The 72,089-nt window shown below is 31.2% G+C and overlaps 5 protein-coding genes across 26 annotated transcripts; 2 read left to right on the forward strand and 3 right to left on the reverse strand.

The window, feature by feature from the left end:
* Window positions 1-2,047: 2,047 nt before the first annotated feature.
* LOC113846824 (CCR4-NOT transcription complex subunit 10) lies at window positions 2,048-9,180 on the reverse strand. 3 transcript variants are annotated; one of them, XM_027475496.1, is made up of 7 exons: window positions 8,634-9,127; window positions 7,230-7,316; window positions 6,190-6,372; window positions 5,992-6,078; window positions 5,818-5,889; window positions 3,770-4,925; window positions 2,512-3,697 (listed from the first exon to the last, which is right to left on the reverse strand). In XM_027475496.1, exons 1-7 carry the CDS (start codon window positions 8,835-8,837, stop codon window positions 2,967-2,969), a joined length of 2,520 nt encoding a protein of 839 aa, XP_027331297.1. In that variant the 5' UTR covers window positions 8,838-9,127; the 3' UTR covers window positions 2,512-2,966. The 3 variants fall into 3 exon arrangements, with proteins under 3 accessions (XP_027331296.1, XP_027331298.1, XP_027331297.1); XM_027475495.1 differs by having other exon boundaries at window positions 2,048-4,925; window positions 8,634-9,180; XM_027475497.1 differs by having other exon boundaries at window positions 2,055-4,925; window positions 6,190-6,746; window positions 8,634-9,159.
* Window positions 9,181-14,514: 5,334 nt separating this feature from the next.
* On the forward strand, window positions 14,515-20,245 carry LOC113874773. Its single transcript, XM_027512987.1, has 10 exons — window positions 14,515-14,714; window positions 14,803-14,870; window positions 14,942-15,003; window positions 15,113-15,262; window positions 15,662-15,838; window positions 16,206-16,418; window positions 16,631-18,342; window positions 18,890-18,955; window positions 19,055-19,124; window positions 19,565-20,245. Exons 1-10 carry the CDS (start codon window positions 14,515-14,517, stop codon window positions 20,243-20,245), a joined length of 3,399 nt encoding a protein of 1,132 aa, XP_027368788.1.
* A 2,575-nt stretch (window positions 20,246-22,820) lies between these two features.
* Window positions 22,821-27,357, forward strand: LOC113846408 (probable galactinol--sucrose galactosyltransferase 6). Of its 6 annotated transcripts, none has more exons than XM_027474638.1 (3): window positions 22,821-23,417; window positions 23,516-23,555; window positions 23,630-26,891. In XM_027474638.1, exon 3 carries the CDS (start codon window positions 23,654-23,656, stop codon window positions 25,919-25,921), a length of 2,268 nt encoding a protein of 755 aa, XP_027330439.1. In that variant the 5' UTR covers window positions 22,821-23,417; window positions 23,516-23,555; window positions 23,630-23,653; the 3' UTR covers window positions 25,922-26,891. The 6 variants fall into 6 exon arrangements, 5 of the variants coding, with proteins under 5 accessions (XP_027330439.1, XP_027330442.1, XP_027330438.1 ...); XM_027474641.1 differs by having other exon boundaries at window positions 23,043-23,417; window positions 23,643-26,776; XR_003501678.1 differs by adding an exon at window positions 27,347-27,357 and having other exon boundaries at window positions 23,043-26,023.
* LOC113846409 lies at window positions 26,214-32,222 on the reverse strand. 2 transcript variants are annotated; one of them, XM_027474642.1, is made up of 8 exons: window positions 32,016-32,206; window positions 30,832-30,919; window positions 30,578-30,704; window positions 30,136-30,249; window positions 27,913-28,111; window positions 27,754-27,799; window positions 27,001-27,076; window positions 26,254-26,684 (listed from the first exon to the last, which is right to left on the reverse strand). In XM_027474642.1, exons 2-8 carry the CDS (start codon window positions 30,886-30,888, stop codon window positions 26,467-26,469), a joined length of 837 nt encoding a protein of 278 aa, XP_027330443.1. In that variant the 5' UTR covers window positions 30,889-30,919; window positions 32,016-32,206; the 3' UTR covers window positions 26,254-26,466. The 2 variants fall into 2 exon arrangements, with proteins under 2 accessions (XP_027330444.1, XP_027330443.1); XM_027474643.1 differs by lacking the exon at window positions 30,136-30,249 and having other exon boundaries at window positions 26,214-26,684; window positions 32,016-32,222.
* A 1,176-nt stretch (window positions 32,223-33,398) lies between these two features.
* LOC113846406 (zinc finger BED domain-containing protein DAYSLEEPER-like) lies at window positions 33,399-39,169 on the reverse strand. Of its 14 annotated transcripts, none has more exons than XM_027474634.1 (4): window positions 38,657-38,885; window positions 37,966-38,184; window positions 37,409-37,495; window positions 33,399-37,324 (listed from the first exon to the last, which is right to left on the reverse strand). In XM_027474634.1, exons 2-4 carry the CDS (start codon window positions 38,005-38,007, stop codon window positions 34,184-34,186), a joined length of 3,270 nt encoding a protein of 1,089 aa, XP_027330435.1. In that variant the 5' UTR covers window positions 38,008-38,184; window positions 38,657-38,885; the 3' UTR covers window positions 33,399-34,183. The 14 variants fall into 14 exon arrangements, with proteins under 14 accessions (XP_027330435.1, XP_027330428.1, XP_027330431.1 ...); XM_027474627.1 differs by lacking the exon at window positions 37,966-38,184 and adding exons at window positions 38,232-38,280; window positions 38,418-38,483 and having other exon boundaries at window positions 33,399-37,495; window positions 38,657-38,867; XM_027474630.1 differs by lacking the exon at window positions 37,966-38,184 and adding an exon at window positions 39,163-39,169 and having other exon boundaries at window positions 33,399-37,495; window positions 38,657-38,742.
* Between the last annotated feature and the right edge of the window lie 32,920 nt (window positions 39,170-72,089).

Here is a 72,089-nt window from a genome sequence, read left to right on the forward strand (position 1 = left end):
ATTCTTAAAATTCATTCGAAGTATATCAAAATAGTTAATTTACTTTTAAAAAAGTAATATTATATATTTATGTTTTTAAGTAATTTTTTATTTTAGATATTTAAAATTACTTTTAAGAAATAATTTTAACATTATTTTTTTTTACAAAAAGTACTTTAATTTATTAATTTCATATGACATGTACTTTAAAAAGAATGTAAGAAAATAAATAACGTAACTGTAATATTTCTATTTAAACCACAATTATCTTTTATAGCATTTAAAAGTAATTTTATTTAAGTTAAATAAAATTATTATGAATGAAAACACATTTCTTTCAATTATTTAAATAATTCTATTATGAGGTATTCCACAAATACTCATAATTTTTAAAGCAAATTTCATCAATAACTACTAATTGAACATTTTACTAAAAACAGAAGTCACAAAAGAAATATCATGAAACAAAATAAAGTAAAATTATATACAGTATTATGTATACTTTTAGTGTTATTTTTATTTAAAATTAAAAATTTGTTTCAATAAATATATATTGAAAATCTAACATTAAAAGTAACATTGGTGTGAAAATCTTATCTTACTTTAAAAAATAACACAAAAATAAATATAAATTGTAATACTAAACTTAAGCTTAGTTGATACACTAATTTAATGTTGCTTGAAATAAGAATATTTTGCATAAAATATTTCTAGTTCATGTTAAAATTCATTACTAGAATTCAAACCATACTTATATACTAGCAAAGTTATTTTTTCCAGTTATTTGTTGGACGAGTTTTTTAAAATATATATTTAGTAAAATTTGAGTGTGTCTTTCAACCTGTTTTCTACATTTTACTCATTGGTAATGAGTAAATGTCCCATTAAGAATAAAAACCTCAAAACTAAAATTAAAACATATAACTCCAAACGTTGAAAAAAGTATCGTTAAATAATAAAGGAGCGACGCGAATGCGGGTAATGTTTTCCCACCCCCGCCATCGTCCCCGCCGTAGGTATTCAACTGTTTATTTATGGTTCTTACTAAGAAATAAATATCTATGGATATTTAATAATTTAAAATGAAAATGGAAATTCAATAGAAAACAATTAAACTAAATTTAAATGTGGAATGCCAATTTTTTTAATGTAAAATATTTACAGAATTAAAATAATATCACAAATAACATAAATCAAATTATATTTTATAATAATTATTTTATATAAAAAGTTATAACAAATGATGCACATTTTATAAATTTCTGCACTATGGTATGGAGTATGGACTCATCCACTAAAAAACTGTAAAACAATTACAAAATTAAGGTTTTATCACATCGTAAATTTCAAAAACAATTCAAGTGTAAAATATTGTATTAACAATTAATTATGTTAATCATTATCTTAAGGACACTGATTAAAGAATAAATAAACAGATCTTTAATATTAAAAATCACACAAAAAATATGAAAACAAGGTCAACATAGTTTCACTTTTTATTCTTTTACTTTATCTCGTGTGTAATTTCAATTTCTCTAATTTTATTTATTCACATTAATATTTATAGTTTTTCGTTCAAATTAAATCTTTTACTCCAAAATTTCATCCAACAATTAACAAAATTTTAACAAAAATATAATATAATTAATTTACACAAATCTGAAAGGAAAAAATATATAAAATAATTATATTATATATGTTTTATTCATTATTATTATTTAGACATTTTATACATTTTTCTTACTAATTCATACAAATCAATATATCAAACTTCTAATATATTTTTTTAATTATTAAATGAAATTTTAGAATAAAAGACTTAACATGAACGATTTAAAAGTTAACCTAAATACAATTAATTTAAACTAAGAAAATGAAAATTACTCAAATTAAAATATAAGCCTAAAAAGTGTAATTAAACAAAAAATATATTATTATAATTTTCAAAAAAAAAAAGTCACTTTTAATTCCTTAACTGATACTTGATATTTTTACCCTTCCGCAGTATCACGGGTAATCTTTGCAGAGCTAGACCCAAGCTGAATTGTAAAAGCTGAACCGTTTATGGAATATAAAGCAATTGAATTACTTTCATTTTAAATAAAACTTATTGAAACCAAATTACATCTATCAAGGGGCTAACTTTTCTCCACTCGGAATTCGCAAAGGTCGCTGTATTAAACTTTTTTGTACCTATTTGCTGTAAAGTTCATACGGACCTTGTGTGATCAGTTCAAACTACGAGTACGTATTCGTAGCTCCATGAGCCATCACTTACCATTCACGAAAAGGTTTCTAATTCGGCTCAAGACTTGGGATTAAGTCAAAATGAACACTTTCAATCCATATTTAAAAATCCAATCCACGCTTGACTCTTGTGAAAGATTCTCAGATCCTTGCAGGGTTTGCTACCCGATGAGCTTCATTGCAGGAGTGAAGAACCAAACAATATTACTTCTATTTATCCGGAAGAAGGCAGGGAAAAAAACATCTATCCCGTTACGAGCATCACCTGCCCCGTGCATAACATTTATATAAAGCAAAACAGCAACTGGGAAAAAGCACAAGGCAAGAGATCATATTCATCTGGATAATGGAACCAGCGGGGGATTAGAAACAGTAGACTCCATCGGATTCAAAATGGAATTCCAAAATAACTATCAACTTTTCAGTTTTCTCAATATAAGCACATGAGTAACATGACCTCTATTCCTGAATATAAACTAAATTAGCCTCTAAAAATGTAAAACACAATCCGAATCAGATCTACACCTCAAATTTCAAAGGTGGGCACCAGAACTAACCAAAACACAGCCACCACCTGTAAGTGACCCCTAAATTTGAGAATTATAAGGAAACGAATCATAAAAAATTATTCTCTGAATTGAACTTATATATGTTACAAATGCTATGGATGGATTAAGCTACCTGCTAACTAATGCTGAGATGAGGACCAGGCACAATTGTAAAACCCAAGCATACAACACTCAAGAAGATTTATTCAATGTTATTCCACTAGGAAGGAACCTAATTCGGCTACAACGTTTTAATTTGGCCAGAGCTTCCTGTGGCTTAGCGAGCAAGAGATCCACATAAACTGCAGTAAGAGTGGCTTCTGGATTGTTAGGTAACACGGACAATGCCTGCGTAACCAATATTTTGGCTTTCTCAAATTCACCCTGCATTGCAGACATTGCTGCAAAATTTGCATAAATTGTTGCCCGCGCCTCCTCTGGCTTGAGGAAAACAATACTCTGAGTGCCTTCAAGAGAAGAATTCTTGGCAGCTGTGGATCCTCCATTCACATCTTCAAATTCGGCAGTCCTCTCTGGTTGCCATTTTTCACAGTCCTCCAGGCTGAAAGGCAATTCAACACTGTTTTCCCCAGACAAATAAAATGACAAGTGCTCAGCAGCTTCCTTTGGTCTGTTCAGCAAGCACAGAGCCTCAGCTGCATAAACATGGCCTAGAAAGATGTAAATTCTGGAACATTCTGGAACTTCTAAGAGGGATTTTGAAACTGACAGTGCCTTCATGGGATTGTCCAATTCAAGCTCTACATATGCTAAATTAGCAAGAACAGCTTGCTTAATCAATTGATTTTCTCTTTTTCGGACATTTTCATAATAGGAGAGGGAGTTCTGAATAAGTTCCTGACTAGTTCCTCCCTTTTGTTCTCTTGTGTCCCCATTTGCATTAATCTGACTTGAACCTATTGCTATTGAAAATGCCTTCGAATCAATGCCATGTAAATTTTTAAGATTTGAATTCTTTGAAGGCGACACTTCACCTGTATCAATTTCCTCCACAGAAGAATTGGAGGGCAAACCAGACCTCAAACAATTTGCATTTTTGGACTCCAGCAAGTGTAGGGCGTTCAAGAGGCACTGTCGAGCAAGGGACATTGATAACTTCACCCGTCCATCTTCACCAGGACAGCAATTATCCCCTTCATATGAGTCCACACGTACATTTCCTGTAATCTTATCTTCCACCACAAGTTGCCTCCATTTTCCCATCCCAACAACACAAACTCCTACCTCCAACTTCTCTGAAGGAATCTGACTTGATTTGATTAGGCCCTTTTCCAAAGCCATCAAACAGCATTCTGAGAGTCGGAGCCACAAGAGAGGTTGTTTATAGAAGACCAAACTTGCCTTCTGAAAACATCGGGCTGCAAGTGTTGGCTTCCCACAAGCCAAGTACTGCACACCACAATTATAAATTATAAGGAGAGAATTATCCTGCGAGAAAGTGGCTAGTTTTAATGATTGATCCTTCCGCAAGGATGAACAATTGGTTAGTGCCTTTGAGAAGAATAATGAAGACATCTGATATTTCCCAAGCTGATAATAAATGCACCCAAGGTTGTTGTTGAAAATGCTTGAAAATGCTGTGTCTGTCCGATTACTTGATGCCATCAATAGCTTTATGGCCTTGCGGTGATTACCACGAGCATATTCAAGTTGAGATTTCAAAAGAAGAGCCATTGATGAATCTCTTCCACGTGCGATGTTCATAGCCAGTTTGACCTCTCGTTTTGCTAGCTTCAGATTCCTAGTAAGAAGCAGAAATCTAACCTTGTAAAGTTGCAATTTAAGCTTTAAATCAACAGTAGAAAACCTGTCAACCAAAGCACTTGAAAGATCATTTGAAGATGGGCCCATTGGCCTGGCTAAATTCTGTCCACCCATATCCAAAATCATGGCTTCATAATCAAGAGTATCTTCAGATAAAGCTCTGGATAGATGATTTTCAGATGCAGTAGCACTTGACCCTAAATCAGAACTGGATGCATCAGCAGCCGATGCACTAATGGCAACAGGTGCAGACTTTGTAATTAGATTGATATATTGTTGTTGTGCTGTGTTCCCAATATCCCCTTGATTCACACTACTGACACCAAATGTTTTAAACACCTTGTTTTCCAGATGAGTCAACACATCCTACACAAACAGATTCCGGCTCAGAACAGTGCACTTGTACAATTAGACAGGCTAAAAAAACTGGAGACATTGAAAATTTTAAACCATTCACTCAACAACCTATTTATGATAGAGATATCCCAAATAGGAAGGTGAGATAATTTATGCCAAGAAAGTTTTGCATTATATTTTATCAGAGAAAACCATCAAAATCAAGTGAACTAAACCCCTCAAATTTTCAGTTTGACCAAGTTAATAGAGATAATGGAGTAGAGTTTTCAAAATAGAATCTCATTTTAGCTCCAAGCATAACCTCGTTGTGGAGATCAATAGTTAAAATACAACACCTTCTACACATTTCCTGCATATGATCTCACCCAAATTGACAGGATTTTATGTTAGGAACTGAAATGAGACGATCCAAATCCTAATAAATAATGTTATGGCAAATCTATAACCTGTAAATTTGTTTTGAATCTCTGATGACCAAGAATTACACATTAAGAGTGTGATTTATGCACAACAAAGAAATCATCCAAACAGCTACAAATGAAGGACTGAAACAGATTAATTGGACAAATCACCATTGTATACAGTCAGCTGCCATGCCCAACAATGGCTTGGGAAGAAAGATTTTAGTTATCACGAGAGAAATGAGAGGCTTATAGTTCAACTGATCAAGGTAAATAAAATTCAAATTAAAAAATAAATACAAATTATTTAAGAACGTTAATATTTACATATTCATTCATTCATTGAAAAATAACTAGCCATGCACAATTTTAAAAGTAAACAAAAAATACATTCATTAATCATAATATATGAATATCATGGTTAACAGCAATAAATTAAGCAACAAGACTTTCAATTGATAAAAAGTAAACCAACAATAAAATTATCAAATAGAACTTACAGCTGATTTTGATGCATCATGGCAAGCAAGGCTAGCATCAAGCAGCAGAAGGCAAATATGCAGAGCTGTTGTCTGATTTAGAAAAGAGAACACAAAATAAAGGGACAAAACAAAGCCATTAACACATCAGTGTAATTTTTAAAACAAAATAACATCAAATAATATATATCATACCTCATCTATGGGCTGAATATTTTGAAAGAGGGGTTCCAAAACTGACAATGTCTTTGCATAGTCATGAAGATGGAACCAAATAATGGCCTAGAAATTGAAATAACAAAAACATATCAACAAAGATAATAAAAATACAAATACAATCAAAGCAACAAGTGAGAGAAATAAATGAGATTAATATAAGTAAAATGTACATACAATATTTAGCATTGCCACAGAAGAGTCAAATTCAACTGTATACACGGTGCTATTTGCACCTGAAGACTGATTTGCTGAAGCATTACTTCCTTTGGATACCAAAACAACTTTATTTCCAACATTGTTAGCAGACTCTCCTTCTCCTTGTTCTCCAAAAGCCAGAGCAAGCTCATCATTTTTTCTCTGAATCAACTCCAGTAAAAAGGGATAAGTACAAAATTACAAACAAATAAAAATGAGAGCTTCAAGCTACAATTCAAATGATCCAAAACAGCACAAATCAATTTTAAAATTTAAAACCTTGAGCTTCAATGTGATCCCCACTTGACCACTTGTTAGGGGAAAAAATATGAGAGAAATGAGAACTTAACGCCTACATACTGAAAGCTTAAAAAGACTTCCTAATCTGCGTTGAATTTTATTATAGAGTTGGAGTATCCAATGAGGAAAACCTAGCCAACTCTTCTTCACCACCGTTTCCTAACTTGTAATATTATCATTGAGGCGGTGATGTGCGTGTACGATTTCCTCCTTTAAGAATATAATAAATAAGATACCTAGGAGAAAGAATTTAGGAAACGAAATTGTCATCAACTATAGTATATCAGGTCCAACAGGCAGTTAAAACTTATCTGCATCCTTAATCCAATAAGGGAAACCAAACACAGATAAAAATCATAAGAAATCATCAGAATCAAATATGGCAGCCTTCTACAATCTTAAACACATGTTCCACTGACTCAAGCCACTGCTAATTTAGCATTTTGATTGACCCCAAAATATATACACAAATCCGTATAAAGGCTCATAAATGAAATTTAAAGAGACCAAATAATGACCTAGGTTAATATCGTCATCATACTCTCAAGTGGTGTCAATATTATGCAATTCCAGTTTTCTAATCCATAAAGGTTAGAAAATGAAAATGAAAATGGTTTCCCTTAATGTGAACCATGAAAAGCAAAAACTACCACCTAATGCAAAGTGCAAACTGACACCCTGGACAAATTCAAAACAAAATGAAGTTTAAAATAGCATACCTTAATACCATTAATTACTTCAAGCAACTTTATAGGATCCAAACAACCACCTCGAAAGAATTCCGCAATCGCAATATTATGAAGGACCTGAAATATTAGGATTTAAAACCTTAAAAACTAAGATGTATAAAAGGATTGTCTCAGACATCAAAAAATAAACACAAAGATATGACAATTTAGTGCGCTTGTGAACTCATCAAAGCCATTGCCCTCCCTTGCTCATAACAGGTATACGGATGACATAGAATTTTATTGTACTATGGACATAACTGCTATCTCAAATGCATTTCACAAACTCAATCACAAATTGAATATTAGAATTTTTAATTGAATATTCATACAAGATACGTGATATGTAGAAAGCACAAACCCCATATCCATGCTTTATAAAACACACACATGCATAATGATGATAAAAGTCCAGTTTATTTCTTCCACAAAAATTAATTTCGCAGGTATACTTACTGCAATTTCCCTTCAATTATTTTAGTTTATTCATAATACAGCATACCTAATCAATTATGAGAACACACAATGGAATAAGTAAGGAGTGTAAATCAAGACCAAAACATATCTAATTCCATCAAAGAAAAAAGAACAAAGAGGGACAATTTACTAGGGAAAATATGCTTTGCACAAACTATGCAGTAGGTGCACACTGTGGACCATTCAATAAAAAGTCACACCAACAAAGATATTATCATAAGTTCATGCAAGTATCTTGTTACTCAATTCACGCATTAGCTTAGCGCACCGCAGGTGTGACCAGTAACTATCTTAGGCATAATTAGACCACAAACACGTTAACGACAGGAACCAAAGCTACAAAATAATTGAACAAATAAGAATTGTCCTTATTCAGAAAATGAGCTAAAAATCCCTCTAGTGATTCAAACTTTAAGATTCCCTCTTGTGATTCAAACTTTCCATCTTGGATCCACAGCAACTGTTTCTTCATACGTTTAATGTTCTTACTAGTTACTTACATCACGTAACGCACATGCATTTGTATAGGCATCCACTCAAAGACGCTCATAACACAACTTATACATCCCATTCACTTTCTACCCGAGGAAATCCATACAAACCAGTTCAACCGAAGCACATTTGCATCTATAGCGACAGATGCTACACTGCATCTGCAAGTGTTTACTAGCTAAAGTTCCACCAAGTCACCGAAATTGAAATTCACCTCTTAAAAAGTAAACAACCGAACAAACAGATCCATCACCCGCCGTATGGCAATTAGTATAAAAACCAGTACCGAGGAAAGAATCAAGAAAAATAAAAGAACGAAAGAACAATCGTCAATAAGGAACTAGAAGCATGGAGCGACAGAGATAAAACGGAAAACGACGTCGGTGAGATCAGTATCGATGGAAAATGGTGAAGCAAATTGATTACCTTGGGATCGCCTTGTTTCTTCTGCAAAAGCTGGTTCAAGACCTCGGCGCATTCAGCGAACTTGCCTGACTGGAAATGCAACGCAGCGTCTTTGGCGAGGGCGACGGTGACGGTGATGACGCCGTCGTTGCCGTCGTTGCCGGAAGAAGCATCCCGGCTGGTGGCTGACGACGGGGACGACGATGGTAAATCTCGAGCTTCCATGGTGAGATCGAGAAATCAGATTGCAAATCCTATTGTGAGAAGGGTTTTGGGGAAGAGATAAAGAGAGAGAAGAAAAGCCCTAAAATTGAGTGAAGAGACGCGAAGTGAAATGAATCTGAATTACATTAAAAGTCGAAGTTAAGAGAAATCTATGATTAACAACTTCGAAGAAAAAACCCTCGGAATTTTGTTTAGCTTGCTTTGATGGTATCTAATTTTGCAGAGAGACACGGAAAGAGTGCGAGAATGAAATGAAAACCTATTCGCCGAATCGGGAGAGGTTCAGATAGAAAGAGAGTGGGAGAAATTTATTTTTGTTCTTCATTTTTGTAACTCATAAATCGGTAATATTAAAAGACGGATGCTAGAACTATACCATCATGTCACTTTTTTTCTTACACCATTTTTATTTAATTAGTTAAAATTATTAAAAATATATAAATAAGACTCGTGTAACTAAAAAATTTAAAATTTATCATCAATTTTTATTATTAATAAAAAATATATTTAAAATAATATCTTACTCACTTTTTTTGGCACGAATAAGGCCATAGGGTCATGGTAGCAATTTTTTTCTTTAAATAAAAGAAAAACATTAATAACATATTTTTATAACATATTTTTAAATATTAACTAAAATTTATTAAAAATATAAGAATAATATTAATTTAAAAATATAAAAAAACTAAAATTTAGATTATTTTTATAAATTTTTTTATAAATTTTAATTGATAGTTAAAAGTGTATTAGCGATTGTATTGTTAGTATTTTTTTCAAACAAAATAAACTTTATCAAATTCTTTTAAAATATCTCGAATGATACTCCATAATAACTAAAATAAGATGAGAACGATAGGTTTTGTATAAAAAATAATTTTATTAAGAATTTTAATAAATTTAACTTATAGAGTGCATTTGGATTAGATGTTTTAAATGAATGAATTATTTTTTAAAAGAATTTACATATTTATAAGTTAAAATTATAAAAATTTTAGTAATAATTTTTAATAAAATAAAATCAAATAATTATAAACTTTAACAAGTGAAAATTTGATATTATTTATTTATTATGTGTTTCATTCATATTTTTATTTAGTTGTAATTAATTTAATAATTTAATTTTTATATATTTATTTTTTAAAATATAATATAAATTTAAAATTTTGAAAAGTTTAAATAATTTAATAAATCTATCTAAATAAATATTTGCAATGAAAAAAATCAATTATTTAATTTAATTTTTTTAAATAAAAAAATTAAATAATATAATTTAAATTTTTAAATATTCTAAAATTTCAATTTCTTTATAAAAAAAATAACCTTACACACTTTGTTTGGATGGGCAAAAGTAAGAGGGACGGAGAAAAATATTGAATTTAAAACTTATCTTGCTTGGCTGCATGGAAGGAGAGGAGAGAAGTTTTTTTGAGGTCCCACCATAAAAAAATATCCCTCAAAATCCGAAGAAATGGGCATGGGAACAAGAGAAAGCGTACTTGATTTTTTTTTTCTTATCAAAATATTAAAGTGATATAAAAAATTAAAAAGTTATTAAGAATAAATATTACAATAAAAATAATTTTCTATTAATTTTAAAATTTTATACAAAATTTTAATATAACTTTTTTTTTCAGCCTCTTTTACCTATCTAAATAAGTAAAATAAATTTTTTATCATTTATTTCTCTTTTATTTTAATTTATTAAACATCGGATATTTTTTACTCTGCTTTTACTTTATATTTTATAAATACTTTATTATTGATACAGTTGTAAGGGAAAAGGGGCATTTTAAACAAAAATTATTTTAAAAAGTGATAGTATATATATAAGCTTAATTTGGATAAAATTTTCAATGAATATTTATAGAAATAAAAATTTAAGTAATAAAATAATTAAACTTAAAAAAACATGTTATTTTTAATTTACAATAAAAAATATTATTTATTTGTTTATATATATTATTTTTCATCTTTCGTGATTACTTGTCTATGAGCTTAACTAAATTTGGTCATATTTGTCACAATATCTCAATAAGCCTATTCACGGTGAAAAATAATAATTTTGTAAACAAATAATTCAAAAGCAATCTGTGAAATGGATTAGGTTCTCTTTGAGTTCTTTTAAGTGTGTTGATAACGTAACAGTAAAATTGACGTCGCAAATTACATAATTTAACAAGAATAGTGAATATGAAACGTATAAAACTGAATCACAACGTAGAAGTTTTTTTACAAAAATGTGCTAAATAGAAAGCAAATTGCAAAAAAAGGAACAAAAAACAAACAAAGAAGCTAGAAATAGATTACAGAAAGATAAATGTGCAGGAGTGTAAAGGTGCATGAATGTAAGCGTACGACTCTTCACAACAGCGGATAGCGGTCACCGTGAGTCTCCTGGTAGCTAGTGTTTAGTGTGGTGCAAGGTTTCAGTGTGCAAAGAATTTTAGGTGCGATGTCAATGTGCAAAAAGTTGTCATCTGTAAAATGGTGCTTTGGAGTATTTATAGGCAAGAAAATCACTGTCGTTCTTCTCCTTTTGCGGACACCTCTTAATAACTACTTTTAACTGTTGATGTCCATTATCCACGATTGTTTGTAATCGTGTTGTTGGTTGGGGTTTCTTTCGTAACCGCTATCGCCCACGATCTCCTTTGCGTAGTGGTGAATGTTAATGACTGCTGGTAACCGTTTTTGGATTTTGCAATGACTTGACCTATCAAGACTTTTTGTTTTTTCTATCTTTCGAGTGTTTCTGGAAGAAATTTAGGAGGCTCATTTAGTGTTATGGCCTTAGAATAATTTCTCCTTAACTTCTCTTTTCGACTAATTCTGGGATTTTGAGAGCTTGTCTAGGTCTTGTGGACTTAATATTTTCTTTACTCATTTCTGTTTTTGGAGCAATTCTGAAGTTTTGAGAACTTGTCTTGGTCTTGTGAACTTATAATATTTTCTTTGCTCATTTCTATTTTTTGAACAATTCTGGAGGAACTTTGGAGCTCAACTAGACTGATAGACTTATAATATTTTTCTGACCATTTCCTGTTTTTCGAGTAGTTTTAAGTGTTAAGGACTTAGAAACTCCTCGAAAAGGCCATCAGTTTTGTGGACTTGGAATATTTTCTGACCACTTCCTGCTTTTCGAACAGTTTTGGATGTCAGAGACTTGGAAACTCCTCGAAAAGGCCATCAGTTTTGTGGACTTAAAATATTTTCTTATCAGTCCTGTTTTTTGAGTAGTTTTAGGTGTCAGTGACTTGAAAACTCTTAAAAACTTCTCAAAAAAGCCTTCAATTTTGTGGACTTATAATATTTTTTTTCAGTCCTATTTTTAAGCAATTTTAGAGAAAAATTAACAAGGTGACAAAAACTTTTGAAATAGCTTGAAATGTATTTTTTTGATATGAAACAAAAAGATCTTAGATAACTTTATAATACTACTCAAATTTAGACATATTTTTAGATTCCTTCCGAATTTTTAACATTTTTGTCAAAATGTAGCTTTTTTTAACATGATTTTTAACTTAGAAAATTTTCCTTATCCCAAATAAAGTCCAACACGAAATTCTCAATCTTATTATGTGACTTATTATTATTGTTGTTTATGTTTTGTTGTGCATGACTCAATCCCATGCAATATTAAAAAACTGATAGTTATGTGATATTTTTTTTTCTAGAGTTTAATCAGCACTCCTTCCATTTCTATGATTTGTTGTTTCAACTTTTTAATTTTTGTTTAAAAACACTTGAGATCACCCTCTTCTGTTTTTTCCATTCCACTAAATTTCATGATTTACATCTCCCTTCATTTCCCAGTATTTTGTATAATGGGTTCAAAAGACTTAAACCTCGTGACATGTGCTAAGTATGGTTTCCAAAATTCACTTTTATATATTTTTTTATGGTACTTCTGCATAAACGAAAGACTTGCTTTCAAAACTTAACCGCGTATCTTTAACTTCTCATTTTTATTTTCCTCCATTTTTTAGCTATGATCGTGTTATCTGCCAAAAAAAATATAACGTGACATCAACTCTTAAATATGCGTGAGCACATTATATAAACTATTTTATTTAATTTTTTGCACAATTGCATTTTTCCATAGCTTCGTGGTACAGGTCTCGAGCTTAATCTTCCTATATTTCATGCAATATTATTTGTTATTGTAAGTGAAAATTAAAGTGCTTCTCATACATTAATCTAGCATAGTATTAGACTTTGTTTGAGAGTATGGAGGAGAAAGAAAAAAAAGAATTTAAAGGGAGAAGGAGGGAAAGGAAAAGGAGAGTAAAAAAGGTAATTTTTTTTTTGTTTAGATATTTAATATTAAAAAGGGAGGCTGATAGAAGAAATTTAATTATATAAATAATTTTAAAATTAATATTTTAAAATTTTTAAAAAAATCATCACTTGAAAAATTAATATTTTTTTAAAAAAGTTAAAAAAATTATATTTGTGAAATACTCATTTCAATTTTTTTATAAGAAATAAAAGATTAAATCACCATGACTAAGAAAAGTAAATAAATTTTTATGTTTTTCATGAAAATGTATTTTATTCCAAAAATACCTATAATATTAAGTAGTGTAATTAATAATTTATATATTTAATAATACTAATAAAAGAAGTTATAAAAATAATTTAGTAATTAATGCACTTTAAATTTATCATTTATTTTTTATAATAAGAACTAAGAAAATATTTTATTTTATTTTTATAAAAATAACAAAAAGAAGTAATATGAAAGAATGAGAGAAAAAAAACTTCTATAATTCAAAAAAATAAACTTTTAAAGAGTTTTAAAAATTTGAAGTTTTTAGAAAAATTTTCAAAACCATCTATGCCTAGTTAAACAATTTTTAAATAAGATTAAATTCTTTCTAATCTCTCCCAACTCCTCTTACCTAGCCTTAGATTCTTATAACATTACAATATAAGGTTAATGGTGCTCATGCGTTATTAGTTTCGAAGGTAGAAGAAGGCTTAACATGATGACAAGGAGTCGTAGAAGTCAAACAAGGTAGAGAGGGTGGTCTCATGGTAGAGGTCGTTTTCCAACTCAACAACTAGAGAGTCCATCATTTCTAGATCAAAGACCAACCAAGATAACGTTGTTACACTTCATAATTTGAGGTACTCTCTGGTCATAAAATCTTACCCCTTTGAAGGTGAAGAAAAAGAAAAATAAAAGATGTGAAACGGTGTTTAAACTAAAAAGATAAAAGTGAAGAATAAACGAACAACAATTTTTTTAAGTGAAATTATATTAACACTGGGCTGTTTTTTATAAACATTTTTAATTCCATTAAAATTTAATATTTATTATTAGATATATAGGAAAAGTTTTAATAAAAATATATTGTATTTAATATAGTAGATGAGGATATAAAAGTAAAACTGACATAATATTCAGCGCATATCCAGTAAAAGGTTATTTTCAATGTATTTTTTTAAAAAAATCTGAAAATTGATTAAAAAAATGAATAGATTCTAAAACACTTTCTCAGTTTCTCCAGACCATTTTTTATTTTTCAGTAGGACCTTATTTTCGAAATAAATAAAAAGCTAAAGATAAAAGCACAAAACCAGGGTTTTGGCGCGAAAGATTAATCGAGGTGTCTTTCACCGGCGACGAAGCAATGTGAAGGGTTTTATCGTTCATAACTCTTTGCAAGAAAAGATGTCAGAAGAAATCCACGAAATCCATATTCTGATTTCTTCAGATGACAAGTTGAACAAGTGTTCGGGATACTCAAACCTCTTGCAATTTCAACAACATTCTTGTCTTCAACCCTCTTCGGTTCAATCCCTCGCTCACTCCTCCAAATCCATTATCTCTTTCATCCTTTCCGACATTTCCGATGACCACGACGAAGAAATGTGAGCATCGATCTTCACTCTCTCACGATTTTCACTTTTTTTCCCTGTAGAATTAGAATGTTCATTAATTTATTTAACTGCGTGTTAGAGTTGCACAAGCTTTGAAATGTTTGGGCTTCATGCTTTATCATCCCTCCGTTGTTTCCACGCTTCAAGGTATCTATCTGGTCTTGCCCCTGTATTCGACTTTGATTTTATGTTAAGCTGATTTTCTCTTGGTTTTGCAGTGGATGATGCTAATTTGGTATTGGGCACATTGGCCAAACTTATTACGACCACAAAATTGAAGGCTAGTGATGTTCTATTTACTCTCGATAAGTGTTTTTATTTGTTCTGGATAGTTTTTTTTTAGGTTGCATGTGCTATATTTACATTAACTTCCTTAATTTTTGTTGCAGTCTGCTTGTAATTTAGGGGTATGGTGTTTATCTGTTCAACAGTTAGGTTCATCATTTCTTGTTTCTCACTTTCATTCTTTATTACGGGTAATTGTCCACGCCCTAGATAATCCTATGGGTTCTCTGTCAACAACATTTGAAGCTACGCAGGTACAGTTCCCTTCCCTTAGAAACTTCGAAAGTGATTGCAAAAATTAAAGGAGCTTCATTCTTCTAGCCATTTTTTGGAAATGTTTCAGAGATTAGCTAATTGCCTCTTCGTTTTTAATTAATAGAATGTACTCGCTTACCAAGTTGACTAGATATATTTTTAAATACTAATACAGAGAAGATCAAGATCATTATTTTTGTAAGTCAGTATCACTGAACATATGTTTTCTCAGTTGTCACCATAACCTTGAAAGATATTAACAATGATAATGTTATACTAGCATCTCGTTCATTTTTAACTATATTGGTCGGACTCCTTGCGTATGTTTTCTTGGAATTCATCAATCTCTAGGCGTATAAATTTATTTTGATACTCATCTTATAACCTTTGGATGACAGGCTGTAATGAACTTGTGTGGTCAATTAAGCAAGCAAATGAGAGACTCGTCCCATATATGGGCTCCTCCAATATACAGGAGACTTCTCAACACAGATAAGAGGGAGAGGGATGCTTCAGAAAGGTGCCTGTTGAAGATTATTTCTACAGTAATTCCTCCTTCTCTGGATCTCTCCAAGGTACCAAGACCTTATGTGGATGTTCAATACAAAGAGATGACTCTGTTCTCTAGTGGCATTACATGATTTTATTATTATTTTAGCTGTAAGGCTATTGTTGTTACGTGCTTGTACAAATTATTCAAATTACAATAATTTGTCAAGGCAAGTTTGTAATGTTATGGGTATTTGTAATCCCTGCTACGTAAATTTTTTCTTGGTGGTGGACAGTTATCTAAATTAATTTTTTTGTGGCATAATAATTGGAGAACAAACCAAAGATGTATCATGTCCGTGGCATGTCCTATTTGATATGTAAGGTTCATGTAGCGATTTAGACACATGCTTATTGGTCTCATTGTCGTCATAGTTTTTTATTTTTCAATAGGTTCTCGTCAAAGATATGAAGATAAAGTTACTCAATGGGATGAAGGATTTGCTAGATAATGGTATGAAGATTCAAGCTATTCGAGCATGGGGATGGTTTGTCAGAATGCTTGGATCCCATGCTTTAAAGAATAGGCCTTCAGTTAATGATATGCTGAAAATTCCTGAGCGTACATTTACAGATCTTGACCCTCAAGTTCAAATTGCTACACTGGTACTATCTATGAGCAACTGCTTTATCTCATCCATGATTCACAAAGATAAGTTATGTCTGGGATGTAAAGCTTCTCAATATTTTAAGTGACATGGCGCACAGTGGCTTAAAGAAATTTGTTTGACATTTAAATACGTGCACAGGGCACTCACTAGTTGTTAACACCATTTACTCATTGCTACTTTTGTGACTTATTACTGTCATATGTGCAGGTTGCCTGGGAAGGTCTTGTTGATGCCCTTGTTCACTGTCCGATATTAGTTTCTGAGAAAAATACACGAGCTGTGGAGATTTCTCTCCAGAAACAACATTCATTAGGAAGGAACAATTGTGGCAATCAAGCAAATGGATTTTCCAAAAGCATAAAGCTCATAATGACTCCACTGATTGGTATCATGTCCAGTAAATGTGATACATCAGTTCACTTATCCTGCTTGAACACGTGGTGTTATTTGCTACATAAGCTTGATACCTCTATCAATGAACCGTCAATGACACAAATGGTTTTAGAGCCTATACTTAAAGCAATATTTCAGAATGGACCTGATAGCAAGAGCATCTGGTTATGGAACCTTGGCCTTGATCTGCTTCGTGATAGTATTTCACCGAAGTGTAGGGATGTCCTCTACCAATCAACTAGTCTGGTAAGCCACATAATCTCTGAAAATGGACCTTTATCTGGCAAATGTTCTTGGAAGCAACATGAAATTAGATGGATGCCGTGGGATATCAGTCAATTGGACTTCTATCTGAGTATGATCTTTTATGTCATCTGTCAGACATCTAGGCCAACTGTCACTTGTGATCATAGAAGTCATGTTTATGATACTGCCTTAAAGTTATTTATATATATTCTGAAAGGAGTCAAGCTGGACATGGAAAGTCCATCTACTAAATATGATGGAATTATGCAGTGCTTGAACTCATTACTAACATTCGTCAAGAAAGTATGTGAAGATTTATATTCAGATGTCTGTGAAAATGCTGAAGTGTATTGTACTTCCATTCAGTTTATAGATGCCATCACAAAGGAGTTAGGTCCTTCCATCTTGGGATCTCCTCTGTACAAGTTTCCTTTAGACCTAAAGCACATTGATGAAATGCAATCAATTGATCATGATAAACATCTAAAATTTCCGACTGTCAGTTGTATTTCTTATATGGATAAGGTTTCTCCATTGATTTATTTGATAGCTCTGTACTTCCAAATGATGGCTAAGTTAACAACAAAATCCCTTCACTCAGACTGCATTTCACAAAGGATGTGTGAATATTTTAAATTTATATTTTCTTCAAGTGATCCCCTGAAAAATCTGCTCACCTGTATTGGCTTCTTGTACAGACACGTACAACCTATTTACTTAAATATATGGATAACGGTAACTCAAGGTCTGGATTACTGTGTGTCTGATGCAAACTGCAAGTCTCTTCAGGAAGCCTTGTCTGATAGGACTGTGTTTTCTTCCATATGCCATCTTTTAATTTACCCCATTGTTGCACATTCCGAAGTTCCAAAATTTACCTTGTCAAATGCTACTGCCTCTTTCGAGAAAATTTCTGCGTCACCTGAAAGAAACCCGAGGTTTGAACTGGTTATTCAAATGTGGAAATCACTTTACGGATCTCTTAGTGCTTCAGGCTTTGGATGTTCAGCAGCCACCAATTTATCTGGGGATCTGTGCATGTTGTTAATCAGGTGCCTTGATGAAAATGCTGGCATGGTTGAGAGGGGCACTGATTTTGAGTTAACATGCAAAGATATGGATATTAGCCTCCTTCATTTATCTGGCAATTTCTTGATATGCATTCTAGAACAGATTTGGACTTCTGAAGGAGTTTCTGAAACAGACAGAAGTAAATCTGGTCGTGATAGCAAAATATTATGCAATAAAACTATAAAGAACTGCTTGAAATTTGTTGTCAAGTAAGTTTGACATGTATTGTAAGTATAGAATATGCCTCTTCAGTTGTTTATTTAATACCTGATCTCTCTGTCTTTTTTCTCTGACTGTGTGGGTATCTGTTTCATATCCTTGGATAAAATAAAACTGAATGGCAGGAGAGATGCCTCTTCATCATGGATAAAGGGTTTGAATAGCCTGATAACAATGAAATTTCTCTCATCCTGTGTCAAGTTGGAGATGTAAAAAAGCAATGCCATTGACATTTCAAGATGCTTTTCTATTCTTTTGTGTTATAGCTTTATAAATTGTCAGTATCTATTATATTTTCTATGGTTAAGCTATTGAAATATTGAGATTATGATCACAACTTATTCAAGTATATGACTGCCTGATATGTGTTTTGCTGTTGTACTTAGTCACTATGAGTATCATTTTGATTATAATACGACCTTTTTGAGTATCACCTAAAGTACTCTAATAGCTGCTATGGGTATATCAATCATTTACAAAGCAAAGGGACGCATATATTTAGTTGCTACTGATCACTTTTTGTGCGGCATTTCTCAGGTATATGAATTTGTTGAGGATAAAGATGGTTAGAGACCCACTCCCTGGTTTTGTTGGGACTTCAAGGTCAGTCAATATAAGCTGTCTCTTCCTGCAATGCATGCTGGATCAGTTGGTTGGTCAATAAGTAACTCTGTTTGACTCTAACTTTATCCTAAATAACAGGCTATATTCTGCACTGGCATGCTTTATTAGTTGCCTTTACTGGAAGCAAGATATTCTTCTTTTATTGGAGGTTTGTTTCCCCATTCCTACTTCACAGTTCATTAAAGTAGCCTCTACGAATCATTTATACTTATATGCTGGAACTTGGAATTTGCAAAGGTGAAGGAGCACTTCACTGCTTCTTCTAATTAGTCCCTGGTAGAGGACTCAATTATGAATTGGCTAGAAAAACAGGAGATACCAATGAGGATCATATATTAGGCAGTACGTACTCCACAACAATGTTTTTGTCAATTTTAAAGAATAAAAGAGTCTTCTTGTCACTTTCTTTTGGCCTTTTCATCCAAGTGAGACTGTACAAAATGATATATTAGACTTCCTCCATTGCATTTATTTATTGGTTTCGGGGGGGGGGGGGGGAGGATGGATTTAATTTGCAGAGAACCTCCTTTACTTGAATTTTTTCATTACGTTAAACGAGTGTGTAATCATCCATATACTTGATTGCAGATTGTTTCCTGTCCACTGCTTCAGTGGTTCTCAAATATGGGAATGCAGCATGAAAGAACAGACGACAAACTCCAACTTTTGTGGATTGAAATTCTTAGCTGCTTAAGAAGAAGTCAACCTCCAATAAACTTTGGTTCAGCTTTACTCAAACTTCATGGACCTTTGTTTGAAAAAACTCTTGATCACCCATGTCCTTCCATTTCAGAACCTACCATCAACTTTTGGAATTCTACATTTGGTCAACAAATTATTTTGGATTTCCCTTCGAGTCTGCTGTGTGTCCTGGACAAGCTATCTAGAAATGGAAGATTAAAACTCCAGATGAGAAGCCTACCACCTCTTCAAAAATGTCATTCTCATGATGAAGTCACAGATGCTCTGCAGGGATACAGGGTCTCTGCAAAACATAACAGGACTTCTAAGAGGGTGGAACTGGTGTTGGATGCCCAAAGAGAGGTGTCTCCTTTATGTTTCAAAAAGAAGAGGTTAGAACTTACCGAGCATCAGAAGGAAGTCCGGCGAGCACAACAAGGAAGGGAAAGTGATACTGGAGGACATGGCCCGGGAATCAGAACTTACACTAATGCGGACTTTTCACAAGGGCTTGGTGATTCGCAAGAAAGCCAGGAAGAGATACGAGATTCTGAAGCTATATTGCAGATGTTGATGAAAACTATTTGACTCGCTTTTAGTGCTGTTATTAATGGTACTACATTTGTTAATAGCAAAAGATTAGCACAAGTCAGTTTATAGTTAATCTAGTTGGTGTTTGGCCCCCAATTCATAGTATTGATCTATATGACAGAAAGGAGCTTTTTCACCTGTAGCTAACTTGTATCGTAATTGTAATTATAAATACATAGACTAACGTAATTACTTAATGCCCGTTGACATGTCTGTCTCCTTAGTGGCTGTCCACCGATGAGTTGCCATCATTTTCAAGGTTGCCTTAAACGAGTAGTAAATTGGAGGAGCGGTGTAAAATCACCAATCCATATTTTTGATAATCCCTGGATTCTAGACTCATCCACAATTCCACACGCATCATTTTCAAAGCTAATCAAGTCTTAAGTGAACAGTTTGGAGCACGGTACGAAAAAATCACCAATCCATGTTCCGTCCACAATCAGGGCTCTAGACTCATTCAAATTCGCACATTTTCTTCCTTTTTGTAGTCTTGCTGCCATGCTTCTACGCTTTTCAGTATATGACAATTTATTGCTAAAATCATAAATAAGAGGAATTTAATTTAAGGTAATTTATTTATACCTTTTTAAGAAAGTTAACTTTATTTTACGAAAATTTAATGAATTTAATCTTCAATCTTCTTACTTCCTCTCCTTTGTAAAGTTTATTATGAATCTCTTCTTGAAAAAATAAAATAAAAATACACAAGCATCGTAATCTAATCCCAGCGCCAAAGTCAAGTCTAGGTCCGAAAGAGCGAAGCATGTGATTTCTGGAAACTTTTTATTTCAATGATAGAAACATATTTCCCAAGGCACGCGACTTCTTATGGATAACTTAGCCATCATTTGATCAATTATCACGATTTATAAAATATAATATTTATAGTGTTTGAATAGTACTTTTTATTTTCATGCTATTCATAAGCCGGACCTCGCTGGCTGCCAGTGACGAATGGTTTATTTATGTCAGCGTCTTGATGGATCGAGATCTCCCCTGTTTTGGTGCGAACATGATTTTCATGTCGTGTATTTTTACATTTTCACTTAAGCTATGATATATAGATTCAAATTCTCTTATTTTTTGGTACTAACATAATTTTTATGTTACTGTATTTTTGTTTAAACAAATTTTTTTTCATTTAAACAAAAATATAAAAGTACAAAATATAAGGATCATGCAACAGAAAAGGATTTATATGCATTTTATATTCCATTGCACGGATTTTATACGTAATTTTTTTTGAATTAGATATCGTTAAAAACTATGAAGAGTTTATGATAATAATTTTATATTTTTCAGTTTATTTTAATAAATTATTGAATATAACATTAAAAAATTATTTTAAAAGATATTATTATTATATGTACGGTATATATTATTGTGTAAAAAAATATCAAATAAGTATTTTTTTTGTAAATAAATAAGCATTTAATTATGATTTTGTAATTGCACCCTTATTCACTATTAAACATGTGAATCAAACTTATGTTAAATTGTTTCAACTTAAGACTGCATCCTTAGGTTATGTATGATATTTTAAAATTATTATAGTTCATGTATTTAGAAAGTAAAAAAGAATTAAAATATTACATAATTTTAATGAGATAATTTTTATGTTAAATAAATAAATTTTAAATGACTTGATTTTAGAAAAAAAATTAAAAATTTATTTATTATGCAATTTTTTTGTATTTTAATTATTATTTTATTTTTGAAATTCTTGCTGATTTATGTTAAAAAGTTACTAAAAAATATTAAAAAATTTAAACAATGACAGAATAATTATTTTGTGTGCGGCCGGTGCAGAGTGTTTGGACGTTACATTTTGTTTTTGTGCTATCTTGTTGCTAGTGACGAGGGATACATATGTGTGTGTATAAGTTGCAAAAAATTATTTAAAATGTAAACAATGACACTAACGATATTGTGTGCGGCCTGTGTACAGATTTTGAAGCTAATTTTTGATATGGCAGAGAACAGGGAATGAATACATTGCATCTCACATTAAATCGGATTGCTGAGGCAGAAATATCTGCAGATTGCTTGAACATACTTTGATCATCAGGACTGAAAATCTTATCCTTTCTGGAGGATGACCCGACATGCGTGAATCATTGATTTCAATAATTGAGCTAAATATATTCATAACCAGATTGAAAACCCCCACTTCTAACAGCAAATGATAATTAAAATTAATAGAATCCATGTGCCACGTCCCTAAAAGAGGACCACTCAGTCTCGAAGTGTACCCGTATTCAGTATCCACCCACAATCCAGTTGGCCAAGTGGATGGATGGACCACCCCAGTCTTCTCCTGTCATTCCCAAGATATTTCCTAATTGTGTTCTGCCAAAACACGCTAGCTAGCTCCAACTCACTTCGCTAAACCCTCAAAATACCCTTTCTATACCAATATTAATATCTCATTTCAGCGGCATTCGTGGCATCCCCTAATTAATAATTATAGTCAATGGGCCCAATCCCCAATTATTACTCCCAAATTTCAACGAGCCTGGGAATTATTTGGGAACTTATGTATAAATTAAACTTCATTAGCTTGATTACCACGACAAGACAATCCGATCCTAACAATGCGTATACATACTGATTACTTAACCCACACATTAACACTAGCATCCCAAGCCAAAGTAACGCGGTTGTGTATTTGAGCTTCGCAAGCCTATACTTAATACTCTACGGTTCTACTTCTACGTAAGCAACAGAGAAAGACCTAAAAACAAAAACACTTTTTTTTTTTGGTAAAGTGCACAGGTGTCCAAAACGCCGAATCTGATAGAAGGTCCGTGAAACGACGTGTGGTAACACGTTTTGCATAGGGGATTTATTTTCTCATGTTGTAAAGTGGGTGGGGGCAAGAAAGTGGAATTGCATGGGCGTGGATCCGACGTGGAGACCCCATCCAACGTCAAAAGAAGAAGGGGTTGAAGCAGCAACAAATATTTAATAAATCGTAAACAGACAATGGCGTTTGTTGTTTTGACAAGAAAGGGAAGAGGCCTAAGGAGGAACATGTTAACCAATCTATGCTATTCCTCTCCTTCATCTCTTCCTATAAATACCAAACCCCTATTTCTTACCCCACCCTCACACACTTTCCATTCAACAACAATATTATCCAATAGGAACCACCTCTCAATTTCTGGTACACATTCATCATCTTATATTATCCATCTTTTCTTGTCGTTACTTTATTTCGCTGACGGCAATCCGTTCTTTTTATGCATGTTTTCGAATCTGTAGACATTTTTCGAATCGAGCGTTTCCGCCGCTCTCATTCAAGGTAACAATAAACATAAATACCTGAATCCGATTTCATTTTCAAAATAGGATTTGGTTTGATTTCACTAACCGCAGAGAAGGAGCGTAGAGGCAGAAGAAATGACGATAAAACCTGCGGTTCGGGTTTCGGAGGGGAAACTTGTGGTGAAGGATCGGACGATTCTGACAGGGATACCGGAGAACGTGGTGGAGACGTCGGCGACAGCTAGTGGGCCGGTGGAGGGAGTGTTTCTGGGAGCGGCGCTGGAGAAGGAAGATAGCAGACACGTGGTTTCCTTGGGAACTTTAAGAGAGGTGCGATTCATGGCGTGCTTCCGATTCAAGCTGTGGTGGATGGCCCAGAAGATGGGAGATAGAGGTAGGGACATTCCTTTGGAAACGCAATTCTTATTGGTTGAAACCAAAGATGGGTCCCACCTTGACACTTCCAACAACCAGATCGTGTATACCGTTTTTCTCCCTCTCGTCGAAGGCTCCTTCAGAGCCTGCCTTCAGGGGAACACCGACGATCACCTTCAGCTCTGCCTCGAGAGCGGCGACGCTGACACCAAAGCCTCCTCGTTCACTCACTCACTCTTCATCAGCGCCGGCACCGATCCCTTCGCCACCATCCACCACGCCTTCCTCGCCGTCAGGAATCACCTCAACACCTTCCGGTTGCGCCACGAGAAGAAACTTCCCGGCATCGTGGATTTCTTCGGGTGGTGCACGTGGGACGCGTTCTACCAGGAGGTCACTCAGGAAGGAGTGGAGGCCGGAATCAACTCCCTCGCCGGCGGCAGAACGCCGCCCAAATTCGTCATCATCGACGACGGTTGGCAGTCCGTGGGCAAAGACGACAAAGAAAACTCAGATTCAAACTCAAACTCGAATTCGTTGATGAGGCTGACGGGGATAAAAGAGAACGCGAAATTTCAAAGCAAGGAGGAACCACAATTGGGGATAAAGAGCGTGGTGGACACGGCGAAGCAGAAGCACGGGGTCAAGTACGTGTACGTGTGGCACGCCATCACAGGTTACTGGGGCGGAGTTCGACCCGGTGTGAAGGAAATGGAGGAATACGGTTCGGTTATGAAGTACCCAAGTGTATCGAGGGGAGTGGTGGAGAACGAGCCCACGTGGAAAAGCGATGCCATGGCGGTTGAGGGCTTGGGCCTCGTGAATCCCAAAAAGGTATTCACCTTCTACGACCAGTTGCACAGTTATTTGGCGTCGGCGGGCGTAGACGGCGTTAAGGTGGACGTGCAGTGCATATTGGAGACTCTTGGGGCGGGCCTAGGTGGGAGGGTGGAACTCACGCGACAGTACCATCACGCCCTCGACGCCTCCATTTCTAGAAACTTCCCCGACAACGGCTGCATCGCCTGCATGAGCCACAATACGGATGCGCTCTACTGTTCCAAGCAAACGGCCGTCGTTAGGGCTTCTGATGACTTTTACCCGCGCGATCCCGTGTCTCACACCATCCACATTGCCTCTGTGGCGTACAATAGCATCTTCCTTGGGGAGATCATGCTTCCGGATTGGGACATGTTCCACTCGCTTCACCCCGCCGCGGAGTACCACGCTTCTGCTAGGGCCATCAGCGGTGGGCCCCTCTACGTCAGCGACGCTCCCGGGAAGCACGACTTTCAAGTACTCAAGAAGATGGTGTTACCGGATGGGTCCGTGCTGCGGGCCCGTTTGCCTGGGAGGCCCACCAAGGACTGCTTGTTCACGGACCCGGCCCGCGACGGTGTGAGCCTACTGAAGATATGGAATATGAACAGGTACGGTGGAGTCCTGGGAGTGTATAACTGCCAGGGTGCCGCGTGGAGCGCCACCGAGAGGAAGAACGCGTTTCACCAAACGGATTCGGCTCCCATCACGGGGTACGTGAGGGGCCAAGATGTCCACCTCATCTCGGAGGCCGTCGTGGATGACGGCGGTTGGAACGGTGACTGCGCCCTCTACGGCCACCACTCCGCCCAGTTGGTGGTTCTTCCCCACAATGCGGCTCTGCCCGTGTCCCTCAAGGTGCTGGAGCACGAGGTTTTCGCGGTTGCGCCCGTCAGGGTTCTGGCTCCTGGATACGGGTTTGCTCCTCTCGGGCTTGTGAACATGTTCAATGCCGGTGGGGCCATGGAGGGGTTGGTGTACGAGGTGAACGAAAAGGATGATGAGTTGGTTGGCGTGGTTCGTTTGGAGATGAAAGGGTGCGGCAGGTTTGGGGCTTATTCATCGGCCCGGCCCACCAGGTGCATGCTCGGAACTGACGCTGTAGATTTTGAGTATGACGCTGATTCCGGGCTGCTGAGTTTCCTCATAGATCATTTGCCCCGAGAGGGAGACAAGGTTCACACGATTGAGATTGAGCTACGGCGATGAGTTAGTTAGTTAGTTATTTTTATTTTTTTAAAAAGCAGCTCATATAATTTATGACAGAGAGGAAGGGGAAATTGGCATTCCTTGGATGCTGGGCTGGACTTGGTATACAGTGAGAACAGGAGATCTAGTTTTCAACAGTTGCCCTCTTTGATTATTGTCCCACTTTAATGTTTACGAGACATTTTTCAAATGCTTAACATGTGCCAAAAACAATTTATTTCCTTGTTTTTCTTATAAATTTAACAAATATTTCCCTCGTAAAAGGTCATGAAGCCAAAAACTACTCATGATAATAAGTTAAAATATAATTAAAATATCACAATTGTTTGAAACATTAGCAAACGAAAAGGAGATTATGGATTAAAATGGAATATAATACGTTCTATCATGTTATTTTCCATTTTATCGTATTTCAACAATCCAAATAGTAATGACAACTGAAAAGAAGTTCGCCTCTGATATTCTCATGTATACATACACAAACAGGGCTAATAATAATGAATTCCCCCATACATAACAAGTAACCAGATTCCAGATGTTCGTCTTCAGTCTTGGTTAGAGACTCCATCATCCTGATGCTGCTCTAGAAGTAAACGCTCCAGCTCCTGTTCATATCCTTCATCCTCCCCCAATCCTGTTTGTCTATAAAATGTTTGTTTCTGGACAACCCAGTCATCAGCAATCTTCTCCACGACGTCTCCTATCAGTTCCTTATCTTGTGATATGTGCTTTATGTTTTGGACGTCTACAATTTTGCTTGCCTCTTTAAGGAGAAAACAAGACGAATAGAATTAGATAATGACAGCACCAAGAGTTAGGCAAATTGCCACAGCCAGACAAAAAAACATCCCAAACAGCCCCCCAAAAATTATTCAAGATTCAAAAAGTGGACAAAATATTGTCATTCTTTTTTTTTAATGAAACAATACAATCTATCGTCATAGTGGCGGTGGCGGCCTTTCAGGACGACAGGAGAAAAAGAAAAAAGCTTGGCTTCACATCAAGCAATCACTTAAAAAATAAGCCCATGCAGTAGGCACCTTCTGATGTAAAAGTAAAATAGGAAACGAATAAAACACCTTGAATAGCTACATTCTTGGCCTTAGCATATTCAGATGACTTTTTCTTCAGTAAGTCCAGGCTAACTTCCAAGCCCTGGCATGTGGAAAGGAGAAAGAAAGTTAGTTCAATGCAATGAGATCACAAACTAATGAAAAAACAATATATATTCCATACTAGGAGATTATGTCTCATCATAGATACATTAGTCTCCGAAATCAAATTCTACCCAGATACAGATGAAAGCAAGGATTGAGTCACATTTCATGCACAAGTCTTGTTTACAAATTATGGTCAACTGTCTTATGAATATAATCTCATTGTGTAGGAATAAAGGTGCGGAAGAAATAAGGAAGTTATTATCAGATATATGCAGATGAAAACCATATATCTCCACAGAAGTTAAATGGACCATGGACCTTATGGCCATTCCCTCAAATTTCAAATATGGCTAATTAGAAACATAAAATTGAGTAACAGGTAAGATCTTTTTAAAAAATCTTTTACATACTTCTATTTTAATGCCGGAAGCATCAGCTCAAAATTGGAGCTATTAGTTGGTTCAGAAGGCTTCTTGTATTTTACACAACAGCATTTCATTTGTAAATACCATCAGACCTTGTACATGCCTCCATGCCACATGACACGCTAGACGAAGAAGATTAATAATTTAATACAAGTTTAACATAAATTTATTGTTGAGAAATCTAATGGCAAATCAACGTATTAAAAAAATTAAATCATTTTACAATTAACAAAATATTAAGACTTACAAGGTCCATGTGGACATAGTTGTCGATTGAAGTGCTATCAAATAACCTGTCATCCTCATTGAATAGGTGAAAACAATAAGTTGGTAAGCTAATTACGTTATCAAAGTATCATGACAAGGAGAAAAGAATCTTGGATATAGGTGTAATGTGGTGATTTACTTTTCATATGCAACTTGAATGCGAGCATTCTGTAATTGTTGGAGTTGTTTTACTGTCTCCGTAACAGAACCTTCAGTCAAGTCGACAGCGCCAAAAAGGAACGTGTTTCTTTCCAGCATTTTTTTTACTAAAGCAGGTACCACTTTAATATTGTTTGCTTTTGCATCTACGACAAGGATTCTAAGTTTCTTTAATTCTCCTGTACATGGACATAAATTTAGGTTTTTACTATGAATCGTGACAAATGAGAAGGGAAAAATGAAGCATCAAAGCTGAGACAATGCACAACATACTAAAAATAAAGAATGAATATATTGAAATAGAGACACTGCACAACATATTAATAAAGACAGCTTTCTTCTGTCATACACATAGTTGTCAATCCCGAATAGCTGCGTGAAGTGGCTGACCTCAAAAACACTATAGCAGGATGCCCACTATCCTAAAGTTCTAACCTAATATAAAATTAATATCCAAACAGAGAGAAATAAAAAACAGAGAAAGAAATAAGAAAAGAGAGAAATGCTCAATCATTAGAAAATGTGCAAATTCGTCAAATGTTTTATCAAAGATGAAGAAAATGACTGGAAATGTTTGGATCACATCAGAAGCTTTGCCTAAGTTGAAGAAGACAACCGGAGATGAAGATGACTGGAAAACGTTTAAGTCACGTCAGAAACTTTGCTCGAGATGAAGAAAATAATTGGAGAACGACTCTGTCACTTCAGAAACCTCGTCAAAGTTGGAGAAGGACATTGGAAGCAAGAAAATGTTGCAGAGAAAGAAGATTGAGAAGAACAAACCAAAGAGAACTGAGGAGAATTGAGAAATGAAAATGAAAACTTAGGGCTTGATCGGAAGAAGAAGATATCAAAAATATAAAAGGGAGCAAAATACCAAGATTACTCCTATTTAAAGATGTCCAACATTAAGAAAAGAAGGGCAAAGTCGGGTTTTGGCCAGAGATGAAATAGCGGCCGCTGTGGCTGCGATTCTCCCGCAATTTAGCTGCTATTTGTGGCGCGATGGCCACTCCACTGAAATGCGACGCTACAAGCTCCCTATAGTGGCAACTTGCCGCTCCGTTTCTCCGTGATAATGGCCACTATTGACTACTATGGTCATACATTGCAGGAGATTTTGTTTCCCTAAAGGTTTCCTCTGCTTTGCGATTTCGTTCGACTTCACACAACCCTGTTTTGATCTGGTGATTGTGCTCTGTTCCAGCAACCTCATTTTGCTCTAGTGACTCTACTGTGCTCTGGCAACCTTGTCTACTCTAGCATGTTCATTTTGTTAGTGATGTTCCTAATATGGACAATTTAGACGATAAAGGAGATAATGAACCAAATGAAGATGAATTTGATTCTGACATTAAAATATTTTAGATATGATAAAATAGATTTCTAAAGTATGGACTTTGATTCAAATCATGTGTTTGATTTGGGTATTTAAATTTCTTTAATGTAAGTTTGATCTTAAGATTCATCCTTTAAAGTTTGTACTTTGAAAGAATTTTGTATGTAGTTTAGATTATATCTTATGTCTTTATTTTCTTCTTATTTATACTATTTCATTTGCATACATACATTTTTGTAGAATCTTATGATCTGTGTTATAATCCTACGAGTTATGATCTTTGATTTTCTCTTCGATCGTATGTAGAATCTCAATTTTGACTACCATGCTAATAACCACAATGGAGACATTTACCAATAAATAATTTGATCAAACACCAGATTTATAAAGCTTTAGCACATGCCGAACATGTCTATGCCTTTGACAAGGTCAAAAAAATTGGGTCTGTCATTAATGCACAACATTGTTGAGGTATTAATGCTCTAAGTTGGAAAGACTAGATTCTGTATAATGGGGGATGTTCCCCTTTGGAGGGGATGCACGAGAAAAGCATGTTTATGATATTCTACCATCCTAACTACAAAAAGTAGACTAAACACATGGAAGCAGACTTATGTTCATTCTATGACATATTATAATTGTGAGTACTGAATCACAAACACAAAGATACCGGTTTGGGTCTAGAAGGCTTACTAAAACAAATAAGCACAAAGCCAAAGTTAAAGCAATTATGAATAAATAAAAAATCTCACTCCTCCACACACATCACTAACTGTCTGTACAATGTAAGAGCAACAATAAAAAAAATAAAATAACCTTAATTAAACATAGTTTTTTTTTTTTTCAAGTGGAAAATTATCATACCAAGGGATAGATAGACCTTAAAAGGGGGTTTAAATGGTTGAGTCTCATAAAGACAGTAGAGGCAATAAAGGCCACCTAATCTGTGTGATAGAGATGCAGTACCAACCATGTAACCTGCATAGGAAAGAACATAAAGGAGTTTCTATACTGAAATGAAGCTATATAGTCTAATAAAATAAAACTTATACGCTTAAAATTGACATATTACTCATAATCCTTAGATAATAGTAAACTTTCACAAATATATTACAAATTTAATTTCTGTTTGGTTCACCACCTTTTATTTTTGGAAATTTTTTCCAGCATATAATAAACCATTCAACATGCAAATCACCCAGAAAGATCCTAAACTCAAGTACTCAACCGACTAGCTTCCATTTACCAATTATAGATATAAAAAAGGTGAGTAACAATCACAGCTGCCATACCAGCTAGACATTACCTATACAATGACCATACAGTGATTGCATAAAAAAGGCCAGGTTGCTAGATGGATAAGCTTCATAAATGTAGGAGAACTTCTTAGAAAGCCATACTCTTTTCATATCAGCCAAAGTTGTTGACTCGTCCTGTCACTCACCAAAATTGAACAGTAAATATTGATTGTTAACAACAAAACCATGGGAAAAAAGCACCCTGAATTTACCAAAGAAAAAAGAATAAAGTAAAAGCATTGGTCAATAAAGTTAATAATACCTGAGTGAATTCACCAATAAGTTCATCAATGTCCTGCTTGAAATAATCGACGTTCATGTTTAATAACCCTAGTTTGCAACTGAAAAATCTGCACCAGCAAGTTGTCAAAAAGATTGAAATTCGTTGTGCATCATTAAAAGATAAAAGTTAGTTAGTTGCTGCTTTTTACATGTATCATGATGATCAAAGATCAAAACACAGAGCAATGTCCAAAAGAAAAAGATAAAAGTTCACGAGACCAGAAAATTAGAAACTTAGAATCAGCACACTCTGTAACATCAATTGACTGTACCTTGAAATTCTTAAAACAATCTTGCAAAGTGCTTGGGACATCAAACAAAAGGCATGAAGGGAGAAGATCATAAGTTCAAATGCACTCCATCCTAAAAGACACTCTTCTAAAGAAATATTCAGCTAGAAAATGAGACGTGTTCTGAGTTTGAAACCAATTCAGTCACTATCAATGCCATTCACCATTTAGCATTCAATTTTACAATCCAAGCATTACAATAAATCAAGCTTTTGCTAGATATTCTACATTTGAGATGCCTTTTTTAGCCACCTAGTCAAATTTTTTTTTTTTTTTTTTGGGGGGGGGGGGGGGGGGGGGCACATGTGGTCTAACAAGGTATTCTTGGACCTGCCATCCATGGTGTATCACACGGGTCACCGTTGAAACACACATACAAAAGAGAACTGTGCAGAAAAGAGCACCGTAATTTATATCCATCGTTCTCGAACAAGTATTTTTTTTGCAGGATTTTACAGGCTCTATCGTAGAGCATGCCGAGAATATACAAACAACTTCACAAGAACATTAAGCAACACCAGGCATGAACACTTAAGGCTTACTTACACAGCACACAAACACAATGACCATCAAAGAATAATCCGAGGAGAGCAGAGACCCAATTAAATCATTACACATCAACCATTAAAATTTTGCTTTCTGATTTTTAGAAGCATAACAGAAATAGCGAACTGATTTAAAATATTCCATATCAAAGCACCCAGAAAACTGGATTTGTAAACGAGAAAGAGCGAGAATTAATGTCACCACAGATGAAATATTTGAATCAGCAGAAATTGAAGCAAAGATTAGGGCTCATGGTTGAGAAGAGTGGTGAGAGTAATGGAATATGGATTATATTGGAAGCGAAGAGAGCGTTACAAAGGCATGGTACCTGATATGGTTCAACTGCACTTGAAACTCTTCATCTCCAAGAGAGAGATAACAGCAACAACAATGTACAAAGGGGTTCCAATGCGTGCTGCGGAAAATGGATATTCGAACGTCCTCCCTGCTTCTCGTTTCTTGTTGGGGTCTCACTGGAGAAGAGAGTGAAAGGATTTAGGTTATTTTTTATTTTAATCTATTGTTAACTTGTGTCCAGGAAAGAATATTAAGAGTATCTGATATTAAATATACAAAAATATTTGAAAAAGAGAATAATTATTAACAATTATTAATTTTTATTTTTATTTGATTTTAAACGATTACTAATAATCAATTTTTAATTTTCCAACAATTTTTTTTATTCTTTTATAACTTTAATGTAATGACTTTTTAAAAAAAATATTATTTATGGTTAAATCTACTTCTAAAAGTTAAATTAAAAAAACTAATTTAATATTTCAAAATTTATCTAATACATACAATATCATACATAATAAAAACGCACATGTAATGTATTTTCATAAAAATTATAGCAGTTAATAATATCAATGATTTAAGATAAAATAAATAATTTGATTTTTAATAAATAAAAATATCATACATAAGTTCTTCTTATGTATAATATTACATGAGTTAAAAAAATATTGTTTTAAAATTATAAAAAAATTTAATATATATTATAATAATTTGAAATTTTAATAAAATATATTTAATGTTATTAATTTATGTAATTGAACATATTTAAAAATTGTTTATTATCATTTTATAAATTAATAAATATGTGATAATTTATTTAAATAATTAATATTTATAAAGTACAAAACAATAAATAATTATATTAAATAAAAGGCATAATAAAAAGGTGAAATAATATTTTTATAAAATTTAAAAGACTAACACTTTTCTTAATTTTTGAACAAAACCTTAAGTTTGAAAGGAAAGAAGAAAAAAAGAGTACACACTATCTTTAAACGAGTGTTAAAAACACCATTTTTAAGACACTAACACACTTAGTTACTATCTTTAGTCTCATTTGTAACAAACCATTACTAATATTTTTCTGCCTTAAATATAAGAAATAAATATAATTTTTTATATACATTAATTATAAAATCCTTTTTATACTTTTATTGATTGTAAAATTTAAATTAAATATATGAAACACTCACCCTTGATTTACGTAGACCGATATATTCATTGATTTAATATATAACATACTGATTAGATACTTTTTTATGATAAATAAAATCAGGAATAGTATTAACTAACATGTATTAAATAATATATAACTATAAAGGAGAATCATTAAATCAAGAAAAAAAATAAGTTAAATTCACACAGTTTTATAAATTTTAATAAACTATTGCTAACAATTAAAAGTATTAAAAAAGTGCATTAAAAAATATGTTGATAATTTGTCTGAGCGGTGACAGCCTTACTAAGTTCCGAAGCACTAATTAGTATCTAGAGAAGAACTACATGTTACATTCTCGGTTCTCAACTACCATATTTCCTTTATAAATCAGTTTATTTTCACTTTATATAAACATCATATCGCGCTTAGCAATACAAAATTAAATATACCTAAATCGATTTTACCCACTCTAAAACAACCCAACACTAACTGTTCAACAACGTTTGTATGGAAACTTGTCGCAAAAACGAAAAAGGTTATTAAAAAGAACAGTGGTAATTTATACGCCCAGTTAAGCATAATCCAATACCATAGGAATGGATTCCTGAGTAGATGCACGAGATGCCTCAAAGAAAAGAGGATTCCCGATGGAGTAAAATGAGCCCAATCCAAAGAATCTGCAGCTCCCGAATCCTGATGTTTCCACACTGAGGGGCATGCATTATTACATTGACATATCATCTTAAGGAAGGGATCTTTTCGTGCATCTAATCCAGAAGTACACTAGAATTTAAATATTCACGTCCAACCATCCAAATCTCCACATTTAAATGTACGAATATAGCCTAACAGAGAACTACAACTACACAAGTAAAATACAATAACCTACCGTCACAAAGTACAACCACCTAAAACAGAATGTGCAGATTCATCAAAATATCACAATGTTGTCTTTTCTTTTCCGTCCCCTTCCTTTGCTCCTGAGGGGTCTCCCTTGGGCTTTCCCATCCTCCCCTAAACAAAAATTAAATATATAAAATCTAGAATTCCATCTTCACTAGAGCATTGGAAGCTTCAGCTGCTCCATAATGCATCCAGTCTTTGGCACATACAAGGGCCTCAACCGTCTCTGGCCGCAAGGAACTTCGGTACTGATCCATCTCCTTGACTTTTGTGTCAAAAACAGAGTCAGGAGGAACACTCGAAACTGGAACAGACAGTATATCCCGGGCCATCTTGGAGAGAGTAGGATACTTGAGTTTGTTTAGCTTCCACCAACCTAATACGTCAAAGTCTGGAACACGTGGCAATAGTGACTCTTCTAGGTACTGGTCCAATTCAGACTTCATTTGTTGGTTAGTAGTTTCCATGATGTAAACATCAAAATCTGTCAATCCATTATCTGACAACAGAGTTCCACCTGGAGATCCCTCTGTCTTTGTCTGACTTCCAGCACTTCCTTCTTCTGCATAAGCTGGTGTAAGTGGCAAGGGAAGGGTAACATACTCATGAAATAGCTCATGAATTCCATCATCAACGATCTTGACATACATATGGGCGTCATCGCCATAGACTTTTGTGAAACTGAACTCAACAAGTTTCATCTTGAAACGAGGATCCATAACTACTGCAATTGCCAAAACCAGGCTACAATCTTTCCAGTACTTATCTACCTTTTCTTGCATAGGTTTAGTAAGGTTGCTAATGAAGGGATCCTCATTCACAACAGCACGAGCCAGATCCAACTGCAATTTCCAAACTTCATGAAAGAAGGTAATTGCAGTGGGATGAGTTGTTGTGGTAAGAATGTTAACTGCATCAAAAATGGGCTTCAAGTATGTGCAGAGGGTCTCAACCAGCTTCCAATCTTGCATAGAAGGGGCTCCCTTGTAATCAGGATCAGAAGTGTCCAAACAAGAAAACACTTCTTTTAGCTCAGAAGCTGCCACCAGCATTTGATATGTTGTGTTCCATTGAGTTTGGTCATCAATAAAAAGGTTCCTTTCACTGGGGACCTGAAGTTGCTGCTTGAGCTCCAGAAATTTTTCCTCATGTGATTCAGAAGTCTTCACATATTTTACACTATCACGGATTTTCTTAACTATTCCGTGCACTGAGCTCAATAAATCATTTGCAACATTGCTTAAAGTTCGTGCAATGCAATTTCCAACTAGCAACTGACCATTGAGTATAAGTGGATTCTTCACAGAGAGTAACGGTCTGAGATTTCCAAGGGCAACTTCACTCAGAGTCTGATTACAAGTAATAGAAAACAGCCTTCCCTCCAAATTCCAATCAGAAAGGCAAACAGCTACAGCATGGCTGAGAGCTGAATCAGAATTAGGGTATGGTTCCATTACAACATTGAGAATTCTCCTCTGCAACTTCCAATCACTGTCGACAAAATGTCCAGTTATAAACACATAGCCTACAGATTGGCTTGAGGTCCAGACATCTAGTGTCAAACAAACACGTCCAGGTAATCCCTCAAAGTACTTCATAAGGTTTTGTTTTTCCATCAAGTAAGTTGCAACACAATCTCCTTGAACAGTGTTAAATGTCACCATATTGAACTGGGGCTGCAGATTTTGGACAAATGCAACAAATCCGGGATGCTCAACCATATGAAGGGGATAATCATGCATAATGATCATCCTAGCAATCTCATGGCGGCAGCGATCTTGATCAAAAATAATGTAAGGAGTACTAGGGGATCTGTAGCGTCGCTTTGGTGTACTGCTAGCATTGCCAGCACCACTTCCCCTTGAACGTGGAGTATATGGTGTCAACTGATTTGGATCTTGGTTACGCAGAAGAGCTGGGCATGTCCCCTTGGCAATGTGGCGTTTAAGGTGGCTAGTACCTGCAACTTTTGAACCAGTACTGTAGGCAAAACTTTGCTTACATTGCTTGCAGCATGCCCTTCTACATCCAGCACTGACTGTTTCTATGGTGAAGTGTTCCCAGACTATAGACTTCTTTTTCCTCCTCTTGTTAGGCTGTGTGTCTGGGGTAGGTTCCTCACTCAATGGAGTTTCAGCATTTACGATCTCATAGCTGGGTACATTAGTAGCATTGACTATCTCATAGTGTGGTTGAGAACTGACTAGTCGATTGTCATGCAGTGCTTCACTATTTTCCAGCTCATAGTGAGACAACATTTGGGAATTGGCTAGATGTTCATGGGACAGTGTCTCAGAGTGAGTTAGCTGATGGTTGGGCATTACCTCAGAATGGTCCATATGATTGTTTGGCAGTGTATCATACTGGGCCAGATGATTATGAGGTATTGGTTTAATGTCTGTGAGATGACTGTCTGCCAGCGGTTCAGAGCTAGGCAGTGGATCAGAATTGGGCAGCGATTCAGGTTGAGGCAGCTGATCTTCAGGAATCATATGGAGATCAGAAAACTGATGATTATGAGAAAGACTTTCTGTATGAGAGAGCTGAGTGTTGGGATTTGTTGCGGAATTTGCCAACTCATTTTCAGCTAGAGATTCAGACATGACCACATCGTTGCCGGTCTGTGCTTCTTGTATGACAGTGTCGTGATTGGGCTGTGTCTCAGGGATGACTGTCTCACTGCCGAGCTGCGTGTCAGGCATGACTACCTTCGTATTGGGCTGTGCATCTGACATGACTACATCACTGCTAAGCTGTGTTTCAGACATAACCACCTCATTGCTTTGCTGTGTTTCAGATAAAACCACCTCATTGCTATGATGCGTTTCAGATACAGCCACCTTGTTGCTGTGCTGTGTTTCAGATGCAACGACATCATTACTAGTCTGTTGTTCAGAATTTACCACACCATTATTTGGAAGTGTCTCAGAATTGACCAACTGATCACTGGACGGAGCCTCAGATGCAGGATTCTGGTCAAGAGTAGCTTCAGAACTGGCAAGCTTATCGTCACCTGGAGCTTCAGAGCTGGCTGATGTATTCTTGGTTGGTGCCTCAGAATCAACAGGCTGATTGATGTGTGGGTCCTCAACATTGGTTGACTGGTTGTTTGGTAGAGACTCAGAATTTTCTAGCCCACTGTGAGGACGTTGTTTGGTGTTGTTCAACTCTTGGTTGGGCAATGTCACTTCATTTGCATCACCAATAGAAGGTTGGGTCTCAGATGCAGGAAGTCCTTTGTTAGATTCAGCTTTGGAATTGGAGAGATCCTCATTGGGCTGAGACGCAGAATTATCCACATTACTGTCAGTGTGATTTTCAGAATTTGCCACATCATTGCTAGTTTGAAAATCAGTACTGACCGGCGCATTTTTCACATCAGGGGCTGCAACCACTTTGTCTTCTTCAACAGCAACCATCTTATCTTGATATGTATCTTCCTGCTTTACCTAGAAATAACAATAGATAATTAATGGTGAATTCCAGACAGATGCATTTATCCAGTACTACAGATACGAAGAAACATAAGATCACCAGCCTATCAGATATCAACACTCCCTCACAAAATATACTGGTTCAAATTAACATAAACATACATTGCAATTGTCTGCACGAATACATTATATTGGAAAGCCAAAATCATTGATAGTGAATCATGGAGGAAGCAAAGGAATTAAAAACCCAAAAAATAAGTAACCAAAAAACAATTATTAATTGAAATAAAGCATGTATAGTATAAACAACTAAATGTGAATTGTAAACCATGCTTGCAGACAAGACAGCCAGTGAAGTTTGAAAACGAGGTTGTACCCTTGAGCTAATAATAAAATGGATAAACCTGCATATCAGTATTGCACTTGCTAACATGGTCTAAGAGTTTAAAAGTAACTCCTCATCTTACTATCGCTTTGCATCTTACTTTGTCAAGAGTAAAAGGCCTAACGGGTAGTTCCATGGCCATCCTACACACAAGTCTATCTTTGTTTTTTTGGGTCGTGACATAAGTCTATCTGACTAACTACATCTCCATTGAACATGTTGGATGCGCCATAAGGCCCTGCATACGGTGAAATCCCCAAGTGCCGTGAACCCAAAGAAGACATGGGCCCACAGTTGGGTCTAGTCGGCCCAGCTCAATCTATAAAAGAAATATTTAACAACAATATGCAGAAAACAGAATTCATCAGCGGAAGATGTCCATAGCATATTCTCCATCAAGTACTACTCACAGAGCCTACATAAACCATAGACATGGTCAACCTAAAAAGTCAAAGCTCAAATATCAGATCTTCAACGCGACACCCACAGCAGAAACTGATAAAAATAACATATAAAACCCAACAAAAAAACACAATCCAAGATGGATCTAACTAGTTTTGACAATTAGCCAAGGTCAAGCAAATCATCGCGGAAACAACCGAATCCAACGACGTGAAACTGAAAAAATACCGAATCACGTTATGATTCCGACAACCAAAGCTTAAAACACTAGATTGGAAACTTAACTAGTAGAAAAATGACTGATTCATGGAAAAATAAAAATAAAAATAGGCTTAGGCTGGAAAAGTTTGAAAAATTGAAAAATAGAAAAGTTAGGGTCAGTGACCTACCAGATATACGTATTTGAAGAAAATCTGACGGTGAAAACGCCGGATCCGAAGCGAAAACGGAGCTTCGGGGCTCACCGGAGAGAGATCTAGGGTTTTGCAGAGGAGAGAGAGAAAGAAGGAGGGCTCACCGGAGGGAGATGGAGATTGGGCCTGGGAACGAACCCGAGAAGCTAATTGGACCTTCGAGTTCGAGGGTTTCTGGTATTTGGTATGTGGTTCGTACAGGTTCGGGAGATAAGGTTTCTGAAAAGATTTAAAATAGGGCAATTCTTTTGGATTTAGAATTTGGACCCTTCAGGTCCATTATTATTATTTATTGAATTCAATTTATTGGTTTTTCTTCTTCTCCTCCTCTTTTTTTTTTTTTTTTTGAAGATTCTTTGTTCCTTTCTCACCCTTTTTCAGACGTAAAATTTCCCAATGGGAACGGACCACAGTGGCTTAGCTAAGCTAATAGCCCACCCCCTAATGAATATGGTTTTTTACTCAGTCATTGGGGTTAGGACCGTACGTGTAGGGCGTGCGAGTGAATAGCCCACCGAATGAAGTGGACTATTTCTCAGGTGAGGGCCCCCCTTCTCTTCCCTTACTTTGGTTTCTTTTCTTGGATAATTCTCATTTTTAGCCCAATCATATCTACATGTTTTTCTCGATGCTTCGTCTCAAGCATCTGTGAAATTCAATCTCATCCAACTGCCCTCTCCCACCTATTCAATCTGACTAGGATTCCATCCTTTTTTCTTCACCTTTTCGTCATTCAATTTCCAATTATAATTTTTTGGGTCAGATTTCTGTTCTCTTCTTTTATATTTCATTTTACTTACAAATATTCAATTCCCACTTAAAAAGTCTGGGTTTAGAAGTTAGTCAGGCTTGGGACAATAAACAGGTCGCTTAAGATGACGGGCAAGGTTTTGGCATGTGAGCTTATTATATTAATATTAAGGCTTTGCCATTGGTTTCAGGCTTTCAGAGTGGATGGGCCTTGCAATTTGGTAACGAGAGGCATTCCCAATTTGCCGTCATCCTCAATTGTCGATGTGACCAAAACCAAGCTACATAGTTCGAAATGGTGTGGTTTTCAAATCATTTTCAACACGACCAAAATAATAATTTTCAATTCAGGGGGGAAAAAAAGTACCATGAGCATTCCCCTTTCCTACAAGGAAGAAATAACTTCAACTAAGATTGATCATTTTTAAGGACTTAAACAAGTATGTTGATTTGTTGGCTAGTATGGCACATGAGGAGCACATTTAATGTATTTTCTTATATCGATTCCATATAACCTGTTGCCCTTATCAAGATTGTATTTTTTAAAATTGATTGTCCTTAATCCTTTAGACAGTGTAGTTCCCTTGAATATACATGTATAATAACACAGTCATACTTAAAAAGTATGATGTATTTAACATTTTTTTTTAACTGTAATCCACAAGTCACTTGTCGTGTTTTTATGCTAGGGTATGTATTAAAGCTAACATATTATGTATTAATTTTGAGTACAGTTTTTATCCATTGGGAGTATTAATGTTTTTATATTACTAATCAATCATGATATATGATAATATATATAGTTTTTAAATTATTTTATATTTTTTTATTAATATAATAACATAAAGAACATTATACACTCGATATGTTCTAATTAAATTTATTAACTTTTTATATTTAATATATATATAATTCTATTAAATTTGTTGTAGAAGTCTTTGGCCTTTTAAAGTTTTTATTGTCTTTTAATTTGGAGGTATAACGTGATATAAAAAAAAAATCCACATAAATATATTAAAAACAAAAAATCCAGTCAACGGTGAGACTGTTAAAGTACAGCAAATCCAGTAAATTGAGTCATTTAATCTACTACAAAATTATATTAAATTCAAGAAATTTCAACCTAAACCAAGTCAGCTCAAAATTTAGTTGTCTACTTGTTCTATATCTTCCTATGATTGAACTTATTGTTCAATTTCAATTCTACCTACTAAACTATGGTTAAAAAAAGAATAATAAGAACCTATTAAAAATGTTATTTAATTGGGCCAGGTTAGACAAAATAGAGGAAATGGGCCGATAATTGGACTGAAATTTGAAGTTACTTTGTCAGGCCAGACTTTGTTGCTTGCGGGCCTGTTTGTTCCAAATCACTATCCAGATAAATATTATAAGACAAAAAATAAATAAAAATTGATTAGTTATAAGGATATATATATATATATATATATATATATATATATATTGGGAAATACTTTAGTTTTTTTATATCAAAATAATTTTAATATACTATTAATGAAAACATTTATGTACTGTTGATCATTTAAAAAAAACGAAAATATAACATTTATATTAATTAATAAAAAATAATAATACTTGTCAATTTGAAAAATTATTATTAAACAATAATATAAAATATTTTACTATTAATATATTTTAATTAAATTTATAATAAATATTAAAATATTCATTCTATAATATTTGTATATGTAGATTTTTCTTTTATAGTGAATCTTTATGAATTTTGTTTAAAAAAATAAAAAAATAAGTTCTTCAGATTCATTTGAACAAATTTGTAATAATTTATAAATAAATTATGACTCTTATAAGTTATTTTTAATTCATTTCAGTAAATAATTTGGTATAGTTTATTAAAATAAGTGAAACGTCTTCAATTTTTTATAAAAATAAATAAATAAATTTTTATAAAAAAAATAGAAAAATAGAGAAATTTTATTGTATTTTATAGATTTAAGAATTGAATAAAAGTAAAATTTACACTTTTCTTATAAAAATTTTATAAGATTCAAAAGTATTTAAAATTCTTGAAGGAATAATTTTGAGACTTTAAAATGATAAATAAAATTTATTAAAGTATTTTAAAACTCAAAAATTAATATTTAAAGTAATAACAAAACTTTGTCAACTTAAAATATAAATTTAATAAAATATTATAATTTTTTAAACTATTTTAAATTTTATAGAGTAGCCTTTTTTCAAAAGGTCATTGGATTATAGACCTAAAACGGACTAATTATATTTATTTTTTCACTTTTATTATCTCTCGCTCAACTAAATCTCTTATTTGACAAAAGAAAAGTATATATATATAAATATAATATTGAAAATATTATATCATATATATATATATGATTAATAATAACACTCAGAGCATACAAATTATTATCACAACGGAACACGTACATAATAACCAATCAATCATCTTTATAAATATGTATGGTATATATTTTTATACTAATCTATATGTTATGATACACATATTATACCACGTCAATTAATATGTTACAATACATGTGTCCTAATTACAACATCGATATATTACAACACATATATTATAACAACATCAATCGATATATTATAATGCATATATTATAATAATACAACTTTTATAATACTTCATATTCGTCACACTCCTACATTCATAGCCCCTATGATCTTTTGAGGACTTCATAGCATAAATAATTATTAGTTAGTTGCAGTAACACAAATACACGTGTGCCGATCCAGTTTCTTTTAGCAAAGATATAGTCAGGAGTCTCATCAAGAAATGAATGTGTGACCTGTGAATGTTTTTACTTTCAACAAATCATTGTGCACCTATTTACAATTAACATTCATTACCCTAATTTCCACAAGATTTTTCAAATCTTCTTCAAGCTCTATATTTCCAGTATCTCTTTGTAATTATTTTTCATATCATTATATTTTCTTGATTTTTTTCAACTACTCTCGTTCTTTTTCATATTCTTCTCATAGATCAACATGTCGTCATATTACATGAGTTTTAATTGCACAACTTAATATATTATAATACATGTATTATGAGTACACTATTTGACATACCACAATACCTGTATCATAATTCTATTCATCAATCTATTATGGCTCATGTATTATAATCACAATTCTCATATTTCCACCATCATGTCATATCATTTCATTATATACACAAAACTCTTTCTTCATTTATGATTAGTTAAACACTTTTCATCAATAACATAACTTTATTTATTTTGACATATTTCAGCTATCAAACAATATATATATATATATATATATATATATATATATATTCATTATATCATTTAATAGTGAAATATCATTAAACAATTTCACACTACACAAGCTAATACAATGTGCTAAAAGTCGGACACCTCCGTACTCAGTTCATTCATACAATCTAACATACACACACTTGCTCAATATCAATACAATCATATATCCTAAAGTTTCACAACATCCAATATTCACAGTATATCTATTATTTCAAAAATATTAAATGTAAATTTTAAGTTACATCTAAAAAAAGTTTACTAGTAAATAATAATATTTTTTGAAATAGTTTTGTTCAGAGCTTTTGTCATAAATTATATTTTGTTAGTTTTAAAAATAAGCATGGGGTTTTCATGTCAAACTCTCTATTCATACACATTAGATTTTAAGAAAATATTAGAGTTTTAGTAGAAAATTTAGTATTTTCAAATCAAAATTTAAAAAAGAAGTTAGGGTTTGGCACCACTTCTCTTACCTGGAAATGAGTCTCTCAAATCGGATTTTCTTAAAAATCTGAGGAAGAGATACAACGTACTGATAAAGAATATTGTCTTAAGGGTTAACATTTATTGGATCTGAATAATTAAGCTCTCAAATATAGATTTGAAGGAAGATTGAGGTTTAAACGAGAATTTATGAGAAGAGAGGGTGAGAAACCAAAGAGAACAGAGGAGAGGTCAAGATTTTTGGATTATGATCCAATTTTCTAGGTTGGAGACCTTTAAATACATCTTAATTCGCGATATTCTTGCTATAGCAAACTCTTCCCTTACTGCAGCAAAAAATAAAAAAAATAAACAAATTTTCTTTACTGTCTATCATTTTAGCTACAGTAAGATACCTTACACCAAAACTCTTATTTTTTCATACAAGGGCCACAAAATTAAAAGTGTTACAATAAGTTATTTTCAACTTATCCAAATAAATTTATTGTATAAAATATATTTCTAAAAAAAGCTAATTAAATAAGTAGTTAAATGAGTAAATTATTCAAATGCGTCCTCAATTTATCTACATGCCTATGAGTTTTAACTATGAAAATTAAGGTCCATTTGATAAATAATTTTTTTAGTTCTAAATAATAACATCGTTTCTAAATGTTAAAAAAATTGAATATATATATAGAATGGTACCCAATGATTTTAAAAAAATTTAAAATGATTAAATTAAAATTATCTACAATATAATACATATGACGGTATATTAGAATATTTATTGATTAAAATGTTTAATAATAATTACATTGTACTTTTGAAACATTAGTTAAAGAATTAACAATAAATAATAATATAAATTATATTGTGTTGCAATAAAAAATATGCGAACCACATCATAAGTAAGTTGTTTTAATTTAACTTATAATATTAATTTGAACTTCAGTTAATGAAAAGGTGTTAAATAATTAGAGAAATAATTTTAACACTTTTAATGATTTTATACAAATTAGTTGTTTTAATTTTGACAAAAAAGAAAAAATGTGTTATATGTTTTGATAAATTATACTTTTTAATTTATTTTTTTCACCATCGTCCGTCGTTTACCTTGAAAAAACCCTAACTAATGCGATGTTAAAAGACAAAACACTCCTTTCAGTTTCTTATGTTTCTTCCCATTGACTTTGTTTTGTTCAACTTCTTGTTTGCAACGGACCATCGAACAGCCAAGCGCCCACCAATACCGCAATAGCAGTGGGCCAACGAGTTCAAATCTGAAAACTCTTAACATTTTTGTTATATTCGATATTAAAAAAATATTTAATATTTCAAATTCATTAAAAATATGAATATCTATTTCTTAAAAATGTTTAATATGTATAATACTATACATAATAAAAATATGTATATAATTTATTTTTATAAAAAATATAAATTGTAATACAATTTTAAAAATTAATATGATTAAATATTACAATATTTAAAATATTTATATTTTTTATCATATATAATATTGTATAAATCTAAAAATTTATATATTTTTTTAACAATATATTCTATACATACATTAAAAATAATTGTTTTCATATATATATATAACCCAATCCAACGCATGAATCTATTGGTCCACAAAATGTAGCTTCCAAAGTTGCCAATGGAATAGAGTCTAGACTAAAATAATAATAATAATAATAATAACAATAATAATGGAATATAGTCAATAGAGTCGAATTTGCAGCAATAAATTATGTTAATTATAATAATCGACTCATGTATTAAATTTGAGCATTTTATCTTAAAAACAAGATCTCCTAATTTTATTTCTTAATCATCAGTTCATTTGGCATTTCCAATAATATAATTTGATTTAATCTAATGTATATGGATTGAGTTATTACTCTGCGATAAAATATTTTTTTAAGTGTAATAAAAATATTTTAGGATGCCTTAATTTTTTCTTCTAAAATAAAAATACTTAAGATTTTTTGTAAAATATTTTTTATAAATTTATATTAAAAAAAATTCTTTAAACTCTTTATTGAGAATCTAAACTTATAATTATTAAAATGATCATTTTGTTTTTTACATTTGCCCTGATGCTAATTAATGAGTTGTATAATTATTTTTATAATATTTTTTTACTGTCATTGTCATCTTCTTAATTATCATTTCTTACAATACATTTTTAAATTTTCGTCTCTTCCCAACCTCTTTAAATTCTTTCTTAAAAACATACAAAAGTTGCATTTCAATGCACTAAGACATATTTATTTCAACTTTCGGTTGTGAAATGAACTTTAATTACCTTCATCTTTTTTGTTATGTATACTCGTATTTACCTAATTTGTTATATCTAATATTTATTAGATAGTTATTTAATTCCTTTTATAATTCTTATGAGTTTTTAAACATCACTGATTCTTTTACCGAATCATCTTTACTTACTAAATCATTTTTATTTTTTCTATATACTTCTAAAAAAATTTCGAGTATGTCTTACAAATTTATGAAAACGTGTTTCTTCGATATATTAGGATATATTTACTTCCTGGTATTCAGTTATGGTTTGAACATCTCCTATCCCTTCTCATTGTTTTTCTATCTTCTTGGATTAGGAGTGTTCCTGTTTTTGCTAACATTTCATTATTTTTTATTCTTAGATTTTCTTACTCTATCATAACCATCATCTGTTAGGGTTGAATCCTTTTTTTTTTCAAGGTTTATTTCTTGTGTTTTGAAAATATTGAGATTCAAATTAAAAACTGAAGACTAAATTAATTTTTTAATTTAATGCCGTAATAGTAACAATTTTGTAAACTTTATTTTTTATGATTGAATTTAAGTATTTATAAATAATAAATTTTGAATAAAAGATACAAATTTATTAAATTTTATTTTTAAAAAATTAATAGTTTTAATTAAATTATTACTTCTAATTAGTGAACTTTGTAACAAATTTTTAAAAATTAATTATGCTTGAGATAGTTACAATATAAAACGATATTGGAGGAGGTTGATTAATGGGGAAATGGGAAAGACAAAGTCGTGGGTTAAATCAAATGGACAAACTTTCTTTCATCGTGTCGGGCATGTGTGTTTGGTAGATGGTGTCAGTGATACACTGACAAGAGAGTACATGCATTTCCATGCAATTGTCGCCAAACTTGTACACGTGCATTACACGCCTCCTGTGTCCTCACGCTTATTCTGCGCTGGACAAAACAAAACCCAGAATGGTGTTTCCAAATTCCAACCAACACCAAGTAATTGTGTGTTGTCTTTTTATTCCTTTTCACATTCACATCAACTTTGCTATATATATATATATATTTATTTATTAATTAAATTATTTGATAAGAATACACAAATTTTAAACTTTCTTAACACGTGTATCTGCTTCCCTGACACTGTGCATGTTAGTAGTTATATAGTTAATTAACTATACTATCTTGTTTTAATCCCTTCGAGTTTCGAGTCACCACGGCCTTAACACGTGTTAAATTGACAGACGTTGGTAATTTGTTGCCTCGTATGGTCTCAGGAGTCAGATAAGTGCAAAAGCAGATTAAATGGAAAGTTCATAATTTATCAATGATTTATACAGACGAGAGAAAAGAAAAGAGAAAAAAAAAGGCAGATATTGATATATTTTAATAATTATTTATTATTATTTTTTACGAAGTTTAATAGATTTTAATGTCATTATAATTAAATTTATTTATTTAAATGCAACAGCTACAAAATCAAATTGAATGAAAAAAATGAATAATGAAATTAAAACCAATCTTAAACTTAAAAGATAAACATATTAATTTTGTATTTAAAATTAATAATATAAGTTGTTCTATTTAAAACATTTGTATAAAATACTGACTAAATTTGTAGGTATTTATGAAGTTAAATGACAATTTCCAGACACGTTAAGCTTATACAAATTGATTTTAATTTAGGCAAGAAAGTTGATGTATTTTAATTCTCTAATTTTTAAATATTTTTCTTAAAACATTTGTTAAAAATTGCATTCAAATTGTCTTTTAATGATTTTTTAAATAAAAATAAGCACTTGAATTTATAACATACAAAAAATTGTATACAAAGTTTCATAGAAAGACTACATTAATTTTATCTCAATGTTTTTTTTTTGTCATTTTGAGAAAAAAGGGTACAGGAACACATCTACTCCCATGGTCTTGCTCTATTTTTAATTTCCATTTTGAAGGTTAGAAGATGCTAATTGTTTAACATTTTTAAAAAATGCATAATTAATAAAATATAAAAAATTATATTATTTTTAATAAAATTAAACATATCATCCATATATAGATGTTAATGCTATATCTTTGTACACACGTTATAAAAGTTAATTATTTTTAAAAAAATAATATTAACCATAATTTAAAGAGTTGAATTTAAAGAATTGACAATAATAATTAATAAGTATTCTATAAAATATTCACACTTTAATAATCTTAATAGATTAAATGTTTTATTTTTTAATAAAATATACTATTTTCATACCTTAAAAGTTAAGATAAACAAAATTTAATAAGGAGATCCAGCTTTTGTTTTCATTCTCTCTCTCATGTTAAATATGTCTAGTTCTAGTCAAAGTTAATGGATATTAAAACTTGTTTTATGTTACAACATGTATGAAATTTATCTTTAGTAATATATTAATTGAGGAATGTTTGTGACAATCTATCCATGTATAGATTTCTCATGTAGATGAAAGATATATACGGAAGTTGAAGTGATTTCAGATGAATTTAAACCACGTCGTTGCCCTTTTTTTTTTTTTTCTTTTATAATTTTTAGTTCTGTTTTTCTTTGACCAATTCCACGTAACAGTAAACTTTTTTTGGGACCAAATTTATGCTTCTATGCGGATACGTCTTACTCTTACACATCGTGCTGTGTATAGTTGTTTTTTTTTTTTTTAGGTTTTGACTTTTTCCCTTTAATTAATGTTGATAGATTTTTATTTATCCAATTTTTTTTATTTTCCTATTAAGTCTTATTGACATGACTAATCATAGATTTCGAAGAAAAAGGATGTAGAATAATGGAGGTGAAAGAAAATTATAACTTAACTTTTATTTACCATTGACTCTAACTTCGGTCATGAAACTCTTAACAATACTTGCGAATTAAAGGCTAATAGTCTAACTCAAACCAAAGTTAAAAAAATTAACTAAATAGAATGACACGTCTAATAGTGAAGTAGCTAAAGCTTGTATCGGATACAATGTTGTCAGTTTACAAATGATGGATTTCATAAAGAAAGGGTGTGAAAAAATAGAGTTGAAAGATTAGTTATCTGTATATACTCCTACCAAAAACTGCCAGTTTGAGTAAGAACTAATTCAATTTCAGTTATAAATATATATGCATGAATTGCTTAACTTGAGATCCGAACATTGAACTCTATGTACATGGATTCGTAACTAACCACTACTCAACCTTTGTTTTTGCTTACAAAATGTGATAAACAAATTTATTAATAATAATTAATTTATTATCTATTTAATTTAACCAATAATACTATTTTTATATAATTAAATAAATTTATATTATCTTTGTAAAAATATATATTAAATTTCACACAATTTAAATATTTATAACTATATTGTTAAAATTTTAATATTTATTTATATTTAAAAATATAATATTTATTAAAATAATATAATAAAATATTTATTATTATTTTTTATAAAATTAATATGTTTAATAAGAACTTTTAAATTAACAGTTGAGTTGATATTTTTTTAAATATAAATAATTTATTTATTAAAATTAATAAAAATAGTTATTGATCACAATTTTATAATATATTGTAAAAATATTTATAATAATAAATAATTAAAATAATAATTTATATATTAAATAAATAAATATTTTTATATACATGAATATACCATTAACACAAAATCCATAATAAATAATGATATATACAGAATTTCACAATTAATCTAATTTTTTATAATTTAGAAAAATATTAATATGACATACAGCAAGATTCGTTATTATCCATAAGTAATAATTCTGTACAAAATAACAATGTTCGAGAGAAAAGACACTAGTAAGATTCGTTATTATTTATATAAAACATGTTGATTTTACCTTTTATCTTTCTTTTCTGTAATATGACTCATCATTTTAGTTTAATATAAGAGAATCATGATCAAGTATTGTATTTTTATCTATAATAGTATTTTCTAATTCAAAATATCACTCTCCGCCTTCTTTTGTAATCATGTTATTACTTTATAGATTTTGTAGAGTGTGTGATTTTGTACATTAAGTAAAATAATATAGTTTAAAAATAATTTACCAAAACAATTTATCCAAAAATTAAATTACATCAGAATTAGTACATTGTTGTGCTATCAAAATTGATATAACATTTAATTATAAAGTTAAAAGTGTGTCCCGTGCTAACATTTAAGTGTGTGACACATATCTACACGATATCACATTATGGTGCCATGTGAACAAACGCCATACACGCATATTGTCACAAAACATGCATGCAAACATGTTTCTTATGATAACATTTAAATATTATTTGTAAATATTAATATATATTTTTGGATAAACTAGATTAATTAATTCAAGTGGGTAAAGAAACTATGACGTCCCTTAGTTCAAATTATCACAGTATGCCTTTTTTTTTTTTTAAGTTAGTGATCTTTCACATTAATCTTATTAATCTTATGTTTCTTTTTAATGTTTCATTATTATTTTTATTTATAATCAAATTATAGAAAATAATATATAATAATTTCATTTTCATTTATTTAACTTTTATACTTTAAATTTCTTCTCTATCCAGACCATATGTAATCGTGTGTGTTTTAGTTAGCTACTTAGATGCAAGTGTGTATGCATGGTTACTACAAATAAGCTGAGCTCAAAATGACAGATAAAAATGTCTACGAATGAAATCACAAGCACTGAGCTCAAAATGATAGATAAAAATGTCTACGAATGAAATCACAAGCACTAATGAGGTGGAAAAAAATTAAAAATCATGAAGCCAGGAATTTTGTTGGAATTTTGAAACTATTCATTTTGAAGATATTTTAAATAATTATGAAATGTTTTTTTTTCCTCTATTATAATAACTTGTATCTATTAGATTTAAATTTTAAAATTAATTTAAATAATTGTAGATATATTGGTTTTTACATTTTTTATATAATTAGTATTTTGGTGTGTGTAATATACGAAGTAAACAATTTATATTTTGAGACGTACCAATAACATGTTTTTTTTTTTGAACTGGAAACCTTGACATTGGGATAGAGTTAAATTTTGCCCACATATAAATTTAAACTCGATGCTTTGTCTAAAGCGAATCAAGCATGTACGGTGTATCACTTGAATGTTGAATCAATCAGTTAGTAAAATATTTTATTTTATATAATCGCTTATTTGTGATCTAATAACATTTTATTATAAAATATTATGTGATTTGAATTTGAAAAAAATATCATAATTATAGCAACATTTTTTCATCAGATAGCAATATTTTAATTCGACTCGTATAAAAGGAATACAAGTTTTAAACTAAATCTTTAAATAAGTTTTTTTTTTTTTTTTTGAGAATCCCTCTTTCATTGGCTGTGTGTGAGATGCTATGAAATGAAGAGAGAAAAAAATTTGGAAAATATTCTAGTTATAAAAGAGTGGAGTTTGTTAATTACCTCAATTTGAAAAGTAAGGATTCAAATTTATAATTTTAATAAAAATTTGTTATATATAAATACTCGTTATGTATTATCAGACATATATTAATTTTTTTTAAATAACATAAATTAAACGAAAAATATAATAGCATACACAAAGTTAAAAGTTTCGCACAACTAAATATGACTACTTTAACTAATTTTGAACTTTTAAGTTATTACCTTTTATATGTAAGAATTTAAAAAAATGTAGAAGGATTTTAATATTTTAACATATTTTTCTTTTCTAAAAATAACCTGACAAATCCAACCCATTAAAATGCAAGTTAGTAAAGTGAATAAATAAATCTGGAATTCTCAATTTATGTCGCCAAAATTATTTATATGAATTAACCCAAGAAGGTTTACTTGCATTATCATTTCAAATATCAAAATTTGTTTTGCAAAGATATGAAAAGCTCTTATATATATATATACACACACACACACCTAAATTCAATAGTAAATTATTAACATTTTATTCATTAATTTTTAATTAGTAGTTATATATATTTTAGAAAAACTCTTTAGAAATCAGCAATAATAATTCAAAAATTATTTTCTTAAATGTGCCTAAAAAATTATGCTAATAATCATTAAATAAATTCCATCAAATACTCAAATTTTTATAAAAAAATATATTAAATATTTAATTAAAAATTTAAAATAAGAAAAAATAATATTTTTAATAATTTTTAAAATTTAAACTTCTTAGCATATATCTTTCTACATACATATTAAAAATATCTTTAAAGAAAAATCACTAAACCAGCGTGAAGTAATAATAAATGAAAAGAAAGAAATGACCTAATAATGACATTTATTAGTGTTGTATCAAATCAAATCTTATCATGTGGATCAAAGGAAAAGTCAGTGAAAGTAATTTTGGGCAAAAATGAGTGAGTGCCAGCTAATTACGTGTACTTAACCAAACAAGCGGAACCCACCACGCTAACCACTCTTATTTTGAAATCTATAATTTTAATCGCAGACCTTAACAATAACTATGCCCTGAAACTGCAACTCAAATTTGCAACCTGAAGCTCAGAGATAGAACACAACTAACATGCACTTGTTCTCCTTATATCTATCTACGTATCTATGGTACTGTGTAGACTAAAATATAGATTGATGGAAAGCTAAAACCAGTCTTTCTTATTAATATTTAATATAAATGTTACCAGTTTACACTAATAATATATTTTTCATTGTAACTACTTTTGCATATATTTTTTTAATCAATTTCAATATTACTTTTTAATAAATTTAAACAAACGGGTCGAAAGACCATGCTGACACAACACTTAACCGATAACGTTATTTGTTTTTAGTGTACTACTGTGTAAGAAGTGAGTGTGTGAATATTGTTTTTTAAAATGAACAATGAATGACAAACTTTGATTTTATTTTATTTTATTTTATCACACTCGAAGATTTAATTTGAACATAATTTTTAACAAGCGTTTATAAAAAAGAAAAAATAGATAAAAAAAATAAAATGAATTGACTCATAAACAACTTATGAATGGATTTTAAAGCTTGACATAGGGTAGTGGGTTAAGCATGACAAATATCCATCATAACGATAGAAAAAGTTTGAGGATTAAGTGGGCCTGCATTCCTTTAATTTCATGCGTAGGTCCATATTATCTTGGTTAGTTTTCCTTTCCACTTGCTAGCCACATTCTACCATTTTTATTATAAAATATAATATGTTAATAATTCACAAAATAGCAATAATAATTACATACCTTCACGTGTATTTATTCGATTATATAAGTCAATGCAAGTTGGCTCAAATAATAACAAGGTTAATTGGTAAATCATCCACGTTGTAATTTGTAATTAAAGCTTGTCCAACGTACTCTCAACGTTGCCAAAACAAACAAGGTAAACCAAGGGATCTTTATTCGCATTTTCAAATTTACAAACCTTAAAAGTCTTTATTTGGAGGGGTTTTGTCTAATTTTTAATTTTTAATTCGAGAATTAGTCTCATTATTTTACTTATGAAAATACTCTGTCAAAAACTGAAAAGAATAAAAAGGAAAAATAAAGCTATAATAACTTGTTGGGGTTGGATCGCTTCGATTCGCACTAGGCCAAGCTGTGCATGATATTTTGGATCAACTTCTTGTAGCCTAGTGAGGATGCTAGCTGGTTTCTTCTAACTGTAATTAATTATAATATAAAAACAAAATAATAATAATTAAGGCAACTTAATTTTTAGTTAATGACAGATAATTTATGGATTGCTTTATTTTTATCTAAAATTTTTAATATTTTAAAATTATATTCAATTTCTATTAATTTGAAACGAGTTGCAGTAAACCTATCATAAACCAAAACTTGGGCCGGGCTAAGTGAAGAACTGAACAAAAAGAGTGTGGTTTTTCAAAAACATCCGTTCATTAATCTTATCAAATTTTTTCGGATTAAAGCATTTAATAGCTCTACAGTTTGCCAACTGAATCAGACATCGTGATTATATTATTGTGATAAAAGGTAAACATTCATTTTAATCTTCCAAAAATACACGTGACATTAATTTTCCTTCTAATAAAACTTGGCATCAACGTATCATAATGTGAAGAGAAACTGTTAATTTTAGTCATTTAAAGATGCATCAACTGTGACATTAATGTGGTCACTCAATTATAAAACAAATACTTTATTAAAAAAAAATACAAATCTCTCTTCCATAGCATTTAATTAAATCAATTATAAAATATACCATGTGATTAATTTAACTTTACACCATTAGAAATAAATTTTATTTAATATTGATCTATTATATTATTTTAAAATTTCTAATTTATCCTTCATCTATAATATAATTTTTATTTGTATGTTTTATTTTTTATTTTTTAATTGATAGTGTTGAAGCCGCATGGTTGTCTATACCTTACACATTTTACTGAGGATGAGAAATTTAGTTATTTTTATTTTTATTATTTGACACTGACATAAATCTTTAAAACTTTTGTAACAATAACATGTATTTATTTATTTATTTATTTTTGTTGAAAAATGTACTAAACTCGTTGAGCTTTTTGAATATTTCACAAAGAAGTAATTTATAGGATTGATATAATATATGTATGTTTTAAAGGAGAAGGGTAATTTATTTTTTGAAATATAAGAACTAATGTCAAATATATTTGAAGGCTAATGGTGAAATAATAGTTTTGAATGTGTATTGACATAGGAGGAAGAGAGAGGGCAACAAAAAGAAAGGTGGGGAGTAGTAGGATATGGGATAAACAACGAAAGGGATGAAATGAAGAGTTGATTTTGGTCCCAACATAACATAGGCTGAACTGAACGCACACATTGTCTTTTAATTCTCCCTTTTGGTTCGGTAGTTGTTTTGAGTTGAGACTTAGAGACTCCGTCATCAACTTTCACCAACACACGCATTGCCATTGCAGTGGGGTTCTATCCCATGTGCCGCCATGTGATCCCGAAATTTCTGTTCCTCGTTTCGGGGCTTATTTTCTTCCCCTTTCCAATTCTTTATAACTGCTTGTCCCCTTCCACACCCGCATCCACTTTACATGTTTTCCACGCGCCTTATCAAATACTTGGATTGGGATTTCGGATTATACATATCAATTCAATTCTTTTAAATGTTGTTGAGACTATCAATATTAAATATTGTTAAATACGCTACTTGGTTTAATCTCTACGAAAAATTTAATCAATTTGATTTTTTTTATCTAATAGAAAAAATTGTTTCCTAGTCTTTCTATTGTGACAATCATGGATTTTATTTTAATTTTCTCACACAGTTTTATAAGGAAATTGTGAATTTTATTTTAACAGGTTTTGGTGTTTTTTTCCCTCTCTTTCCTTTTGATTGACAAAACTACTCATTTTTTAAAAATTCTTTTGGTAAACAAATATTTAATTTTACGAAAAGATATTTACTGTCTCCATTCTTCGTATTTGTAGACCAGTATTTTGTCCAAACATAAAAATAAGATATGGAAAATGTAAGCTAATGTTTTAAAGAAGGAAACAAACCCGTGTAATCAATTTTACAAGTGACACTAGTTTAATAAATAATCATTCTTAAATATCTTCCTTATTTGTAATAAATCATTTTTAAAAGTAAAATTACATCATTCTTTTTTAATTAAAAAAATACTTTATGCATTGTATGTGTACTTGCAAAATACGTGAAAAAATATTGAAATATACATTAAAAGTATTGAAGAAAATGTTAGTTTAATTTATAGCAATTTACTTTACCAATAATAAAAATATAAATATAAATATAAAAAACAAACATTTGAAATTTTAACCTAAATAAAAATTGTTGAGTTATTTAAACAAGGTTCAAAACTAAAAGACAACCTTATTGAACTATTAACGGTCCAGTGTAGAACTGAGTGAAATAGTGGGTATGAGCTATTGCTGTAAATATTCAGTTGAACGTTTTAGTGCCTTTTACAAGTGTGATGATGCCGTAGCGACGTTGTAACAGAAGAGAACCATCACAAACTCGTATTGGGCTCATCGACTTCTGACCAATTGAATGCTCAAATCAGAAGACATTTTTTAAAAACTGAATCACAAGACATTAAAATTTAAGTCAAATATAAATAATTTATTATTATTATTGTCGTATTTATTCTAGTTGTATATATTTTTTGTGTTAACATTTTAAAACGAAATACTTGTAGGTTTACTTAAAAACTCAAACCTTGACCTATTTAAAAATATTTTTTTATTAAAATAATTTTATAAAAAATAAGCTTCTAAATAAAATTTAAAATCAAATTTAAGATTTAATAAGTTAAAGTCATGTATTTAAAAACAACTTTTATACTAAGTAAATTGATCGAGTTAAAATCTTAAATTTAGAAAGCAAGTTAGAACGAAGTTATGTAAAAAGTCTACTTTTAAACTTTGTTTTTGAGTTTAGAAAAAAATAAAAGAGAAATATTTGAAGAGTAAATAAGAAGAGAGAAAAAAGAAAAGAAAAGAAAGTTAATATAAAACTCTCAAATTTAAAAGACAAAAATATATAATTAAAAGAGTTTATAAACTTTCTTTTTTATATGTTGTGAAATCTTTTGAATAAAGAATTATATTTCATAACTTTTTTTTTCACTCTCTTTTCTCTAAAGAGTTAACTTCAAAACAAAGTCTAAAGGTTAACTCAATTTAATTTATTTTTATCCTTAAAGTTAATTTTCTTTTTTAATTTAAGAATAAATTATTAATTCTTTCATGTATTATAATTTTGAATTCTCATTCTTGAATAAAAGCATCTATAAAAATTATTTTAATTTTTTAAATTACACAATTTCTTTTGTATTGAGTATATGCAATTTGATTTTCTTATTTACAATTTTTTTATTCCTTTTGAGCAGTTTTATTTAATTTTAGTTACTTTGAAATTATATTTAATTTATCATTTAAATTTTGATACACTATACTAACTTAAGGATATTATTTTAAATAAATTATATTTAAAGACTACTGTAATTTTAATTAATTGCATTTAGATTTAAAATTTTCTACACTATATTAATAAATATACTACGTCTTGAATTTTATTAAAATTCCTCTCTAAAATTTAATTTTTGTTATTTATTTTATCAATAAATTTTATTGCCTGTGTTGCAAACAAAATTATTAATTTTAATAAAAAATTACATTAAAAATGTATTTGAGAGTTAAATCTGGAAGAGAAAGGAAAATGAAAAATGGAATTTTTTTTTATCATGGTCTAATTTCATAATTTTAGAAAATAATAACCAGAAAATGATAAATAGTATAAAATTAAGGTGTAAAAATTTTACTAATTTTTATAAATATATAAATATAATATAAAAAAATTATATAACTCTTTAAATTTAAACTAAAATATTTATCTCCTTTTCCCTTTTTTTTAAATAACATCCAAACATACTCAAGCTTACTGATTAATTTTCATTAAGAAATGAATTAGGCAAGTTAATCGAGCGCTAATTAATTTATTTTTGTGAGGTCGAAACGAGTTAATTTAAGTGACAAAATTTTCCAAAAACAGGTATACTTATTTTATTTAATTTTTGGAAAAGAATAAAAAGAGTTCACAATTAATTATTTGTTTAGCCGGCTGCAAGGTGAACAGTGAATTGAAATTGCGGGAGGAGCGCGTGGAAGTGGGAACAACTGGACAGATCTGAAGGTGGGCCCACAGTGTGCTCCCCACAAATGTAACAACGACCGTTAGATCCGGAAAGGTGCATCATAGCCGCACAAAAATAAAATTACTTTTTACACCAATAAAAAGAAAACTTTACATAAGTGTGTTGATTACAAAAATATTTTAGTGGTCTAATCTCTAATGGGATCAAACTAGTCAGCTTTTTAATTAGGGTTCGAGAAAGGCGGGGTTCAGTAATATGTAGTCTTAGGCCAGATATTCTTCTAGGGATTGATGGAAAAAGAAAATTAAATTAAAATAAAAAACTTTATAAAAACCCCTAAATTCTCCTATAAATACACACCATCTCCTCCCCTACACCTACACCTTTTCTCTCTCTCTTAGCTTTCCCACTCCTATTCTCTACCTCTTTTCTCTTCTCTTCATTAGGGTTCTGATTACGTTATCAAGCTTCCATGCCTTTTTTTTTCAAATAGAAAAAAAGAAATATATTTTCGGGCTTGTGCCTTGTGGGGTATCTTGAGTCTTCAATATTATGGCCCTCTTTGTATTCTTCCACAGCTTTCTTGAACTGCATCCAAAGAGTTCCTTTGCATGCATGCCATGGCACTCTTGCTCCCACACCTTGTTTTGCGGTTCAATAAAGCTGTGGGAAGATACAGATAGGGTCAACAACGAACTAGCTTATCTCAACCACGAGATTCAGCTTTGAAGCTTGCTATCCAATAATATATAATATATATGTAGAGATAAAATTATTGCAATGTATTCTTTGTTTTTTTTCTTTGTTATTTGACTTAAATTTAAGTCATTTTCAGATTTAAAGCACTCAGTCTTGAGATACATCTGATCAGAATTCTCAGATGCAGTAATATGAGAGAATAAATTTGTCCCAATTGGGTAGATTTATGATGATGAGGTTGATGATTCCCCAAGCATATGGCTTCTTCTGGAATTAAACTGATCAGGTATTGATTCGATCGATCCAAAATGAAGGGAATTTCAACTCACGATTTTATTGACGCGGAATTACTGTGCAAACTTTATTTCGGATCTTCTCATAATTTGTTTCAAGGTCGTTATATATTTGGTTGCCTTTAATTATTCGATAGCCCCTCTTTTTTTTGAAAAAAATTATGTAGCAATTAGCGGGGAACACATTTTTGGAGATTATGATGGTTAATTTGGACATGAACATTATCGATTTTTGACGATGCATCAAATGGACGTAGCCGTTTGATCTGAGCATATTTTTTTGTGTTCTACCTAGCTAGTCCTGTCTGTTCTGAATATAATAACAATAATTTCAGCGTTAGCTGCTTCTGCTCACCTTATTAGCCTTTTTCTTTTGTTTTGAAATGTCTATTGTGTAGCCTCCAATGCAGGCAAAAGTTACAACTTACAGTGTGGATCAATGGTCATCATTGAGATTTCTATATGGAACATGTCTCACTCAATTCATTAAACCTTTGATCTGTACTTGTACTGTTTTAGTCGGCAAACTTACAGATAGTTCAGTAATTTAATATATATTCCAGCCTGCGGATTCAGCATATTAGTATGTATATTAATTAATCACGATTAATTTCTGTATTGTTGTATTTTATTAGCAAGCTAGGAACAATTATACTGTTCTTATCTTGACTTACAAAAATAAAAGAGAGTATATCTAGATTCATCCTAGCTAGCTAGATCAAGATATTCTTTATAAAAAAATATCTGCAAGTCACAACAAACATTTTTTGTTTTCGGTGCACGGGACTAACTAGAAGGAACATTTTCAGTTACAGATTGTTAGACAATGGACCACAGAGAGGTGACCATACTGCCTTTATCTCTCGTATGGAACTTCCAACAACTTATGAATGCTTTAAAGCCATTGGTTGGTGACCATAGCAAGAGGTTAGGTGAAGCTTTTATGGAAAAGATTAACCATAAGGATCCTCGCAAAAATTAACCCTCAGGACTATATTATGGTGATTTTTGCTATAGAACAAAGAAAGCTACCTAAAAGCAATGCAGATGCAGCTTGTGAAGGAAACTAGGGTTTTCTTTTTCCCAAATAAGTTCGAGACAGCCATGCTGCAAGAAATGGGAGTTTTAGACCACCTGCAAGTACTATTTCTTTCTTTTTCTTGCTTCCTAGTGTTGAGAATCAGTTTAAATAAGAGTCCCTTTTATTCCTCCAGAAAGATTTTGAAATTAGAAACGGTAAAGGCATTTTCAAGTTATAGAGAGCAAGGAATCGATCTTGCATGGCCTTGAAAAAGAAGTGGCCGATCCCGATATTAATGTCAATATCCCACATGGTCATAATTTTCCTTCATTTTTGTGTCTCAAGTTTAAATCCGACAAAATGGTAAGCTTCAGCGCCATAAACTTTACAAGGACTTTTAGTTGGTGCATTCACGAGCACTATGAGTCCATCCAATAAACAAGTCGACCTCTTCTTTCTTTCTTTTTCAAAAGATAATGTAAAAGTCATATGAGCATGCCACTTTATTTGCAAGATCAATATCCTAATCCTTCTGTAACCCACTAATCTAACACACATATTCTTACTTGTTCCTCATTCTATGGCTTTGTTTGTTTGTTTTCTTTTTACGTGGATGATAGATTAATGCTTTAAACTGATTGAACATGTTGTCCTGCTTTTGTTTGTTTTTGGATCTATTACTACTTGTTTATATTCACTACTGTTCTTAAAAAATACCTCTCACTCGCCATGGTTTCTTTACAATTATTTCCTTTAATTTAATTAATTGTGATGGTCCTCATGCGTTGTAGTCAAATGGTGTGGATTGTGGGATTTGTTTGTCTGATTTAATTATTCTTCATTAGTTTTTACTTCGGAGAAAGATTAAACTGAAAAAGTTAGATTTCCTTGTGCTCCGTGATGTGCAAGAGTGGAAGATCGGTGAAAAGAGTTAAACGACAGAAAGGCAATAAATTAATAGACAATCCTCTTGATCTTGCTGTCTTACCAGAGCCACTTTTGTCTTGTGGCTACCAACTATCACATTTTAAAATTATTAAAATTTTGTTGCCCTTGATCAGCTTTTAGCTTATCACATACATCGATGGATCTAGCTATCTAGAATAAGTGTTCAAGATTAATTGGATTAACTCTCAGCGACCGCCCTCAAATAATGTTATGATGAATCCATTCTTCTGGCCAAGATTTCTCTTTCAGTGATGAAAACTAGATACAAGGGTGTCTATGTGTTTCTTCCAGCATTTATTAAGTGTATATATACTTTTCTGCTCTTCTATGTAGTCACAGTCAACTTACTTTTCACACTCATTATAATATTAGTCCTTCTATTTTTCTTTTGGTAATATTTTGAATCCTTTTCCATCCTTTCTCAAGCGAAAACAGGAAAAAAAATAAAGGAAGAATATAAGAAATTAATTGCCTAGTTTCTTGGTATGTCAGGTTAAATGCACATACAGCCTGAGGCATAATACACAAGTTGAAACTTATACTTGAATATAATCATCATGATTGTTCTGCCCACGAGTACGATTTCTAATTTCCCATCGTGGGTCAACATAGTTTCCTTTTATTGTTATTTTGGCACTTTCACATCAGAAAGGAGAAAAGTGTTATTATTTTCATTGGGCGTCCTCATCTATTTATATGGGTGGTTCATCGCCGAGTTACTTACGTCAAGAGCATACCCTACCAGCGATGGTGGGCATGTATTGTTATTGTTGTCACTTCATTACTCATTCATTCAGGTCACTGTAAATGAGATTCATTTATCTTCAATCATCTTTCACGGGGCGTGTAATATGAATACAGTGCCAATTCTAACGGATCCTGCCGACATTATACTTAATATGCTTATCCTACATATTTGATTGGAACCAGTTTTATGCCCTTCTACTGAATATGAGGCTCACAATTGATCACCACCTTGAAGAAAAATATCTAACTAATTAATACACCTTACCCTTTGTTGGTTGTGTAGTGCTACTTATTAGTGGATCATGGCTTAAGAAATGGGTCATAATTTCGTCAAGAACTTTTGCTCAAAATAGTAGAGCGGACGTTGTTTAAGATAACAGTTTAACCTTGCCTGGGGTGCTACCTACTTCCACACTTGAAGTTCAACCATGTAAACGTCTTTCCTTCCCCTCCCTATATATGCACCTTGATGTTGATTGGAGTGGAGTACAAAATACCCAAAAATGTGTTTCATGGGTTTATAAAGTACCATTCTTCCTAAATTTCTACAAGTAATGTTATTAGGAGTGTCCGCAAGTCGGTTTGGTTCAGATTTAGAAAAAAAATAATCCAAACCGATCAAAATAGATTGATTTGGTTTAAATTTGTGTAAAAAATTTAAAAATTTGAACTAAATACGAACGGGTTGGTTGATAATCGGATTGTCTGATTAAATAATCTAAAATAAAAAACATATAAGAAAATAAAAAAAATGTTAATTTTTTTTATTTGAATAATTTTTGACACATCATTTCAAGTAATTATATAACATTCCAATACAAATACACAAATTCAAAATAAGTTTCAATTTTAAATACACTATATTGCATGTGAAGGTTTTTTTTTTTTGAAAAAAAAAAAGTCAATACAAATCAAGTCAACGGGTTAATCGAATATGTTGTCGAGTCTATAGGTTAACTTATGCCAACCTGTTATCCGAACCAAATCATGTTAGGTTTGATCAGATTGAACCTGTTAAATATCGGTTTAAATCTTTTTTTATTTAGATTAGTTTGGATTTGATTTATCCGATCCAATGGACACCCCTAAATGTTATTTGCTATGCATTCTCGTAACTTTTGTCCCTCTAACCCTCACTTATTTTATTTTGCATTTTCTCTCTCTCTCTTTTTCGTTTCTTTCCCCTTAAACGTGAAAAGGTATTACAAAAATAGCATTATTCAATTCTATTTCAATAGATGTATGAGTCCTCAAGGAGTGATATACCTTTTCCGTATGAGAAAAGTTGTTATGAAATTGTGTCATGTGAATAGCATTAGTTGGAATAAGAATTTTTTTTTGTACAATAAAACTAATTATACAAAATTATATACAATTATGAGAAATATAGGGGAAGAATAAATCATGAAGTGGGTGATATAATAGAGAGAAAAATAGTATTATCAAAAGTGTTATAAACATATTTAAGTCCATTTTTAATGTATTTGTAGTATTATTTAAAATTAAAATTAGAGTTTTAACTCAATAACTCATAATAATATTAAATGTTAAAATTTTATTAAGTATAACTCTAATTTTAATTAAAATAATATTAAATATATTTAAAAAGTGACGCTAAATTTTGTCCTATAAAAATATGTTCTATGAATATTATACCTCTTTTAGTTTGTATTGATCATGTCTTAATGAATTTTCTTATTTCAATTTATTTATTTTATTTTATTTAAAAGTATGATGGAACCGTTAACGGTTTCAAATGCGTTTGCATTCCTACCCGAGTTCTTTAGATTCTATACGTTACTAACTAGGTTAGACGAAAGCATCTTTGAAGAGAAGAAAAAAAATGCAGAGATTGTTTGGATCGACCAGTGATTTATAATAAATATATAATGGTCACTACTTAAAAATGAATATGTCTGTGTTCTCACTCTTGCATTTTAAAGTTGACTTCTTCGTTAATTTAGTAAGATGGACCCTTTTTATTTTTTTCTTTATCTATATATTTCTCAGACATAATTATGACATTAACAATGAAATTGAGAGTGACAATCAAGTAAAGTTTTGCTAAAACTATTTACATTACAAATAAAATTCGTGTAAGTCACAATTCTTTTTCTAATACTCAACAGCTATTAGGTTGTGGGATAGACTTTTACATGTACCAAAAGTAATGAGATTATTTACAACACATATTCAACTATGCCTTTATATTTTTTGGAATAATATTTATTTTACTTATAAAAATGAGATTATTTAAAAAACAAGTTTATCTTCCAAATTTAAATCATCTTATAACTTAAAAGAAGTTGAGAACCTGAAATGTCTCGTATTGTTAAGTTATAGAGAAGGTTTCTGGCTAAAATAATAAAGATACAATTTTTCTATCTCTTTCCAACATATTGGTCATGTAACGAGGGAGGATCCACAATCCGAAATCTTGCACCATGACGTTGTCTTTTTTTTCTTTTTCAGAATAAGATAATCTAAATGCGTATTAGTGAATCAAGACCATGAAAATAAGCATGTATACTCCCTTTTTTATATATACATATATTTAAGAAGAATCAGCATCTTTTTTTAAAAATTGTTTGTGCCTTGCAGAATGTCTTTCTAATTTCACATAAACGACAAATCATTGGATAAACAGAATCATTTAAAGGGGGAAAAAAATAAAGCAAAACCAAAATTTCGGGCTTTTAATTACAATAATTTTTTTAGGTGCATGAATCCAAACATTCTTATATATACCTTTGTTGAAGTGGGAAGTGGTGGGGAAGGCATGCCATCAAAGCTAGAGGCCCATTGAAAATAGTAGTGCAATTAAAATTTTCTTAAGTAGAGTTTAGGTTAACATATTAAGAGTTGACACCGGACAGGAACAACGAGTAACAATTTACACTGCATGGCCACTGACACGTTCCTGTTTAGCATCAGGCATAAGAAATAAACTGCCACATTTTTTTCATCGTCCTAAATGAAATATAAAATAAAATAAAATAAAGGCTGTGGATTCAACAGTGGTGTCAAAAGCACGAATAATTCCGTACTAGGAAATTTGGCTCAGGATTCAGTTCATGTCATTGAAGGCTTGCATCCATGATCAGTTATAGCTCTGTCTCTCTGGTAACTCACACGATGTCGTGTTCACAATTCACAAAGCTGTTTCATGGGATACTCAACGGGTTTCGTGTGCCCGTGTTCAAAATTTTCACTATTTCCCTGAAAGCTGTAAAATAAATAAAATTGGACCAATATATAGCATATATATATATATGGTGCACTGTTTCCACATATATTTAGTACCATCACGCTAGCTCTTTATCATCAATATACTAAGCATATCCTTTTAATTCGAAGAAGCACAGAAGAGCCATGCCTCTGTGTCTGCCTGATTTAATCAGATTTTTGGTGGTCCTACTTCTTTGCACAACTTGTTGCACTCTCATAGGCTAAACGTTCCTAGTGTGTGTAAACATATGCCTTATATTTTGGTAAAGGTTCTTTCTTTTTGTGTTATCCTGCTTCCCTTACACAAAAGAATTATTATAGTTAATCCTCATTCAATTCCCTCCCTCTAATAAGCGCTTTCTCTATGGTAACAATTACAAAGCTTCATAAGTTCTGTTACACCCAGATATCAAAATTCAATTGGTTTTAAATTGGCTCTACTTATAGCTTCTAGCCACAATGCAGACAGTAATGTAAGTGACCAAGACAGTTATTTGAATTGTGTAACACTGTAATACGGTTGAAAATTAACCTAGTGACAGCTGAATAACACGAGACAACAAGAATCACAAATTAAATTACCCAAGATTTCAGCACCAACTTGGCTTTGTTAGAGAGAAAGAGACAGCAGCCAGAGGAGGGGGAAAGAGAAAGGAGATAAAGAGAGAGAGAAGAGGAGGGTGAGGGGGGGTGAAAATCAATACGCCAAATGATGTCAGGAGAGAGGAGTGGTTAAAAAAATGATGTCATGTAGTGACAAAGGTTAACCTTTTTCACAGAAATGTAGGAGAAGATGTGGATTCACTAAACTAAAAGGGCAACAGGAAGAACTATCATCATTAATGATAAAAAGGAAAGGTGGGGAATCTTCTCTGCGAGCATTACTTTTTTTTTCACCATTTGATTGAATGAATCAGATTTTTAGGAGTAAATTAGTTAATGGGAAAGTTCACCTAATTCTACAGACAACTAGGAAACATTAAATTTTTGTTCGTGTTATCTAAAAAAATTCAATTTTCTACTGCCCTTCACCTTGCATGGCTCAAACGTGTAGCATCTGATTTAATAATTTTTTTTTTGCGTGTGTTTTTTCCTTTCAACCCTATCATCGGAGGGAAGAAAATTAAAAAACCCACATTGTCATTGTTCATCCAAGAGAAAAAGAAGTGGTTTAGAAGGGAACCTATCCATTTTCCCACAGAAAACAGGACTGGTAAATGGGGTTAAAGTGGGCATAAATTTTCCAATTTTTCCCTTAAATAAACCAGAAAGAAAACTATTTGAGCGGATCGAATTACGGAATTACGTAGCCGGGCTACAAATTCGGGTAAAGTGAATCTCATACATAGCAAGGCTATAAATTCTCGGGATTAAGAACTTGTTAAATGTATATATAATACAGAAAATTGTCAAAGAGAAAGAGATTATATATATATATTATATACATCGTACCTGATGTATATAAAATATAAGATAAGGTGAAAAGGGTTGTGAGAGTTACTCAAAAAAAAAAGAAAAGATAAGGATGAGAGAAGAGAAAGTTGGGTTCACCTTGTACTCGGAATCTCGGAAGAGATCAAGGAGCTATAAGCTAAGCTAGCAACAGCAAAAGCCTGAATTGCCATATTGTCCCACAGCTTTCTTGAGCTTCTAGTCTAGGGCTTAAAATCCTGGAGCTGAAGAGCTTTAAGATGCATAAGAAGTTCAAGAAAGCTGTGGAAAAGCATGGCCATGACTTGAGAGGAAAATTGAGCTCAGATCTCACATCCCAGCAAGGGCAGTGGTTGTGTTGAAGCAGTAAAGTTGTAGTGAGAAAAGGGGCTGAGAGAGGGAAGAAGGAATTAGCATAAGAAAGTAAAGGGGAATGAGGGGTGAGAAATGAGAAATAACCATGCCCATACAAAGTTCTCGTGGACCACTCTACCATTTATAATATCAATCTACCAGCTTTATAGAGAGGAGGGTGTGAAGGGTGTTGGAGGGGTGAGAGAGTAGGGTTCACTTCACTTACAAAGGTGCAATTTACCCACAAAATGGCTTACTTTCCCGGTGAGTGCGCAGTGGGTCACATACAAACACGTCATATGGGTAAAGAACAATAATCTTCCCAAAAAAGACAAATCAAGAAAAGAAATGTAATTGACAGGCAAATGAGATTTTAAGGAACAAAAGAAAAAAAAATAATTAGAGGTTGTAAATTGAAAAACCTTCCCATTCCCCTCACATGCCACCATGTGAGCAGGATCTCTTTTTTATTTTGTGTAGATTTAAAGTATGGGTTGTTTATGGTCCCCAACCTTTGTCTACGTATTAATTTGTTTTCCTTTGTTTTATAAATAAATAAATAAACAACCACACATTTACAATTCTAGGTGATAATCAATCATTTCGCTATAATGCAGATGTTTTGTAATGGAGAGAATAATTCGTGTAGAGCTGTTATGACGATGCACACTATGGAGGCATACGAGGCTGACCAATGAAGGGACTATTATTGTGCTCACACATATATATATTTAAACTCTTAACTATAGAAAAGGGATAAAAACAAGTAGAGCTAAAGATTGTTTCCATATAGAGTGCCTTTCTATTTTTCCACTTCTATGAGTATATATCCTGGAGCTATTCCAGCTATGCGCTACACATCTACAACTAGCTACTTACACAAATCAAGATGTACTACACTACAAAGTGGTTGAGTTTTTAATGCCAAATGTTGGCTCAAAATTAAAAATGCGCCCACTTTTATCTGCACTTTTGCTACTTGAGATGTATCAAAAAATTAATATGTCTAAAGTGTGTCCACCATTAATTCAGCTATTTAATAACGTTCACATTTTTCCCATTCTTTTTGTTTAGTTTTCTTTAATGTAAGAAATAAGACCACTATCATATTTTTTACACTTCTCTTGCAATATCAAACTTGCCTCTAGGTATAGGTTTGAAATAAGATTTTGGTTTCTATAATTTCCATATTAATTTAGCTTTTGGTTCAATATTTTTTTCTTATCGATATGGATCCCTACATATAGTTTCTATTGTTAAGATGCTTTTGTCCTCAAGAACCAATATCTTAACAAGTAAAGAATATAAGGACCAATAGTATCCATTTACTAAAATAGGTAAATACCTTAACATAAAAAAAATATAGGTATCAAAACCTAGATAAAATGAAAAATAAAAAGACTAGTAGTTGAAGGTGATGGCGAAAATCTCAACCCAAAAAAAATTACGAGGAATAAAATTTGAATAAACGAAGTATAAGCACTATAAGCTTATTCACATATTTAATTTACATAAAAAGTAATAAACTAGATGAATAAATTAATATACACAAAGTGAAAACAAAAGCAAAATCTTAATGGTGCGTGAATAGAAGAAGACAATGGGTGTCGTTCAATAGTTTTTGAAATCAGCGACTTTTATAATGTTCTAATTTTTTAAAATTACTGCTATAATTTTAAAAAAGTTCTACAATAACTTTAAAAAAACAGCTATCTTATTTTTATTTATTTATTAAAAAAACCAATTTGGTTCTTTATTTCTAAAACCCTGCCCTAATATCTCCCTTTCACCTAATTATTAATGCCCCAATAAATAAGCATTTAGAAGTTTGGCTCGTCAGAGAATAATTCTTCATCTTCTTTTTGTTCAGTACTACACCTATTTTCGGCCCCTATCAAAATTAATAATGTGTCTTTCAGCATCTTTCAGATTGAATAATAAACACAAAGGAGAGAGTTGAAGATGCCAGGAATCATACGTTCGAAAAAACAGGTGCTAGGAATCATAAAATTAATCAGAATTCTGTTGAAGTATAAGGCTGCAGATTTAATTATAAACATAAACTTTACTCAACTAATAAATATTTATCTATATATATGATATCCATCATGAGAATATAGCATGTTTTAAGAGAAATCTAGTCATGATAAATCATATATTACGCTAATAAATAGTTGTGTTAGTATATATAAAATATTATATATTAATCTATACATTGTACTATTATAATAAACTTTTGAAATTTATATTACTATATTTGTTTTTATTTTTTTATGAACACTATAATATTAATAAAGACAAATTTAACTTCTGATAATTTTTTTTGTTGGTAAATAATTTTTATAATGATATAAGATAAATCTTTAGATTTATAAAAATATGTATGTCAGTTATATAAGCGATAATTAGCTTGATATGAGAAATGTTTTTACATTCCCATGCAAGGAGAGAATAAAAATATTTCTCAAATATAATTTTTCTAAGAATGTTAATTTGTTAAAAAAAATGTGTTTAGATAAATAATTTTTGAGAATATTTTTTTAAAATAATGGCTTATATTATAAATTAACGATAAAAATTTTATTAAAATAAATTAAAATTTTAACAAATATTAAAATGAAATAAATATTAACGTACAAGAGAAAATTATTTGTAACCTCTTTCAATCAGATATTAGTAAGAATGAAACTTTTCTACTTTCAAATTTAGGAATAACGCTCTAATTTTTCTTGATAATTAACTATAAAATTAATAAATTTTTATGACAATTGATTGTAAACATATGGTCTGAAGAAGGTTGTATAATAATCAAACAAATTTTATAACTTTCAAATCTTATTTAATTTCCAATAATTCATTTCACGCAAGTGGTTTGCTTAAAAAAGAAAAGGGGTTTTTAATACTAAATGTCATGTGTCAATGCATTAATAATAATTTAACCCGTTGTTAATGTATGATTTTTAACATTTTTATTTTAAAAATGTATTAACACGTATTATAGTACTCGGATGATTTAGGAAAAAAATTGTAAGATTTAAAATCCTTTAGCAGTATCATCAATCTATATTAGTGATAAATTAATGTAAAATTAAAAATAATAATTTAAAGTATAAAAATTAAAACAAGTCATTAAAGGAAAGACTATTGTGTGTTTATGAATCGACGTAGCACTTCTTCATATACTTTAAGTTTTATTGATATATAATATATTGCTGTCATGATAATTTATTTTGAATTTGGTTGTGTTAATAGCATATATCGCATGCATTATATAGATATTTAACATTAAATAAAATAAATTTCAAATACTGTGTGTATGATTAATTAAAAATATTTTTAAAAATATATGAAATGTAAAAAAAATGCATGATTAAATATATCAAAATAATTGAATTTAGGAATTGCCAAAAAAGATAAGTTAAGAGTAACATATATAATTCTTCAAGGGAGAATAAAATAAATAATCAAGTTACTATTAATTTATTTTAAAATTTCCTTTCCTAACAGAAGAAATCAAGCCAATTCTTTTTAAATAAGCAAACTTTTTTTTTAGTAAAGAAAGCTTTGCAAAAAGGAACTTAAAAAAGCTCATTTTAAGAACTTTTGTTTCTTATTTGTTATTTTAAATATTAAAGTATGAAAACACATTATCCAGTAAAATATAATTTAGACAATAATTTAAAAGCTTAATAAAGCTATAAAACTATCAAGCAACTTTAAATTTAACTTAAACAACTTTTTATTTCCCCTCAAAAGATTGGTACTAGAATAGTGAGAAATAATTTCAAAAAGTAAGGTTTTAATTCTATTGTACACTTTATCATACCCTTATTCACTTCCCCTCCCCCCCCCCCCAAAAAAAAAAAAAAAACTCCCAACTTCCTCTCCCAGATAATAAAAATCTTATTTTTATTTTTAATTTAAAGTAATTTTAAATTTGATTAGATGCCAATTTAGTATATTTTTATTGTATAAATAATTAATATAATAAATTTTAGTAATATAAACTAAGAATAAATTATTTTAATAAACTATATTAAAAAATTGTTGAAATAAACTTAAAAAACTTAATAAAAAATATAAACTGTTTTTATAAATTCTTCTAAATCTACCTTTGATAATCATTTGTTTACTCGTGGACCTCTCCAACTTGGACTAGCTAATTCGAATGCAAACCATGGCCAGCGAATAATTAGTCAGGTATGAATTATAAAATGATATTAATAAATAATCTTAAATTTTCAATTAAAAATATCAATAAATAAAATTGTAAAATATATTATTAATATGTTTTGATATTTTTTTTAGTAAATATTTAATTATTACCTTTAAAAACCATTAATTGTAAGTTCTCAGGCATACATTCAGACTTATATTGCAGTTTCATGAGATTTTATTGAGCAGTTTAGTTTACATTATAAAATAAATAAATATAAGTTAAATTATTTACAATAATTTATTTAGATTATATAAAATATTGTTACGTTTAATTACACTTTTAGTCCCTTTTATTTATATTTGGTGTGGTTTTAATCTTTTAATTTTTTTAATTATGTAAAATTGACCCCTCACTGATTTTATTCTGCTAGAAATCTTAAAAAATAAATTTTTTACTAATTCTTTTTAATTTTGGCGGAATGAAATGTAAAACAAATTTAAAAGTTGAATACTACAAAAATGTGAGATTAAAGTTTGAAGGGGTGAATTTACTTGATTGACTGGTTTTGATTAGAAAATGAGAAATTAAAAATGAAATACTTATAATATTTATATTAATTAATTACGATATTTTGAAACTTGGTGGATAACAGTGTGGACAAGTATTGGTTGGGTGTGGCAATGCGAATAAAAAAGAAGAAGAAATTGTATTAATCTAACTTATGGATTTGATTAAATGATTATACGTAATTATGGAGACGGTGACGGTGATGAATGAGTGGCGATTGGGTTAGTTGTATTATTATGGTATCATAACATAAAATATCACAAAAGGATAACATAAGATATTATCATCACATCATGATCATGTGCGTGCTTGGATGTTAATGGGGTGGGTTGCGGCATTGTGGGTCCCTATCCCCGCTCAAGTGGGTCCTCCCTCTTCACTTCTTCAGCAACTCGACGCACACACATTTCGTAATGGAATAAAATAAATTAACTTGAAGAAATGTAAATAAATAAATAAATAAAAACATGAGAGGTGTTATTGTAAGGTCCACCTCATCAGCAGCAGACACCAGTTATATCAGTTTGATATTCAGTTTGTTTTTCTTCTGTAGCGTACGGAGCAAGTGGGTTGGTTTCTTTCGGTTCCCATCGAAGTGAAAGTTTTTACCGTCCGTGTGTGTGAGCGTGTGTTTCCCTTCTAATTATTTTTTATTCAATAAATGAAAATATATAATTTTGAAATTATATTATTAATGTACGTTTTAATATTCTTCTGCCTCGCCATTGCTCCCTTCTGCACTCACTGCCGGCCACATGTCATACTGTTTGTTGCTGGCAGGTAGCAGGTAGCTGGTAATTTCATCTGTGCAACCCAATCATAGGGCTACCATATCCAATTACATCAACCAATTTTAACGTCTTTTTTTTCATTATTTATTCATATTTTTATTACATTCCAAATTTCATCAATTATACTCTTTCTACTCATATTTAATCAATCAAATTATGAACTTTTATTTAAAACATCTCTCTTCAAACCATAATAGTATATAAATTAAATATTATAAAACTTGTTATTCTGTATTATTTTATCCATAATATAATAAATTATACATTTTTATAAGAATTGATGTATTTTCTAATGCAAATTATATTTAAAATGTTAAAAATAGACCTTGAAAGATTGAAAATATTAAACCAATAAATATATAAATAAAATAAAAAAGAACAAATCTTTTAAAATTCGTGTGATAATTATACAATTTAAAATATAATGACGCAATAATCTATTTTGTAGTAGATCATCAGTCAATGACTCAATGAGAGGATATCACATAAAAGAAAAGTAACATAAGATTAAGAATAAATAGTAAATACATTAATTATAACCTGATATATTTACTAAAGTATCAGATATATAACTTAGAAATATAATAGTATTATAATTATAAAATATAATTTTAAAATTATATAAATAATAAAATAATTTCATAAACATATATTTATACAAACAAATTTTTAGTGTTATGATATAGTAACATTTTAAAATTAACTTTAAATTAATATTGACTGATACTGTAACAATATTGAGTTTTAATTTATCTTAATTTTTAAAATTTAATAGTGTATTAATTTTTAAAATTTAGAGTAAATTAAAATCAATAAATAAT

The sequence above is a fragment of the Abrus precatorius genome, unplaced genomic scaffold (genome assembly GCF_003935025.1).
Source record: "Abrus precatorius isolate BTA unplaced genomic scaffold, Abrus_2018 Scaffold8, whole genome shotgun sequence".
In the NCBI taxonomy this organism is placed as follows: Eukaryota; Viridiplantae; Streptophyta; class Magnoliopsida; order Fabales; family Fabaceae; genus Abrus; species Abrus precatorius.

Coding starts and splice junctions, on each gene's coding strand:
- LOC113846824 (XM_027475495.1), bottom strand. CDS start 8,837: ATGGAAGCTCGAGATTTACCATCGTCGTCCCCGTCGTCAGCCACCAGC. Junction 6,079..6,189: donor CTGTGGCAATGCTAAATATT/GTATGTACATTT, acceptor TTCAATTTCTAG/GCCATTATTTGGTTCCATCT. Junction 5,890..5,991: donor ATATTCAGCCCATAGATGAG/GTATGATATATA, acceptor TTTCTAAATCAG/ACAACAGCTCTGCATATTTG.
- LOC113874773 (XM_027512987.1), top strand. CDS start 14,515: ATGTCAGAAGAAATCCACGAAATCCATATTCTGATTTCTTCAGATGAC. Junction 14,871..14,941: donor CGTTGTTTCCACGCTTCAAG/GTATCTATCTGG, acceptor TTGGTTTTGCAG/TGGATGATGCTAATTTGGTA. Junction 19,125..19,564: donor ATATTCTTCTTTTATTGGAG/GTTTGTTTCCCC, acceptor ACTTGATTGCAG/ATTGTTTCCTGTCCACTGCT.
- LOC113846408 (XM_027474637.1), top strand. CDS start 23,494: ATGCATGTTTTCGAATCTGTAGACATTTTTCGAATCGAGCGTTTCCGC. Junction 23,556..23,634: donor TTCCGCCGCTCTCATTCAAG/GTAACAATAAAC, acceptor ACCGCAGAGAAG/GAGCGTAGAGGCAGAAGAAA.
- LOC113846409 (XM_027474642.1), bottom strand. CDS start 30,888: ATGAACGTCGATTATTTCAAGCAGGACATTGATGAACTTATTGGTGAA. Junction 30,250..30,577: donor ACTGTATGGTCATTGTATAG/GTAATGTCTAGC, acceptor TTTCCTATGCAG/GTTACATGGTTGGTACTGCA. Junction 26,685..27,000: donor CAAGAATGTAGCTATTCAAG/GTGTTTTATTCG, acceptor TTCTCCTTAAAG/AGGCAAGCAAAATTGTAGAC.
- LOC113846406 (XM_027474621.1), bottom strand. CDS start 37,913: ATGTTAGCAAGTGCAATACTGATATGCAGGTTTATCCATTTTATTATT. Junction 37,496..37,856: donor ATTTTATTATTAGCTCAAGG/GTACAACCTCGT, acceptor TGTTATTTCTAG/GTAAAGCAGGAAGATACATA.